The 72,089-nt window shown below is 42.0% G+C and overlaps 1 long non-coding RNA gene across 1 annotated transcript; it reads right to left on the bottom strand.

The window, feature by feature from the left end:
• Nucleotides 1–14,310: 14,310 nt before the first annotated feature.
• Nucleotides 14,311–69,571, bottom strand: LOC144380708 (uncharacterized). The gene is made up of 3 exons (XR_013444914.1): nucleotides 69,449–69,571; nucleotides 16,575–16,842; nucleotides 14,311–14,374 (listed from the first exon to the last, which is right to left on the bottom strand). It is a non-coding gene; the product is annotated as an uncharacterized LOC144380708 (long non-coding RNA).
• Nucleotides 69,572–72,089: the final 2,518 nt, after the last annotated feature.

Below are 72,089 nucleotides of genomic sequence, written 5' to 3'. Positions count from 1 at the left end.
CCCGCTGGGGCTCCCGGAGTGAGCTATGCCTCTGCTCCTGGAAGTTCCAGCCTTGGAAGCACAGAGCCACTGCCCCACTCAGCACGGCCGGGCATCTCCATATTGGGGAGCCCCGTGCATCTCCATATCAGGGAGCACCGGGCATCTCCGTCTCTGGGAGCATCGAACATCTCCATATCTGGGAGCACCAGGCATCTCCATATCTGGGAGCATCAGGCATCTCCATATCTGGGAGCACCAGACATCTCCGTTTCTGGGAGCACTGAGCATCTCCATATCTGGGAGCACCGGGCATCTCCATATTGGGGAGGACCGAGCATCTCCATATCGGGGAGCACCGGGCATCTCCGTATCTGGGAGCACTAAGCATCTCAGTATCTGGGAGCATCGAGCATCTCCATATCTGGGAGCACCAGGCATCTCCGTATCTGGAAGCATTGAGCATCCCCATATCTGGGAGCACCGGGCATCTCCATATCGGGGAGTACCGGGCATCTCCATATCGGGGAGCACCGGGCATCTCCGTATCTGGGAGCACTAAGCATCTCCGTATCTGGGAGCATCGAGCATCTCCATATGTGGGAGTACCAGGCATCTCCATATCGGGGACCACCGGGCATCTCTGTATCTGGGAGCATTGAGCATCTCCATATCTGGGAGCACCAGGCATCTCCATATCTGGTAGCACCAGCCATCTCCATATCAGGAAGCACCGGGCATCTCCATATCTGGGAGCACCGGGCATCTCCGTATCCGGGAGCATCAGGGATCTCCGTATCCGGGATCATCGGGCATCTCCATATCAGGGAGCACCAGGCATCTCCGTATCTGGGAGCATCGGGCATCTCCGTATCAGGGAGCATCGGGCATCTCCGTATCAGGGAGCACCGGGCATCTCCATGTCAGGGAGCACCGGGCATCTCCATATCTGGGAGCACCGGGCATCTCCGTATCTGGGAGCATCGGGCATCTCCATATCCAGGAGCACAGCCCCTCCGGTCCCCCACCCATGCTGTGAAAGCCGCCCCAGGTCTCAGCACATCTTATTCCAAAGATCTGCCACTCTGCTCATCTTTACTACAGAAATCTCTGAGGCTCCTTTCCAGGATCTTACAGAGTCCGTGAAAAAAGAAGGCTCAGAGCAATTTGGTTTGGGTCCGATTTTCTGCTGTAAGTCCGGTAAAAAGCCTCAGCTGTGCCTAACTGTGGCCTTTTGCCCTGGGCGCGTGTGTGTATGTGTGTCCACAGACTTCTGTACGTACGTGTGTACATATACAGTTGGCCCTTGAATAACACAGGATTTAGGGGTGCTGACACCTGCACAAAAATCCCCGTACAGGGGCGCCTTGGGGGGAAGGGTAGAGTTGGTCGAGCAATGGACTCTTGGTTTGGCTCAGATCATGAGCTCATGGTCCTGGGATTGAGCCCCACGATGGGATCCACGGTCAGCGCGGAGTCTGCTTGGGATTTTTCCATCTCCCTCTGCCCCTCCCCCACCCCACATTATGTCTTTCTCTCTCTTTCAAATAAATAAATACATTTTAAAGAAAATCCGTGAATAACGTTTGACTCCCCAGAAACTTAACTGCAAATACCCTACTGTTGATCAGAAGACTTACCAATAGTATAAACAGTCGATTCAAGCATATTGTATATATACAGTATATAATATTGCAGATATTATATACTGTATTCTTACAATGAAATTAGCTAAAGAGAATGTTATTTCAAACTTATAAGGAAGGGAAAATATATCTGTAGTATATTTACAGTCCTATACTTATCGAAAAAGATCCACATGGAAGTGGACCCTCACAATTCAAACCTGTGTTGTTCAAGGGTTAACTGTATATAAAACATTATGATACTATACAAACGTATATAAAATACATGTGTACCCATCATTGGATCAATAAATGACATGATGCTGGACAACAGAAATCATTACCTACATATATTTACATTATTTATGTATATTACCCTGCCTTCTTCAACAAAGCATTTGCATAGCTTGCCTTAATTTTAGCTCAGATTTAAGAAGATTCATCTATTCTTTTTTTAAAAGATTTTATTTATTTATTTATTTATTTATTTTTTTTTTTTTAAAGATTTTATTTATTTATTCATGAGAGACAGAGAGAGAGAGAGAGGCAGAGGGAGAAGCAGGCTCCCAAGGAGCAGGGAGCCTGATGCGGGACTCGATCCCAGGTCTCTGGGATCATGACCTGAGCCGAAGGCAGACGCTTAACCATCTGAGCCACCCAGGCGCCCAAATTTATTTATTTGACAGAGAGAGAAAGAGGGAGATAGAGCACAAGCAGGGGGAGCGGCAGGCAGAGGGAGAGGGAGAAGGAGGCTCCCCGCTGAGCAAGGAGCCCGATGCGGGGCTCGATCCCAGCACTCTGGGATCATGACCTGAGCTGAAGGCAGACGCTTAACCGACTGAGCCACCCACATGTCCTGAAGATTCATCTCTTCTAATGCAAACAAAAGGATATTTCTCAAAAAAAAGGAACAGTCATCTCCTGCTGTTGTCTCTAACTCATTTCTGTTTGTTAAATGCCGGCAGGATAACTGTGGATGCACGAAGTGCTGTTGTCATTTCTGACATCTGAAACGTACAGGGTGTGGGTCCCCTCAGAAGAGCCTTCCGTGTGTTGCTTCAAGCACAGGAGACTATAAGCCTTACTGGAGATGTGGAGGCTGGAGATATCTTTCACACTTGGCACTTCTCAAAAGAGAGGCTGAAAATGTAAACTCAAAAGACAGACAAACCCCACTTGCTTATTTTCAAGAAGAACGGTATATATAAAACTAACCAATGAAGACACTAAGTCTAGATGTTATGACTGTATTTTCCAGGGCAATAAGATAAGAAGAGGACCTCTATGAGTTCAATTCTATAGTGTCTTGTGTGTACGTCTTAAGAGGTCTTTGGAACAGAAAGATCTTTGAACCTATGCTTCTCTATTTTAGTTTTTTGGGGAACCGGTATGGATGGTGTTTATTTTGGGAAATAGAGTAAATATTCCCAAGTTTGGAAGAGTCAGCCTATCAGAAGATGCAAACCCAACATTCCATTTCTAAAACAGGACACCTCAATCATCAGACCTCTTTCTCTGGGGAATGGCCAGCCAGCGTCTTCAGCAATTATACCAGTCAGAGGAGAAATTTCCGTGACTTCCGTGGGCCATAAAAATCTGATACCATCAGCAAACTGGAAGGCATTTCCAGTGAAGGTGGCTTCACATACAAAAGCAGCAGAACTGAGTACCACAAGCTCATGGCAAACCACCAGGACCCAGCCCTGCTCAGTGATGCTTATTCATCTGGGAGACTAATCCTAAATCTCAACTCCAAGCTGTGGGGCAAAGAAGGCACCCAGGGGAGACTTTCTGTGCACCTGAGCACTCAGAGACACGCTCCACTTGCAAACATGTGAAAGAACCTGAAAAAGTAACCTTTTTTAAAGTCTTTAAAACATGAGAGAGCTTATCAAGACAGGGAGGAATTGCTAAGCCAATATGACAGAGAAACTGCTTACGTGGATAGGTACATCAACTGGGAAGAAAGGTTTGCCCTAAGGGTACTTGTCAAGCCCAGAAATTTTTAGATTTCCTTCTGACAGCCTAATGGGGCAAAGGGGATAGAAATGACAGATTTGGCAAGGTCTTTTTATTACAGTAATGGAACTGTTCTAAAATAAGCTTATTGTGATGGCTATATAATTCTTTATATATGCTAAAAATTCGTGGACTTGTACACTTAAAATGGATGAATTGTATGATATGTGAATTGTATCTCAATAAAGGTTGGGGGGGGAACTCAGTGAAGTGAGATCACTTTCTATTTGAGGGCAAAGTTAGGGGGAAACTGTCTTCTAGAAGCCGGCTGGCCTCCCCCTTCCCCACCTCAACTGATCTGCTCTGGTTGCCAGGCACATGTTTACCTTAGAGACAGAGCACCCCCCCCCCAGGGTTCTGAGCCTTCAGTTGAGACCCATAGAACACTGGCCCTTGGAGGCAGAGCTGTGGAGCCCTACACAGCCATGGAGGGCCTACTGCCTGCCATCAGATCCACTTTGCAGTTGGTCCTAGAGCCCCTGTGGGGTGCCCTGCTGGTGATTTCTGAAAGCTGGAGACATGTTTCAGTTCTCCATGAGTTTCCCTGGGAGATCCTGTCATATATTGTAATACTGGTTTTGACAGCGAAGAAACGACACATTTGGAGAAGTGTGAAGGTGCTAGGCAAAAGGTGTTTGGCCCACGCTAAAGTCTGTGGGAAACGTAGTGGGAATATGGGACCAATGACACAAGCTGATGATGCCCTAGGGCTGCCCGGGGTGGAGGCCAGTCTTCCCACATTACAAACCTTATGCTTCTCAGCAGTAAGTACTAACCGCTGTAGGCTGGCACTTCAGAACACCATTGACTTTCTGAAAATGGCGCAGAAGACCCAGCCTCCTAAACTTTCTCAAGTGACTGGTGATAGACCCATCTTAAGAACGTCAGAGAAGAATGGAAAACAACTTTGGAAGAAAATAATAGATGATTTGAATGGAAACACTGACGTTCTAGAGAGTCCAGAACTGCTCGCCCAAGAAATCGCGAGATGGAAGCAGAGACTCCAGGAAACGGAGCAGGAGAAAGAAAGGCTAGAGCAGTCGAACGCAGGAATGCAGCGGGCTCTGAAAGAGAAAGTCAGCCAGTTAATACCACTGGGTGAAAACCTTCTGAAGGCCATCCCCTGGCCTTGTCTCCTTGGAGATCTCTTGGGTCACGTCAACTGGGAAGTCAAGCAAAAGAGGGAAGCAGAAAATGACAATCAGCCCATCCATCGGTCAGAGGGTGATCTGAAGGGTGTCACTGACGATGCTGACTCCAATGTGTCCCTTCAAAGTGCTGAAGAGAAGAATGAGGAACTAGCCAGACAACTGTGGGAAGAAAAGCGAATCAATGAAGAGCTTATGGGACAAATCACAGATCTTCGAGCCAAGGAAGCCTCTTTGCAGATGGAAAATTCACAGCTTCAAAGTGAGATTCAGCAGTTGAAACGGAAGCTTCAAATTCTGCCTCAATTGTATCAAGAATACACCAGGGAACTTGAGAGAAAATCATTGGAGAAGGAAGCTCAGTGCTCAGACATTGAGAAGAATCTTTCCTACACGTGTGGAAACATGGAGTCCGCAACTCAGATTCGCAACTTATGCAAGAAGATGGCCGAAGACACCCGCAGAGAACTGGAGGAGAAGACCTCGCACTATCTAAAGGAGATCCTCTTCTATGCGAATAAAGTCCAGGAGAGCTGGATGGCAGCTGTGCTTACCGAGCGAAAAGTCAAGGAGCTAAGGAAAGAAAATGATCACATCAGGCAAATGTTGGCCAAAGCGGAGTTCAACTTCCCGCCTTTCCCAAGTGGCCGTTTTGCTCCTGCTCCCCCACAGGCAGCCCACGGAGGCCCAGACGTGTCAGGGGGCCCCCTGGATCATCAGCATCCCCAGGAAGGAGAAGAGCCAGGCCGCGAGGGCCCACGCATCCAGGGACACCCGCAGGTTTGACTGAGCTCACCGCAACCCAGTCCTGAACTCCCACAACCACGGCATAACATCTGCATGTGTTTTCTCTCTTTAAAGTAGTTTTGACTTATCTCTTTTTGGTTTAGATACTGCTATTTAATTGATATTACAATTGCTTTTATTCAAGTAGATTTAGCATTATAGTTTTCAGATACTATTTCTCCAGTCAAGTGTCATTTCCTATAATTCTTACCAATATATTGTTTTCACATCACCAGACCCTCTAGAATTAGATAATATTAAGTATTGTATTTTGATTTAAATTAAAGATCCACAATTACTTTAACAACTATTGAAATTTGGCATGGATACAAACATTTAAAATAACATTTTTCTATGGCATGAGCATTTTTGTATGCCATTTTGATACTCACGAGCATGTATTAGAAGTCTGTACGAGTAATTTAATATATATCTGAATAAATTTTGATTTAAAAAAATTGGAAAAAAAATCCCCTATTCCAACTTCATAATATTTTGATTAGACTAGCTTTAAATTCATAAATTAACTTATCGTAGTTTAAGGTTTACATTTTTTTTCTCCCCTGTTAACTTTTTTAAATGTTTTTCTTTTAAGATATTGTTTGCTCTTTAGACGTTTCTAAATTTTATGCAGTGAAAACGAAGGTTTTCCCTTGATGGCAAGCAAACACACACACACACACCCCACCATGCCGATTACAAGGCACGCTGAGTCGGTATGGCAGGAACAGAGGATAATATAACAGTAAAGAAAGCTGCAAAATTGTAAAAATATTTTAAAGAAAGAAAGAAAGAAACCATGCTCACACAATTTGTATAATATACCTAACTCATATACACACAAAAGGAGAGTTGCCCAGAAAGTGAGGAAAAAGCAGGGGGAGACTCCCAGATGCTAACAACAGGGGAAGCTCTTCCCAGCTCTGGGACTGCCTGGAGCAAGAAGGGGGGTGCAAGTGGGGGGCTGTCCTCAAGGAAGACAAAGATTTGCTGCAGGTACACATGACAGCCACCAGAGGGCGGGGGAGCGCAGGCCAGGGGAGTGCACGGCAATAACTTGAAGAAGGACCAGCGCACTTGGGTCTATACAATCTAAAGTGTGTGTGTGTGTGTGTGTGTGTTACTGCATTAATTCATATCCCTTTATTTAGTACAGGCAGATCTCAGAGATCGTGCAGATTTAGTTCCAGGCCACCACAATAATGCAAATGCCACCATAAAGCAAATAATTCAATAATTAATATTTTTCTGGAAGTCATTTTTTTTCTGGTTTCCCAGTGCACACAAAAGTTATGTTTGTTACACTACACTGTCATCTAGTAAGTGTACAATAGCATTATCTCTAAAAAAATAAAAATTAAACCATGTTGAATTAAAAAATATTTTCTTGCTAATAAATGCTAACCGTCGTCTGAGCTTTTAGCACGTTGTAATCTTTCAGCTGATGGGAGGGTCTTGCTTCAGTATTTGCTGACTGATCAGGGTGGTGGTTGATAGAAAGCTGTGGCAATTTCTTCAAAGAAGACAACTACGAAGGTTGCCGCCTCAGCTGACCCTTCTTGTCACAAAAGACTTCGCTGTATCGGGCAGCGCTGTGGAGGGATGTGAAGAAATTGAGGCGCTGTTGGGTGGGAATGTGAAACAGCATAGCTGCTGTGGAAAACAGTGTGGAGGCTCCTCCAAAAATTAAAAAGAGAGATACCATATGATCCGGTAATCCCACTTCTGAATATGTATCGCCCAAAACTGAAATCAGGATCTGAAAGGGGTACCTGCACTTCGAGTTTCATAGAGCACTATTCTTAGTAGCCCACGAGAGAAAGCCATCCAAATGTCCACCAATGGATGGATGGATGGGCTCAGAGAATATGGTATGAATGAGTAAAGAAAATGTAACATTATTCTTAAAAGAGAAGGAAATTCGGCCACACGCTACAATATGGATGAACCTTAAGGATAGTATCCTATGTAAAATAAGCCAGTCATACACACACACACACACACACACACCAGATATTGTCTGATACCTCTTATATGAGATCTCTAAAGTTGGTGAAAAATACAATAAAAAATAAAGCAGTCCAACTCCTACAAACAGAAAGTGGACCCATGGCTGCCACGGGCTGAGGAGTGAAAGGAATGGGTGGTTATTGCCTGGGTGTAGAGTTTCAGATTTGCAAGATTAAAATTTCTAGCAATCTCTTGCTCAACTATGTGAATTTAGTTAATAATACAAAACTACCAAACTTAAAAAGAATTAAAAGGGTAGATTTCATGTCATGTGTTTTTTACCACAATTTGAAAAAAAAAAAAAGAAAAGGAAATGTGAGATTTGGGATTTGAGTGGTGGGGAATTAGACTTGAGCTCTGTCTCCAACCAATGACTTCACCTCTCTACATTTTGGTTGAAGGAGTTGATCTAAATAATTTTTAAAGGTTCTACCCAGTTCTAAAATCTAATTGCTTTATAATTATAAAGAGAATATCTTAGTCATTGACTCTAAGACAAAGTCCTTTATAGTACAAAATGTTGACCTCCTTATCTTCCAAAAAATCCCTCTACTACACCTTGTCAATCGTATCAGACAGACAATCAATTCACATTGGATGCTCAGTGGTCAGCATCTCACTAAAGTAATTCATGCTGAAAACAACATGATAAGAACTTGAAAAAGGACAATGTTTACCTCAAGCCGAAGGAGGACCAAATTTTAAATATTCATATTATGCTCATTATATTTTTGATCACTAATCTTTACTGGATGTGTATGAGAAAGATGAGAGCAAAGGTCATTAGAAGAAAGAAAATTATCTCTGAAATGACCCTGATATCAGGTGAAGATCATCTGAATGCAGGAAGTACTAGAGGGATGGAAAGGAAGGAGCAGAATTACGACAGGTTGAGGATGGAACTTGGTGGGTATTAGACAGCAAAGGATCAGAGGATTTTCTAAGGTTTCAGTCTGGAGGGATGGGGGTAACAATGAAACAAGCAATGTTTGTAGAAAGGAAGGTACCTATGTCGAAACACACAGGAGAGAGATTGGGTCCTGGGATGAAGAGGCATCCTGGGGAGACTGCATGGGTACTTTTACATAGTGTTTGAAGAGAGACAAGAGCAGCAAGGCCTGGACCGATCCTTGGGGCACAGCGGCAGTTAAGCCAAAATCCTCACACTTGCAGCAGGTGTCTTAGGTGTTACAGAGATTAATGAATAAGAAAGCTTATGAACGAGGAAGAAGAGGCCCTGGCAGGGGTGTAAACAGGGAGGAGGAAGTAACCAAGACAGAGAAATGAAGCCAAAGGGGCCAAGGGTGAGTCAAAAGAGCGCCCTGCAGCAGAAGTCAGAGGAAGGGGCTGGTGGGGAGGTGTTGGTTAGTGTATCTTTGCTGCCAGAAAGGTATGGGAAGGAGGACATCCAAAGTGAGAAAATTCCTGAAAAGGCAGGAAGGGAAAGATTTCCAGGCTCAGATGAGAGAATCAAGTTTGGAAATCGAGGCGGGAACGGTGGAAGGATGAGTGTAGAAAGAAAGGTTATTTGCTGGAATGTATGGCCACAAGCCACAGCAAAAGAACTTTGCTAGCTCAAGTAGAAAGGAATTCATTTGGAAGGCTTTGGGGCAACTCCCAAACTGCATACGAAGGCCAGATAACCAGACTCGGCAGGGCTGAACCAAGGGAGACTGGGCGTAAAAAAGACAGGTGAGCTCCAAGCACAGCATGAGCTTGGGTTAGGCCCCATCACTGGTACTAGACACGTACCAAGGACACAGGTGTCATCTGGTCTCCTCTACTGTCACCTCAAAGCTCTGAAATCCCCAACTGTCCTCCCAAGATTCAAAAGTCCGGTGCCAAGTGTCTTCTTAGCTAACCCTCCATTATCTGCACACTCTCCCCCCGCCATGACTTCTAAGAGCACCTGACTATTCCGCTTTCTGAGACATACTTGATGTCCCACCAGATACCCAGGGCAGACATTCTTTCCAAAAATAAGGCTCTTACAAAAACAAAATTAAACAAATGAACCAAAAGCCTCATACAGTCAAAAGCAGCCAAAACAAGAGACACTTGTCTACCACTTCCCACCTCGCCAATTCCCAGACCTGCATTTCAAATCCAAAAGCAAAACAACATATATGATGCAAAAGTCTTCTGCCTCACATAAAAACAGTCTGCCTTCGTACTGCCGAAAACACTCTACTTCCCAGAGCAAGCCATTAAAATCTCTCCACTCTATCCAAGCTCCAGCCCCAAGACCCCCGACTGACACCCTTTCCTTTGGTTTGCATTCTCTAGCAAGCTTGTTCTGGTATTTTGCAAACCACAAAGCAGTGACAAAGTCAGACAACACTAATGCATGTGTAAACTTGGTGGAAAGAGATTTAAAAGGATGTTAAAACACTGACATGATACAATAAGGCAGGAAACTCTGGGTAATGGCTTTAGTTCTCTTCTCTGTGGCAGGTCTCCGCTGTGGGTAACATCAACGGCTTCCCTACGCCAGAGCCCCCTCCACGTCTACTTTGCCTTCAGCCAGCACTTTTGCAGCTGGGGACACTTAATCCTTGGGGTGAGCCTGTGACCCTCAATGTCACACATGGAGATGTCGGCTCTGGGTCATCCTGCGTGTATAGGGTTACAACAGCCTTTCAGAACTGCCTTTCACTAACTTTTTCTTTCTTTTTAAAACATCCTTTGGTTTTATACTGGGCAAGAGCAAAAATAAGATTACTTGATAGTAAATCGCCCCTACCGTACAATTCCAAAATGCTGCTCTTTACCACATTGTAAGATTTCAATACGCAGCCAGCCTATTTCTGATTTCTTCATGGGGACTAATGTGATATAATAATAAAGATGGCTGTATCCCCACCAGGTAATTCAAATCCCCACTTAAATCCTCCACAAGTGGCCCCAACTTTTCTCTTGTCCAAATAAAGACTAAGACGCAAGATGGTTTAAGAACAAATGAAAACTCCATCGCCTTCAACCGAACTCTAGCTCTATCTGTGTAAATAGTAAGCAGTATTTCCCTCTGATTAAACCATCTTTCATTTAAAGAACTATTTCACACTTGAAATTCGTACGCCATATGCAACTGTTATGGGATAAACTGCGTTCCTCCAAAATTTATGTTGATGTGCTAACCCCAGGTAACTCAGAATGTGAATGTATTTGAAGATAGGGCCTTTTAAAGAGTGATTAAGCTAAAAGGAGGCAATTAGGGTGAGCCTAATCCAATCTGACTGATGTCCCAATACGAAAAGGAAATTTGGACCACAAAGGGACACCAGGGACATATACACAGAGAAAGAAGGCAGCCATTTGTACGCCAAGGAGCAAAGCCCCAGAAGAAACCAAAGCTACCTCTACCTTGATCTTGGATTTCCAGGCTCCAGAACTGTAGGAAAATACATTTCTGTTGTTTAGCCCCCAGTCTGTGGTACTTTGTTATGGCAGTCCTAGCAAACTCATACAGCAACCCGTTCAAAGAGACCAACTGGATTATTAGTAAAGAAAACAATGTATGAATTGCCATCTACTTTCATCGGTGTTTTAAATACTTTTCCCATGTCATGAGGGGATGGATTTTGTAATTCCCAGTAGGAAAACATACTTGAAAATCTCCGCTCTTCTCGGTCTTGCCTTCTTAATCCACATGAACATCAAAATGTGTAGCCTCTGAAGAAACAACTCCGTTGTGAATATGATCTTCGAGGTGGGGATTTCTCACTGCCCACATTTAGATTAGAGTCCTACCAGATACAATCGCTCTTAGATGCTGGACAGCATATGCTGGGTTGCAGGGCGATGTAATAATTTCACCGGTTCTTTTCCATGTTGAAAGGCGTATTTCAGAAGCACTGCGGTGGAGGTATGTTAGCAATGTCGCTGTGTCTGTCTGAACGAGCAAGAGTAATTTAAATAGGACAAGTTCAGTGGCTACAGTCACCTGGGATCTCGGCCCATGGAGTTAAAGGAGTTTTCGCTGTCTGTAAATGCAGAGGATCAAAAGCTCCAACTCTTCTCTGCTCCTAGGGAATCACAACAGGACTCCTTGTGCCCTCCCTCCAGAGCTGGTCACGTGGTCAGTCCAGTCCAGCTCTGTTTGGAGGACTCAAAGCTCATCCTGGGGGTACGAACCCCTTGAATGCCCAAGGAAAAGTTTGTGAGATCTGCTAACGGTGACATAAAAACTTGACAATGAGCATCCCTCACATTTTCCTTCATTGGTGCTTCTTTTAATTTCTGGGCCAAAAAAAAAAACTGAAGTGGGAAAACAATTGAGATGTAAATATATAGATCTAGACCTTCCAGGAGGTGAAATCCACATCATGGTTAAGGTAAAATTTAATCCACCATCCAAGTGGCCGATGTTTAGTGTGTGCCATAAGGAAGCATATGCACTTTGCTGCATGGCCTTGAGAAAATGGCATTCCTTTTACTGTTCGTGCAAATCATCTTTGTTATTAATTTGCTCAGTTCGGTTTCTTCCTATCATATAATTGTCATGATAGTTTACAGAAAACATATCCCCTTTTTATAGTGGCTTGTGTAGAGAGACCACACTTAGTGACCTACTCCTAGCCCTGCCACTTAACTAACTACATGTTTTCCTGCAGTTGGTAAGAAAAGAAAAAAAAAACAAAGAAAAAAAAGACAGTGGTTGGTGGGGTTTCAGTTCCTTGAACAAGGGAGTGGCCCCAACAGAAAAGGAGTCTACATTCTAATAGCTCAGAAGGAAGACCTATTATAAAATCTTTCTTTGGAAACCAAAACCAACATTTAACTGTCTTATTAATAATAAGCCTATGTAACATTATTTCAAATACCCACACATGTATTTAACACAAGCTAATTAGCTGGATATGTTCCCAGGTAGTAAGTTGCTCAAAGTTACATTTTCATAAATATTATAGTTTTCAAGGGTGAGAATTTTTATGGACAAAATGAACATCTGGTAAGAGTTGCTTTTAAAAAGTTAAAATTGTTGGAGAAATGGTAGGGTAAATCTTAGAGCCTCAGTCCCCCATTTATCAGTTAATTAAAGCAGACCCAAATTTACTTTTTTAGGTGAAGCTTTACCTTTCTCAAGAATACTTCGTCATCATCGGTATTTTGATGTCTGCTGATGTGAATTCCATCCAATGAGCTTGTTGCTTAAGCTTTCCCCCCAGATTAAACCAGCCCAAGAGAGCATTCCATACGGTACAGCACTGCCGTGGCCCCACACGGAATCACTTCGTTGGATTGTTCTCTTGCGTGCTGCCATTGGCCCTAGTTTGGAGCATCTTGGAATCAGTCTTGAGAAATGTGTTGTTGAAATTGCACTTGGAATGTTGGCCAGGGTTATTGTTCTTAAAATCCTGGGGCTTGTTTTAAGATGATCCAAGGTAGAAGTTGTCGGTCATGACGGGTATGCAAACCTAGGCTTTTCCACATGATTGGTTTGTTGGCATCCCCTGAATTCTGTAGAGAGCACAAGTGAACTGGTTTTCCTAATTTGACTACTAGAATGCTCAGAGAGGTCTACCTCTGCAGTGCTTTTTTGTACATTGTATAACAAAGTTATATTTTTCTACCTTTACTGTTGTAAATCTGAGATGACACTGAAAGAATTTTCAGGACTGGAATATTGGAATAATAATTTTCTGTGCAATTAGACGGGCATTCATTGACACATTCACCCACATAACTACAACATATATTGAGTAGCTACGATGAGGGCCACAGACTAGCATGCCTATAGGGGCCAGGCTGGTAAAATAAATGTGTGACTGGCCACAAACAAAGAAACAGAGACTCCCACAAACTGCCCACCTAAAGGAATTCATTTATTAACTCTGTGCTGGCCGGATAAGGCAGGTGGCTAGAAGTCAGGTGGCTATTCCTACCCCCTGGCCAACAATGTGTCAAGCCCTAAAGTATACACTATGGCTATACATAAATAAGATATGAGGCTCCTGCCCCCCAGGGGCTTCACAGTTTGTTGAAGGGGGAAAACATGGAAACAAATGAGCACAATAGCATGTCAGAAGTAGTAGGAGCACCTGCAGGGTCCAGCAAGTAAAGTACAGAGTCAGGTGCAGGATTCCAGGTAGAAAATATACAAGGGAATTAGCAAACACAATGACTCCGTGCAACCCCAACTGCTGAGAGAGGAGATCCTCAGGATTGAGTCTTAGCGCACACCACTGCAAGGAACACACACTCAACCAGCAGGAGATCAATTCAGAAAATGAAGCCAGACCCGTCTAGCAATATTTCCGTGATTGTTTACTCGAGTAATCAGAAAATTAAAATATAGATACATGGAAAGAAATAACACTTACTCGAGGACATTAACCAGTTTTGGACTTGACGTCTCCAGCCTATATTTGTGAGTGCTGGGACATATAATTTGAATAAGTTTTCACTCATCGAGCCTCCAATTACTGGCTGGAATGATGACCTACAAAGAAAATACAGAATCACTACTTAATGGATTGAAAAGTAGTCAGGAAATACATGGGGCTTTATTAAGTGCATAATAATATTTTCAAGCTGACTTGGTAAACGATGACCTGCATTACTGATTTTTTAGGTTCATATTTATAATGACTATTGTTGTATCTTCCTGAGAGACTCTGGGCCCAAAATAGAGAAAAAAATAGTAAGAAATCTGGGATGCCTGGGTGGCTCAGTCGGTTGAGCGTCTTCCTTTGGCTCAGGTCATGACCCTGGGGACCTGAGATCAAGTTCCACATTGGGCTCCTTGCTCAGTGGGGAGTCTGCTTCTCCCTCTGCCTGCCACTCCCCCTGCTTGTGCTCTTATCTCTGTGGAAATAAATAAATAAAATCTTTTTAAAGAATAATAATAAATTTCACATTAATACTAAATGAATTCCTTAATTTCCAGTATAAATGTGCTCTTTTTTTTTTCTATGTTTAAAATTTTATACATTCTGTTAAGGGCTTATTCTTTAAAAAAATAAGTTGGCTTGGTAGTTTGAACTTCCTATTAGGCTTATTTTAAAATGAAGAATGGGAAGGATAAAAACCAATTCAGTGAAATGCAAAATGTATTTTAGATCATAAAGGAAAGAGAGTTTCACAGCTGATTCTCTCAATGTCAGACAAATTTGGTTGTAGTTTTGAACTTTTATAATGACCTTTGCACCCACCCTCCAAATGAGTTTGTGACCTATCTCCTTATTCTTGATGGATTTTGGTGAAACTGGACCCGACTTGATGAATTTGCAAAATGGAATTTCGCTTTAGTAACTCTCATTTGAAAATCCCAGCCTTAGATATCGAACTGAGTATGCTTTACCACACACATTCAGGGGTAAAATATGTTCAGGAATTCCGTAAAACTAAGGCAGGAATCCAAGCTATATGCCCACACAGTAGATGAAAACATTCTGGGCCTTGGTTAAGTTTTGTGTCCATAATGTCTCATTTCATACAGGCTCTTTCTTCCCCAGCAATAAAAACTAATCACTTCTCTTAAGAACCAAGCAAAGCCTAACATCATGTTATTTCACCTGAAGAAACTGTATATTAGTATATGGCATAAATGTCAATTTTGTTAAATGAAAGAGAATTGCAAATTGAGTCAGAAGGAGTAGGCTCAGAGGACCAGCATTTAAAATGCGGGGCCTGGGTGGCTGGGTGGGTTTAGCATCTGACTCTTGGTTTTGGCTCAGGTCATGATCTCAGGATTGGGAGATCGAGCCCAAGTCGGGGTCCCTGCTCAACGCAGTCTGCTTGAGATTCTCTCTCTCCCTCGCCCTCTGCGCCTCCCCCCCACTTGTGTGCACGCTCTCTCTCTCAAGTAAAATAAATAAATAAAATCTTTAAAATTCATGTAGGGTCATTGTGCTGTTTCCTGCTCATGTTTTGTACAGCTCTGAAGTGCACATTTGAGCAAGGTGTGCTCAAGGAGGCTTGTGTCCCCAACAAGCTGGAAACTTCCACGGTCACTTAATGATGAAACATGGCAGCGGAAAAAAGGACGGAATTAGCAGCACCATGAAAAGTGTTATTGGACTCTAAAGGGCGGAAATTAAAAATGAGAAAGCGAGTGATCAATGAACAGTATGGAGAAGCAAGCTAGAATTTAAACTGGCAAGGAAAAACTACTAGAAACCATCAGGGAAAGAAAATCAAAGTGTGAAGATAAATAATATAGACAATAAGTCAAAGGGGCGCAATATAATCAAAGTTCATACTACGTGTAGGTGTAATGTAAGTCAGATGAGAAAATGGATTTTTCTTCTTTGTGATCACACCTCTCTCGAGGTGTACCTGTCATTGCAGCTTTTTGAAATACAGAAGTACTCTGCCTAATGAAGAGATTAGTAGTCTACCATTGCGCTCTATCTGACTATTATTCTCTGAGAATAAGAAAGCTAATTATCTCATGCCTTTAAATTTAACGCAGGTAGATACCACATGCTCAATGTGACTAAGGAAATTATAATGAAAAAAGAGTTATTTGTAAAAACTAATGTTTTGTGTTAATATGCAGTATCTCTATAACATGAGTCCAAAACAGAAGTTATGGTGATCTGCCTAGAAGAGTAGTATTTATTCCATCATTATCTTTTCTCTTGTTTTCTCATGCTACATTCTGCTCACGGTTTCCTATACGTGCCCTTTAGTTTCCCATCAGTCTTCTGACTAATTCTTTCACTCCAAGTGCCTAGATTCATTGTCAGCAAAATGTAGTCAAATTCTATCCCTTCAAGGCCCAAAATACTGTCTCCTCCTGAAAGAAGCCCCTCTTTTCTCAACCAGAAACAATGCCTCCTCCCAAGAACTCTCATAGCAATATCCTTGCCAATCTTATAAAGCTTTAATGAAGAACAATTGCTTTCATCTTTATGGTAACAGTTATTTGGGGTACCTGTCTTATCTTTCATACATTCATTTGTTTTGCAAATGTTTCTGGAAAACCTTCTCCATTCAAGGATAGACTCTAGAATGTAAGATTTTTGATTTTAGATTCATGCATACTCAACATGTTAATTACCTATTGATAGGTGACAAATTACTTAAAAACTGAATGGCTCAAAGCAACAAGCATTTACGATCTCAGAGATTCTATGGGGCAGGAATCCTGGTGTGGCTAGGATGGATGTTTCTGGCTTAACATCTCTCATGACGTTGCAGTCATCTCAAGGCTCAAATGGGGCTGGAGAATCTGCTTCAAAACTCACTCAAACAGTTGTTGGCAGACCATCATTCCTCACCATATGGGCTATTCCATAGGTGGCCTATGGGTCCCCATGTCATGGCCACTGGTGATCAAAGAGAGAAAGAAAGAGACCAAGAGGGAGCCACCATCTTTTTGTGACTTCATCTTGGCAATGACATCTGATCACTTCTGCCATATTCTCTTTTATTAGATGCAAACCAATAAATTCATCACATATGCAGGGAGAGGGTATGACACAAGAACATGAACACCAGGAGGCCAGGATTATAAACTTAGAGACCTCTTACCATGCCTAATTACCACACACAATAAGTGTGTGATGAATAATCTGTTTAGGATTCTTGAACCTGTGAGTTTATGGTTTTCATTGAATTTGGTTATGATAAAAAAAAATTTCAAACATCCTTTCTTCAAATATTTTATGACCCCATTTTTTTCATTTTGAAAACTGTATGTATATACACTTAATATACTCATATATAATACACGTATATAATAATACACACACATATATATGTGAGGCCACTTAATGTTGTCCCAGAGCTCACAAATGCTCTGCTCATTTTTTCTCCATCTTTAGGCTTCCATTTTCTGTGTGTTTCATTCTATATGGCTAGGTTAATTAATTTTTCCCTGCAATATCTTACCTGCTCTTAATCCTATCCAATGTGTTTTTCAACAGACATTTTATTTTTCATTTTGAAAATTTTGATTTTGGTTCTTTGTATATCTTTTATTTTTCCTATCTGCTCATTCTCTCTTCCACTTTGTTAAAAGTAGAGAGTATATTGATAATACTGTTTATCTTTCTTGTCTACTAATTCTTATCATTTGTTTTGCTTCCGGGTTTTTTTCTATTTATGAATTTTTTCTACTTGCCATGGGTCTTTTTTCCTGTTTCCCTGCCTGCCTTGTCAATCTCGATTAAATGCCATGCAGTGTGAATTTTATGTTGCTTAGTGCTGAATTTTTTAAATGAATATTCCTTTAAGTATCTGGGGGCTTTTTTTTTTTTTTTTTTTCTGGAATGCGGATTAAGTTTGCTTGGAAATAGTTTGATTCTCTTGAGGGTTGTTTTTAAGCTTTGTTGGGTGGATATGGAACAATCTCTCATCTGGGGTTAAATATCGAGGTATAGGTGACCTTTAATAACATTTACATATTAAATTATGCAATTTAATAATTTTTGACATATTTGTACAATGTTCTTATTTAATTGTTGACCTATAATAAAATGTACGTGTTAACGTATACCGTTATTAAAGTTTTGAATTATTTATACATCCACGAAACCATCACCACAATCAAGACAGTGAACATATCCATCTTCCAAAGTTTCCATGTGCCCCTTGGCAATCCCTTCCTTGCTTTCTATGACTGTAGATTAACTCACATTTTCTAGAGTTTATATAAATGAAGTCTACAGAAGATATTCTATGTTTATCTGGCTTCTTTCACTCAGGATAATTAGTTCTCAATTCATACGCTATGTTGTAGTGTATACCAACAGCTCATTCAGTTATATTGCTGAGTTGTTTCCATTGTGTGGATATACCATAATGTGTTTATATATTCACTTGGTGATGAACAATTGGATTCTTTCCAATTTATAGCAATTATAAATAAGGCTGCTGTGAATATTTGTATACAAGTATTTGAAAGAACATAGGCTTTCTTTTCTCTTGAATAAATAGCTAGGAGTAGAATGGATCATATGGTACATGGATGTTTAATTTTTAAAGTCACTTCCAATGATTTTCCAAAGTGGATGTACCATTTTACATTTCCAATAGCAGTATAGGAGGGTTCCAATTTCTCCACCCACTTGCCAGTACTTTGTATGGTTTTTAATTTTAGCCATTCTAAAAGGTATGTAGTGATATCTCCTTGTGGTTTTAATTGGCATTTTTAAATGACTTGTCAAAGTCTAGCATGTTTGTATGTACTAATTTGCCATCAATATATCTGCTATGGTAAAATATTTGATCAGACTTTCTGCTCATTTTTAAAATTGTGCTGTTTCCTGTTGAGTTTTGAGTATTCTTTACCTATCGTAGATTCCAATCCTTTATCGGAGCTAAACTTTGCAAATATTCTCCTAGTCTATGGATTATATTTTTATCCACCCAACAGTGTTGTTTGAAGAGCAGACATTTAAAAAGTGTTGAAGTATATTTTAAAAAAATATTTGATTATAACTATGCTTTGAAGTTGGATCTAAAACAATTTTTTTTTTTGCCTAATTCAAAGTTTACATTGTTAAATCTATTGACATGAAGTTATTTAGAAAATTACCTTGGGGGTGCCTCAATTGGTCAGTCTGTTAAGAGATGGATGTTGATTTTGGCTCGGGTCATGATATCAGGGTCACGAGATTGAGCCCCACGTCAGGCTCCGTGCTCAGTGCGGAGTTTGCTTGGGATTTTCTCTCGCCCTCTGCCCCTCCCCCCACTCTCTCTCTTTCTCTCTCTTTCAAATAAATCAAATCTAAAAAAAAGAAAAAGAAAAAAGTCCACAAAATTCCCTTGAGGTTCACTAATAGCTATAGAATCAGCTTTAATGTAATCTGTCCCATTAGCAATTTGGGTCTTCTTTTCTTTCCTTCACATCAAGCCTGGCTAGTTTGTCAATATTACATATTATCAGTCTTCTCAAATAATTTTAGTTTCATTTATTATCTCTAGTAATATTTTTTTTTTTGTTTTCTGTTTCATTGATTTCCATTTCTATTTGCTTTCTTCTTCTTTGGATCAAATGTGCCTTTCCTTTTATTTTCTAGATTCTTAAGGTAGAAACATAGGCCATTAACGTAAGACATGTGTTCTGTTTAATAGAATTGTTTCGTGGTACAAGTATCACCCTGGTGTTATTTTACAGTATTCAACCAATTTTAACATGCTGTGTTTTTATTTTCTTTTTCCATTCAACATATTTCCTAATTCTCCTTTTTGATTGCTTCTTTGATAAATGGATTGCCTAAATATATGTTACTTAGTTTCTGTACTTCATAAGTTTTCAAGCAATCTTTCTGGTTTTGAATTGTAATTAAATTCTAACTTTATCCTAGAACATATTTTGCATGAATTGAATCTTTCAAAATTTATTGAGATTTGTTTTCTGGTCCAAATTATAACTTTATAAAAATGTTCCATGTGTGGTTGAGAAGAACGTGTAGTCTGATGTTTTGGAGTGGATTGTTCTATATATGTAACATAAGTCAGGTTTGTTGATAATTTTGTTCAATTTTTCTATATCCTGCCTGAATTTTATGTCTGCTCACTCTATCAATTATTGAGGGAGGGGGATACAAATCTCTGATTCTCTTTGTGAATTTGTTTGTTTTTGCACTTTCAGTGGATTTTAGCTTTGTGAATTTTAAAACTCTCTTAGGTCATGAACATTTTTGGTTGTTTTGTCTTCTTAAAGGACATTTTTACCACCATAAAATTACCTTATTTATCTCTTCTAATATTCTTGGAAATTTACTTTGTGGGATACTGATATACCCACTCTGCTTGGTTTTTCTGTTTTTTCGTTTTGTTTTGTGTTTTAGTGTTAACATAGCATATTTTTTCATCCTTATTTTTAATCTATTTGCATTGTTATAGAGATCATTTCTGCTAGGCAACAAGAATATCGGTATTGCTTTTTTATCCAATCTGACATTTTGCTTCTTAATTGGAATGTTTGGGCTCTTTACTTTTAATGTAATCAATGATATCATTAGGTTTAACTCTGTTTTCTTGTTGTTTGTTCCCTATTTGTCTCATTTGTTTTTTGTTCCCTTTTTCTGTTGTTCTATCTTGTTTGGAATTAATTAAATATAATTTTGGGATTCCATTTTATCTCCTTTTTGGCTCATTAGCTGAACCACTTGTTTGGTTATTTTAGTCATTGCTTTAGGGTTTGCCCTACATTTATCACAATCTCCCTTCAAGGGACATCATACCACCATGTAGGGTATAAAGCCTGTAATGGTATGAAATGCTTGCATTTCTCACCTCCTGACTTTTGTGCAACTGTATACATTTTCCTTAATAATTAGATTGAGCAAAGGCAAAGTTAAGAAGAAAGAAAGAGAGAGAGAGAGAGAGAAAGGGAGAAGAGAAGGGAATAAAGGAAAAACGGAAGGAAGAAAGAAAAGGCAGAAAGAGAGAGAGAGAGAGAACAAAACAGCTTTAATCTCTTCATGGCAATTCCAAAACCCAAGAAGTTCTGAAAACCAGAGGCTTTCATGACATGTTTGACAGCAATACCTGACCTAATCTGAATTGATTTGGTGGCAAAGCCTGACCCAAAGTGGCATGAGGCTGCTTGGAGTCTTCATGACTCTTCGTGTAATTATTCACAGATTTTGCTACAGAAAGCTGCGTGGGAAGAGTGAGCGCAGCAGGCCTGAGACTGCTCCCCCTTAAAAAGGCCTCTGCATGATTGGCTCCTGACTGGCATCTGGAAACTTGCATTTTGGGAGGGTTGCCACCATCCCTGACTCATAAGAGCGGCTTACTATGCTCAGCTGTTCATAGAAACAATGTGGCTTATGTTGAAAACCTATTTCTCCTTATGGGAGTCTTGAATTTTGGTCTGTGCAAGGTGAAGGGTGTTTATGTGTCGAGTCCCCAATAAAAACCCTGGGCGCTGAATGTCCAATGAGCTTCCGTGGTAGATGCCATGTCACATGTGTTGTCACATATGTAGCTGGAGAGATCAAGTGCATCCTGTGTGACCCCCCTGGGAGAAGGCTCTGGAAGCTTATGCCTGGTTTCCTCTGGACTTTGTCCCTTGAGCTTTTTATCTTTGCTGATTCTGCTTTGTGTCCTTTTGTTATAATAACTCATAGCTATGAGCATGACTATATACTGACTTCTGCGAGTCCTTCTAGCAAATCACCAGGTCTGGGGATGGTCTTGGGAACCCCTGACAATGAAGTGAATGTGACTGATTGTAGGGCACTACTCAGGAATTCACTGGGATTGTTACATAGCATACGCTATGTGTCCTGTATAACTTATCTAATATTTCCAAAGTTCTGATTTCTTTTTTTTTTCTCTAAAGTGTGTATGACCTGTGATTTTGGATAAAAGATTGTGTAACTGTATCCACAAACACACATATATTAAATATAAATAGTTTGTATGTATAACTCGTCGGGAAGTTCTTATGAACTACTGATCTTTGCCAGGTAAGATCAATCATGATGCCTTAGACTAAGATGATAATGACGGAAGGTGCTAGTAATAATAATAATAATAATAATAATAATAATAATAATAGCTAACAGTCTTGAGTTCTCATGCCTAGTATCAGACACTATTTGCAACCTGTACAATAACTCAGCAAAATACGTATTATTAGTATTCCCCTTTTTGTTGTTGTTGAAAATAAACTATGTCTCAAAGAGGTTGTGCCATGTGACCAACAACGTAAAGTTCACAAGGGTGGGAGACAGGGACTTCAGCCCAAGTGTATGTGGATGGATGCCTGCGCCCCAATCACAATGCCACAGGGAGTGACTCTGCTCAGCACAGAGCTCATTTCTCTATTTTCTTTCATTAGGGCTTTTCCCCTCACTCACAGATTCACTTCTGGGATTTTCAAGAGTCTGTGCCTCAGGCTTGTTGACAGAATTACAGGCAGACTATTTGCTTCCCTCAGTGAGTGCTGCTAGTTGGCAGCAGAAAATGTGCTTTTGTGTTCCCTCGCTGGGCTTTTGTTCCTTTACCACGTAATCACTACCATATGTTGACTCTCATTCACACAAGTGACCTTGTATTTTATTAAGTAATATCCTGAGTGCAGACAAAAGCAAACTTTATCAATCCTACTAAAATCCAAAAAAAAAAAAAAAATGCACAGAGGAGAGGAGGAAAAATAGGGAGTCCGAATGGAAGCTAGAACCCAGGTCACAAACAAGGCTAAGACCAGGCAGGCCAGAGAGAAAGGTTTAAGATTTGGCTGACTTCCACATGGCATATCCTTAACGCTCCAGGCTCATGGCTCTCCGAGAAAGCTACACTTGGGAGGACATTTGTAGCTGGTAGAAAAATGTAACAAGGGATCTACAGGGAAAGGCTCACAGCTGAAGAGACCCTTAACTAAGAATCAAGAGATCTAGGTCCTATCAGTGGTGCTTCTCCTTCCTTGGGGTGTGACGTTGGGCATGTCACTCAGTTTTCCTGAGCCTCAGTTGTCGCTGGCCACAAAATGCATTGTTCAGCGTCACCCCTGAAGTCCCCTTCAACGTAAAAATTCACTGATCATCATCACCAAATAAACATTCTGGGTCAAAATAGGTTTCACAAGAGGTATCTGAAGAAAGAAAAAAAAAAAAAAAAGTCTATGTTGTCAGTTAAACATTCTCCTTAAAGGACTATTATGCTTAAAGTCAATATCTGTAGTGGAGTTTTAAGAGGCCTTCCTATCCTCATTCTCTGACCCGTATGCTTAATCTCAAAATGTCCTCTAATCTCTGTGAGGTTTCAGAAGGTCTGAGAGAACAATGCCAGAGACTTAATGTTCTTTTTTTTTTTTTTTAAGATTTTATTTATTTATTTTTTTGAGAGAGAGAGAGAGAGCCAGCACACAAGTGGGGGGAGGGGCACAGGTAGAGGGACAAGCCGACTCCACGCTGAGGGAAGACTCCCCATGCAGGGGCTCAATCTCATGACCCTGAGATCATGACCTGAAAATCAAGAGTCGGATGCTTAATCGCCTGAACCATCCAGGCTTAATGTTCTAGGATGCAGCAAGTTCAACCTGAATACATTGAATTTCAACTTTCTTCCTTCAGGAATAGATTATTTTGTCCCTACTAAGGAGGTTTTGAGCAACATTTCAATGTTTAAGACTGCCCACTGCTTTTTGTTTAACGGTGGCGCTAGGGATTATCTCAAAAGACACAGGAGACAATAAAAAAAAGCGCTGGACTTGGAGGAAAAGGACAGGCCTTGGGATCTAGATCACTGCTCCCTAACTGTGTGACATGGACGTGCTCAGTTGAGGTCAGGAGAAGGGACGGTTCTGCTTCTCACTGAGCTGTAGAGATGAAGGAAATGGCATGCCTCAAGGGGCCCATGTGTACATGCAGCCCGCAGAGTGGGTCCCGAGACGTTCAACACAAATGTCTCTGAGCAAGTGCTACTCGGGAAGATCTGTGCGAGAAGGTATTACCACTGTGTTCAGTTGTTTGTCCAGAAGGGGATGTGTTCTAGTTTGGACGCTGTGATGGTTAAGTTTATGAGTGACCTTGACGGGCCACAGGATTCAACATTATTTCTGGGTGTGTTTGATGTTTGATTAAACATTATTTCTGGGTGTGCCTGCGAAGATGTTTCCAGAAGAGATTAACATTTGAAAAGGTGAACTGACTAAAGCAAATGGCCCTGTGCAGTGTGGGTAGGCATCATTCAACCCAAACTCTTAAATGTCTGAATCTCTCTCTGTCTGACAGTTGAAGCTGAGATATCTTCCTGCCCTCAGTGCTCCTGGTTCTCAGACCTTCACACCTGACCCAGAATCTATACCACCAACACTCAGGCCTTTGAACTATTCCATGAGCCAATTCCTTACAATAAATCATTATCTATCTATCTATCTATCTATCTATCTATCTATCTATCTTTCTATCTATCTATCTATCTCCTATTGGTTTTGTTTCTCTGGAGAACCTTGACTAATACAGGCACCAAGAAGGAAGTTAAAGTTTATAACTTCAGAATAATAGACCAAGTAATGATTTAAGGAGTTGTTAATAATGGTGATATTAATAAACAGTAGGTTAAATGTATTGAATGCTTAGAGTGTATACTTTGGTGCTTAGTACTCTGGCTACATTAATTCTTTGAACATACCATAATAGTATTTGTACTAAGCAGATGAGAAAATTGAGGTCCCAAGGAGTTGAACCTACTCAAGACCACTCACCAGTGAGTGGCTAAGCTATACTTTGAACCAGAGTCCAATTCTAGAGTCCATTTTTTTTTTAAAGATTTTATTTATTTATGTATTAGAGAGCGAGAGAGAGAGAAACACCATGAGAGGGGAGAAGGTCAGAGGGAGAAGCAGGCTCGCCGCTGAGCTGGGAGCCCGATGTGGGACTCCATCCCAGGACTCCAGGATCATGACCTGAGCTGAAGGCAGTCGCTTAACCAACTGAGCCACCCAGGTGCCCTCTAGAGTCCATTTTTATATACAAAGCAAGCAGTCAACATCATAGCAGGAATAGCTTTGGGAGACAATCATCTATAGAAATTTATACATTAAAAACTTGATATTTAGGGCGCCTGGGTGGCTCAGTTGGTTGGGCGACTGCCTTCGGCTCAGGTCATGATCCTGGAGTCCCTGGATCCAGTCCCGGATCAGGCTCCCTGCTCGGCGGGGAATCTGCTTCTCCCTCTCACCCTCCCCCCTCTCATGTGCTCTCTCTCATTCTCTCTATCTCAAATAAAAAAATAAAATCTTTAAAAAAAAAAAAAAACTTGATATTTAGAACTTTGGGGAACCTGCGTTGCTCAGTTGTTTAAGCATCTGATTTGATCTCAGCTCAGGTCTTGATCTCATGAGTTGGAGCCGCACATTGAGCTCCAGGCTGGGCGTGGAGACTACTTAAAAAAAAAATCCTAAAATTTTGAGCATTGAGAAATTAAAAACACAAGAAACAACAAATGTTGACAAGGATGTAGAGAAAAAGGAACTCTCGTGCTCTGTTGGTGGGAATGAAAACTGGTGTAGCCACTGTAAAAAGCAGTATGAAATTTACTCAAAAATTTAAAACTCTAACTATCCTATGATCCAGTGATGACACTACTGGGTATTTACCCCAAAAATACAAAAACGCTAATTCGAAAGGATAGATGCACCCCTGTGTTTATTGCAGCTTTATCTACAATAGCCCAATTGCCTATCAAGAGATGAATGGATAAAGCAGATGTGGTATACATATACAATGGAAAATTATTCAGCCATAAAAAGATTGAAATCTTGGGATGCCTGGGTGGCTCAGTCGATTAAGCATCTGCCTTTGGCTCAGGTCATGATCCCTGGGTCCTGGGATCGAGTCCCCCATTGGGCTCCTTGCTCAGTGGGGAGCCTGCTTCTCCCTCTGCCTGCCACACCCCCGCTTGTGCTCTCTCTCACTGACAAATAAATAAATAAAATCTTTAAAAAAATGAAATCTTGCCATTTGCAATGACATGGATGAAGCTGAAGGGTATTATGCTATGCGAAATAAAGACAAATACCATATGATTTCACTCATACGTGGAATTTAAGGAAAAAAATGAACAAAGAAAAAAGAGAGAGAGAGAGAGACAAACCAAGAAACAGCCTCTTAACTATAGAGAACAAACTGATGGTTACCAGAGGGGAGGTGGGTGGGGGTTGGGAGATACAGGTGATGGGGATTAAGGAGTGCACTTATCATGTTGAGCTCTGAGTAATGTATAGAATATTTGAAGCATTGTATTGTACACCTGAAACTAATAAACACTGTATGATGATTTTACTGGAATTAAAATTTAAAAACTTAATAAAATTAAGGAAAAAAACCCCAACTTTGAGCATTGAGAGATTTATAGATCTACAAACTAACCTGAACAGCAGGAAGCTAAATCCCAGGAAAAAGAGAACCTAGACAAAAAAGAACATTTTAGATAAAATAGCAACTGTTCTCTTGGTCTTTCTGGTGAAAGGTTAGCATTCCCTCTTATTAAGGAGTAATTGGATGTCTGTATCAGAACTTCACTATATAAAGCCATTTTATGGTGGTTGATCATAAAGTGAAAGAATGTGGGTTTGGTTATCTCTGATGAATACTTTAGACATCTTTTTTTTTTTTAAGATTGATTGAGTGATTGATTGAGTGATTGATTTATCTGAGAGAGAGAGAACACACAAGTGGGGGAAGGGGCAGAGAGAGAGGGAGAAGGAGAGAAGCAGACTCCCCACTGACCGTGGAGTCTGACCCGGGGCTTGATCTCACCACCCTAAGATCATGACCTGAGCCGAAATCAAGAGTAAGACCCTTAACTGACTGAGCCACCCAGGCGCCCCAAAATCTTTAGACATCATTGCATACATCGTCTTCAAGATCTTTTCTAAGTGAAATATAGATCAGGATGTGACAAACTTTTTCTGTGCAGTGCTAGGTAGTAAGTATGCTCAGCGCTGTGGCCCATATGGTCTCCCTCTAAACACCTATTGGGCTCTGCTAGCATAGTGGGACATCACCCATAGACCATTCATAAGTAGATGGGCATGGCTGTATCCCAATAAAACTTCATTTACAAAAATAGGTGGCAGGTCATTTGCCAAACCTTGGTACGTAGCTGGTATCTGTGTTAGGTAAAGCAACCAGCGCATCTTATTTTGCTCTGCACTGTCCCAGCTTTATCACCGGAAGTCCTACATCCCATGAAACCCTTCATTCCAAGTTGATTGCCATGAATAAGTTGACTTACAGTCAAATTCTGAGACATAGAGCACTCCAGATATAACAGTCATCCCTCTCCCCACCCTAAAATTGCCTTTGCCGAGCTTATATCTGTCAGCATAGAGTTATAAATTACAAGTGCATTCTGTTAACCCCCACATATTACACATGCAGAAGGGACAGGAACCAGATACCAATTTTCTTTTACAACATTTGCTTCCATAAGGGGACTTCCCACTTCCTCCCACAGTTGGGCCCATCTTCAGACAAAAGTACAGACTGAGTGTTGGCAAGGTGTCTGGGCATCTCCGGAGATAAAAGTGAAAGTATAATAGAATTGTCGTTTTGGACTAATTATGATGATTCCATGTTAGAGCAAGCCCCAGGCGGTCTGCTGAACTTCAGTGGATAAACAAAGGAAGGAGTCTTCAAGGAGTGCAGTAATACAGAGGAAAAGGAACCCCAAACAGAGCACTAATTGGCTGTTTTCTTGGCAGCTTCAGCCAGCTCCAGCATGGGCTTTTAAGGATGATGTGTTAGGAATTACGGAAACCATGATCTCTCTACTGTCGGGAAGGCTGGGACACACCAGGGATGCAAATAATAGGTTGATGTTCATGGTATTTGGAGAGAAAATTGGCACCTCCCATTGCTACCTATGTAGCCTTGGCCTTGGAGAAGTCCCTAAGTCCTTAGGCTTCAGAGTCCCCATCTTTCACGCAGTAATAAAACCAAGCACCCCATAGAGTTCTGTTGAGAACTGAAGGTGACATTCCTCATGAATTTGCCTAATTTAGGAATGTGTCTTTATACATATGGTCTGACTTGCCATGAGGCTGCATCCTCTGTGGGGTTCTGTATTTGGGGAACACACCCTGTATTGGTGAGTCAGGGATGGTATCCCAGAAGTTATTACTTTTATGTTAAAAGCTAAAGGATGATGAGTATTTATTTAATTAAAGTAAAAGGAAGGAGATGGGCGGAGCAAGATGGCGGAGGAGTAGGAGACCTGCATTTCGTCTCCTCTCAGGAATTCTGCTGGATAGGGATCAAACCATTCTGAACACCTACAAACTCAACAGGAGATCGAAGAAAAGAATAGCAACAACTCTCTGAACAGAAAAGCGACCACTTTCTGGAAGGTAGGACGTGCGGAGAAGTGAATCCGAGGCGTTATTCGGGAGGATAGACGGTGGGGGAGGGGCCTCCGTCGGCCGCTTCTGGCAAGTGATAGAGCCACGGAGCACAAAATCGGAACTTTTAGAAGTCTGCTCCGCTGAGGGACGTCACTCTGGTGGTGAAGTGGGGGGTGGAACCCTCGCGGGACAGTGTGGTCTCAGGACCCTCGGGGTCACAGAAAGACCGGGGGTGCCTGAGTGTGGCAGAGCCCCCAGGTATCGGAGCAGGGAAGCCGGCTGCAGAGACAGAGCCCAGGCGCGGGCTCTCAGCTCAGGGTTGCTATAAACCGTGATCCGCGGCACAGTCGGGCCACTGCTCCTCCAGCAGGGACCCAACAAGCGGCAGATCCGGGGAGACTCACCTTCTTCCCCCGGGAGGAGAGGTGCGGGAGCGCACCGCGGGGATCTGCTGGGTTTGGAGACTCCACGCCGGGTCGGGTGCCAGATAGAAAGGCGCGGTCACAGGCCGGGTGAGCGTGGAGTGTGGCTGGAGATCGGGGAGACGGGAGTAACTGACTGCTTTTCTCTGGGGGCTCGCTGAGAAGCGGGACCCCGAGTTCTCGGCTCCTCCGGGGCGGAGACTGGGAGGCCGCCATTTTCACTCTCCGCCTCCAAAGCTGTAGGGAAAGCTTGCAGGGAACAAAAGCTCCGGAGAGCAAACCCGAGCAGATTACTTAGCCCGGACCGGCAAGGGCGGGGCAATTTTGCCTCCGGCAAAGACATTTGGGAACCACGGCAACAGGCCCCCCCCCCCCAGAAGATCAGCGAGAACAGCCAGCCAAGACCAAGTTTACCGATCAATGAGAACGGCAGAACTCCAGCGCTAGGGGAATACTGCACGTAGAATTCATGGCTTTTTTACCATGATTCTTAAGTCTTTCAAAGTTAATTATTTTTTTTAACTGTCTTTTTTTCTTTTTTCTTTTTTTCTTTTTTTTTTTGAATTTTTCTTTTTCCCTTTTTCAACCAACATCTTTTCAATCCCTTTTTTAAAAAAAAAAAACATTTTTATTTTTCATTTTTAAAGTCATATTCTATCCCTTCATAGTAGTTACCCGTATTTTTGGCATATATATATAAGTTGTTCTCTCTTTAAAATCTTGAGATAGTTTCTTCTAACAGATCAAAATATACTCTAAATCTCTAGTGTATGGTTTTTTCCTACTCCCCTGGCTGATCACATTCTCTCCCTTTTTTCTTTCTTTCTTTTTTTTTTTTTAATCCTCTTCTTTCTTTTTTCAAACAACTTATCAAATCCTTTTTTAAATTTTTTTATAATTTCCATCTTACACTCATATTCCATCCCTTCATCATATCAACCCTTATTATTGTACATATATAAGTTTTTCTTTCTTTAAAATTTTGGGAGGCACTTTCTTTTAACAGACCAAAATACACCCAAAATCTAGTGTGTGGCACTGATCTATAAACCAGCCTGATCATATTTGATCACATTCTGTTTTTGTTTTGTTTTGTTTTGTTCTGCTTTTGTTTGTTTTTATCTTTATCTTTTTCTTTTTTCTTTTTTTCTTTCTTTTTCTTTTTTCTCTCTTTCCCTTTCTTTTCCCACTACTTCAGGTCTTTTCTGAGTTGTTTAGAGTATATTTTCTGGGGACGTTGTTACCCTGCTAGCATTTTGTTCTCGCATTAATCTATTCTCCTCTGCACAAAATGACAAGACGGAAAAAATCACCTCAACAAAAAGAACAAGAGGTAGTACCGACTGCCAGGGACCTACTCAATACGGACATTAGTACGATGTCAGATCTAGAGTTCAGAACCATCACTTTAAAGATACTAGCTGGGCTTGAAAAAAGCATGGAAGTTATTAGACAAACCCTTTCTGGAGAAGTAAAGAACTAAAATCGAACCAAGTAGAAATCAAAAAGGCTATTAATGAGGTGCAATCAAATATGGGGGCACTAACTGCTAGGATAAATGAGGCAGAAGAAAGAATCAGTGAGATAGAAGACCAAATGATGGAAAATAAAGAAGCTGAGAAAAAGAGAGATAAACAACTACTGGATCACGAGGGCAGAATTCGAGAGATAAACGATACCATAAGACGAAACAACATTAGAATAATTGGGATCCCAGAAGAAGAAGAAAGAGAGAGAGGGGCAGAAGGTATAATAGAGCAAATTATAGCAGAGAACTTCCCTAATTTGGGGAAGGAAACGGGCATCAAAATCCAGGAAGCACAGAGAACCCCTCTCAAAATCACTAAAAATAGGTCAACACCCTGACATCTAATAGTAAAACTTACAAGTCTCAGAGACAAAGAGAAAATCCTGAAAGCAGCTCGGGAGAAGAGATAGGTAACCTACAATGGTAGAAACATTAGATTGGCAACAGACTTATCCACAGAGACCTGGCAGGCCAGAAAGGACTGGCAGGACATATTCAGAGCACTAAATGAGAAAAATATGCAGCCAAGAATACTATATCCAGCTAGGCTGTCATTGAAAATTGAAGGAGAGATTAAAAGCTTCCAGGACAAACAAAAACTAAAGGAATTTGCAAATAAAAAACCAGCCCTACAAAAAAAATATTGAAAGGGGTCCTCTAAGCAAAGAGAGAGCCTAAAAGCAACATAGACCAGAAAGGAACACAAACAATATACAGTAACAGTCACTTTACAGGCAATACAATGGCACTAAATTCCTATCTTTCAATAGTTACCCTGAATGTAAATGGGCTAAATGCCCCAATCAAAAGACACAGGCTATCAGATTGGATTAAAAAACAAGACCCATCGATATGCTGTCTGCAAGAGACTCATTTTAGACCCAAAGACACCCCCAGATTGAAAGTGAGGGGGTGGAAAACCATTTACCATGCTAATGGACACCAAAAGAAAGCTGGGGTGGCAATCCTTATATCAGACAAATTAGATTTTAAACCAAAGACTGTAATAAGAGATGAGGAAGGACACTATATCCTACTTAAAGGGTCTATCCAACAAGAAGATCTACAATTGTAAATATCTATGCCCCTAACATGGGAGCAGCCAATTATATAAGGCAATTAATAACAAAAGCAAAGAAACACATCGACAACAATACAATAATAGTGGGGGACCTTAACACCCCCCTCACTGAAATGGACAGATCGTCTAAGCAAAAGCTCAACAAGGAAATAAAGACTTTAAATGACACACTGGACCAAATGGACTTCACAGACATATTCAGAACATTCCATCCCAAAGCAACGGAATACACATTCTTCTCTAGTGCCCATGGAACATTCTCCAGAATAGATCACATCCTAGGTCATAAATCAGGTCTCAACCGGTACCAGAAGATTGGGATCATCCCCTGCATATTTTCAGACCACAATGCTTTGAAACTAGAACTCAATCACAAGAGGAAAGTCGGAAAGAACTCAAATACATGGACGCTAAAGAGCATCCTACTGAAGAATGAACGGGTCAACCAGGAAATTAAAGAAGAATTAAAAAAATTCATGGAAACCAATGAAAATGAAAACACAACTATTCAAAATCTTTGGGATACAGCAAAGGCAGTCCTAAGAGGAAAGTATATAGCAATACAAGCCTTGCTCAAGAAACAAGAAAGGTCTCAAGTACACAACCTAACCCTACACCTAAAGGAGCTGGAGAAAGAACAGCAAATAAAGCCTAAACCCAGCAGGAGAAGAGAAATAATCAAGATCAGAGCAGAAATCAATGAAATAGAAACCAAAAGAACAGTAGAACAGATCAACGAAACTAGGAGCTGGTTCTTTGAAAGAGTTAACAAGACTGATAAGCCCCTGGCCAGACTTATCAAAAAGAAAAGAGAAATGACCCAAATCAACAAAATCATGAATGAAAGAGGAGAAATCACAACCAACACCAAAGAAATACAAACAATTATAAGAACATATTATGAGCAACTCTATGCCAGCAAATTAGATAACCTGGAAGTAATGGATGCATTCCTAGAGATGTATCAACTACCAAAACTGAACCAGGAAGAAATAGAAAACCTGAACAGACCTATAACCACTAAGGAAATAGAAGCAGTCATCAAAAATCTCCCAAAACACAAAAGCCCAGGGCCAGATGGCTTCCCAGGGGAATTCTACCAAACATTTCAAGAAGAATTAATACCTATCCTTCTGAAACTGTACCAAAAAATAGAAATGGAAGGAAAACTTCCAAACTCATTTTATGAGGCCAGCATTACCTTGATCCCCAAACCAGACAAAGACCCCATCAAAAAGGAGAATTACAGACCAATATCCCTGATGAACATGGATGCAAAAATTCTCACCAAAATACTAGCCAATAGGATCCAACAGTACATTAAAAGGATTATTCACCACGACCAAGTGGGATTTATCCCTGGGTTGCAAGGTTGGTTCAACATCCGCAAATCAATCAACGTGATACAATACATTAACAAAAGAAACAACAAGAACCATATGATCCTCTCAATAGATGCAGAAAAAGCATTTGACAAAGTACAGCATCCTTTCTGGATCAAAACTCTTCAGAGTATAGGCATAGAGGGTACATACCTCTATATCATAAAAGCCATCTATGAAAAACCTACAGCGAATATCATTCTCAATGGGGAAAAACTGAGAGCTTTCCCCCTAAGGTCAGGAACGCGGCAGGGATGTCCACTATCACCACTGCTATTCAACATAGTATTGGAAGTCCTAGCCACAGCAATCAGACAACAAAAAGAAATCAAAGGCATCCAAATTGGCAAAGAAGAAGTCAAACTCTCACTCTTTGCAGATGATATGATAGTTTATGTGGAAAATCCCAAAGACTCCACCCCAAAACTGCTAGAACTCATACAGGAATTCAGTCAAGTGGCAGGATATAAAATCAATGCACAGAAGTCAGTGGCATTCCTATACACCAACAACAAGTCAGAAGAAAGAGAAATTAAGGAGTCGATCCCATTTACAATTGCACCCAAAACCATAAGATACCTAGGAATAAATCTAACCAAAGAGACAAAGGATCTGTACTCAGAAAACTATAAAATACTCATGAAAGAAATTGAGGAAGACACAAAGAAATGGAAAAACGTTCCATGCTCATGGATTGGAAGAACAAATATTGTGAAGATGTCAATCCTACCTAAAGCAATCTACACATTCAATGCAATCCCCATCAAAATACCATCCACTTTTTTCACAGAAATGGAACAAATAATCCTAAAATTTGTATGGAACCAGAAAAGACCCCGCATAGCCAGAGGAATGTTGAAAAAGAAAAGCAAAGCTGGCGGCATCACAATTCCGGACTTCCAGCTCTACTACAAAGCTGTCATCATCAAGACAGTATGGTACTGGCACAAAAACAGACACATAGATCAATGGAACAGAATAGAGAGCCCAGAAATGGACCCTCAACTCTATGGTCAACTCATCTTTGACAAAGCAGGAAAGAATGTCCAATGGAAAAAAGACAGTCTCTTCAACAAATGGTGTTGGGAAAATTGGACAACCACATGCAGAAGAGTGAAACTGGACCATTTCCTTACACCACACACAAAAATAGACTCCAAATGGTTGAAAGACCTCAATGTGAGACAGGAGTTCATCAAAATCCTAAAGGAGAACACAGGCAGCAACCTGTTCGACCTCAGCCGCAGCAACTTCTTCCTAGAAACATTGCCAAAGGCAAGGGAAGCAAGGGCAAAAATGAACTATTGGGACTTCATCAAGATAAAAAGCTTTTGCAAAGCAAAGGAAACAGTCAACAAAACCAAAAGACAACTGACAGAATGGGAGAAGATATTTGCAAATGACATATCAGATAAAGGGCTCGTATCCAAAATCTATAAAGAACTCATCAAACTCAACACCAAAAGAACAAAGAATCCAATCAAGAAATGGGCAGAAGATATGAACAGACATTTTTCCAAAGAAGGCATCCAAATGGCCAACAGACACATGAAAAGGTGCTTAACATCACTCGGCATCAGGGAAATCCAAATCAAAACCTCAATGAGATACCACCTCACACCAGTCAGAATGGCTAAAATTAACAAGTCAGGAAATGACAGATGTTGGCGGGGATGCGGAGAAAGGGGAACCCTCCTACACTGTTGGTGGGAATGCAAGCTGGTGCAGCCACTCTGGAAAACAGTATGGAGGTTCCTCAAAAAGTTGAAAATAGAGCTACCATATGATCCAGCAATTGCACTCCTGGGTATTTACCCCAAAGATAGAAAAGTAGGGACCCGAAAGGGTACTTGCACCCCGATGTTTATAGCAGCAATGTCCACAATAGCCAAACTGTGGAAAGAGGCAAGATGTCCATCAACAGATGAATGGATAAAGAAGAGGTGGTATATATATACAATGGAATATTATGCAGCCATCAAAAGGAATGAGATCTTGCCATTTGCAACGATGTGGATGGAACTGGAGGGTATTATGCTGAGCGAAATAAGTCAAACAGAGAAAGACATGTATCATATGACCTCACTGATATGAGGAATTCTTAATCTCAGGAAACAAACTGAGGCTTGCTGGAGTGGGGGGTGGGATGGGAGGGATGGGGTGACTGGGAGATGGACACTGGGGAGGGTATGTGTTCTGGTAAGTGCTGTGAATTGTGCAAGACTGTTGAATCTCAGATCTGTACCTCTGAAACAAATAATGCAATATATGTTAAGAAAGAAAAAAAGAAGAAGAAGAATGTAGCAGGAGGGGAAGAATGAAGGGGGGGAAATCGGAGTGGGAGAAGAACCATGAGAGACGATGGACTCTGAAAATCAAACTGAGGGTTCTAGAGGAGAGGGGGGTGGGAGGATGGGTTAGCCGGGTGATGGGTATTGAGGAGGGCACGTTCTGCATGGAGCACTGGGTGTTATGCACAAACAATGAATCATGGAACACTATATCTAAAACTAATGAGGTAATGTATGGGGATTAACATAACAATAAAAAAATTAAAAAAAAAATAAAGTAAAAGGAAGGAGATGTAAATGGATTTAGGAGAGGGAAAATACTTTGTGAAACTATGGAGATAAGAGAGTCAAGACAAGGAGGGAGAGAGACAGACAGAGAGAGAGAGAGATCCAAAGAAGTGAAAGAAATCCCCCACAACTGGGGAGGGAGGGCCCGTGGGGCAGAGCGGAGAGAGGTGTTTGAGGAGGGGTAACCTGGACCAGACCATGCAGGCTTTGCCAACCACACTGAGGGGCAGCATTGTCCTGAGGGCTAGGGGTCTTCATAGCAGGTGCAACATTTAGGTTTTTACAAATTATTTTTAAAAGATTCTTGCTCTGACTACAGAACGGAAAATGTCTGTTGATAGAAAGCAGCAGCAGTGAGGGGTAGAGTGTCGGGTGTAAGGGTGAGGGAAAAAACAGGATTCAGAGAACCAGACCCACAAGGAGGCAGTTACGATCGTCTGGATGAGAGGCAATGGGCTGTGGCTGGGGTGATGTTCCATGAGAGAGTCCAGTGGAATCTCTGCCTGGGTCAGAGCCCGGGATCACTAGCGCAGCAGAGAAAGGCACGGGGCTAATGGAGGCAAGCAGTGAAATTTAAATTGGAAGGAAACCAAACTGACCCACAGTGGACCCAGAAGAGCAACAAAGTGGGAGCCAAAAACACCTGTCCAATTTTAAAGCATATTTAAAGTCACGCGTGCAGTTGGCGTTTGCTATTTCCTGGCCACCCGATATCCATTTATCCAAAGTCTGAGGGCGATCTCTAATTTCTTTCTGGAGGACCACTCCTAGATCTTCATTCAATGGCCCTGTGCTTCCTATGGTGTTGATTTCACTCCTGGCTATAAGGAAGGACAAGAAGCTGACCCTCTGCTCAGCACTGCCCCCAGATCTGTGCAAGTAGGACCCTATCTTGGGTCCTGCTTCAGCCTTCCTGCATCATATTCTTCTGCACTGTGGAGAATACACTGAGCCCAGTTGATATGCCCAACAGGACCCCCCACTTCCCATTTTTGTCCATGTTCAAGATCTAAGTAACCAGGATCCCAGAATGACCTGCCTAAACATCTCTACCTGCTTCCAAGTCACATGGTGGCCTCTTCCCTCTCCTGAGAGCAGAGAAGGCAGCTGGTATGTGCTCACCGGGGTGGTTAATAGCTCGCTGTTTGTGGCATTGTGGACCAAGTATGGATGTGCATGCCAGAGTGACCACATGTGTACATATGGCTACAGGCTAGAGCCAAGAAAAGAAAGATAATTCATCAGGCCATAGGCCAGAGGCAAGAAAGGAAAGAGAATTCATCAGGCTTTGGGCTACCCTTTTCCATGATGCCCATATTCCAGAGCAGGCCTCTAAGGAGTCTAAGAATTCTAAATGCAGACCTTCCTCCCAGGTTATTGTTAAAGTATATTGTTAAGAGGGTAGAATATATTTTATTTAACATGTCATTTGATTTATAATTTTAAAATAATTTGACATATATTATAGGGGCCTCTACTTATAATCTTGCTCTAGACCCCTCCAAAAGTTAGGAATTGGACCAGCCTGGCCAATCACTGCAGAACATCATATTGACTGTGGTGACAGGTTAGGGTTTAGGGAATGTGTTCGGGGCTAACATAGTGAGAAACACTGAGGGTTTGCTGAACTCAAATGAAAGAGACCCTTGAGACCCTTCTTCTTATTATTACTTGGCTTAAAGCTGAGAGGACCAGGACCCCAGGGAAGCAGCAGGTTTCTTGTCACCATGTGGAGTAGAAGACTGAGTCTGAGGTGTAGGTGAGGGGATGGATTCTGAGAAGCAGACAAAAACCAAGGTCTGGACCGTTGAACTCTGGATTAATTATCAATTAAAGTCAGATCTACTCCTGGTCTTTTCAGTAAGGTAATACAGTAAATTTCACCATAAAATTTGGCCTGGGCATTCCATCCCTTCTGCCAATCAATGGGTAGAGGCAAATAAAGAATTTAATAATAGATTATTTTCAATCCACCTTCTTTAGCCCATCAATTTCATCTCCTCTACCCACCCATCATTTACCTCCACACTTCTAATTTACCGAGATCTTAAAGGCCATCCTTGGGAAACAAGACAGCATAATTATTAGGGTGAAAGCAAGTAAATGCAGTTGTGAATCCTGACTTGGTGGCATGGGGGCCAGATGGATGTTCTTGTCTGGGACGTTTATTCCTAAATGAGTGGTCGTGTCCTGTAGAGAGAGTTGGAACATTATTCGGGGGTGGGGGGGCGCTATGGAAGCATCAGGAGTCCTGCAATGATGATGTTGAGGTCTAGTGATAGTGTCGCTGGTGGAGATGTCCTAAAAGGATAGTTCTGTGGAAGAAGATGCTTATACTCACTGTTGTCTGGTCTCTCCTCATCCCAGCTGAGTTTCAAAGCCTGGTTACCCAGCTTCCCATCAGTTCTGGAAGTTACCAAGTCTCCATAGGCAGAGTTGGGCTCCACTGTATGAAACCAAGTGTCCTTACACCCAGTGATCTACAGTGTGGGATCCAGGAGTGTCTTGAAGGCAGTATAATCTAAGGGGATAGAACAGCAGTGGCTATCTGGGGTTGTCTATCTGGCTGAGGTGTGGCTGAAGGTAATAAAATTTCTTTTCTCTTAAGAAACAGGATTCTGAAAGCCACATTTAAATATTTAAATAACTGATGTAATTATTGCATGTGGTAATATGGGAAAAAGTGCCCACTGAGAGTCAGTATTGGGGCCATGGTGTCTCTATCATTAGAAGGCTCACTGGGCATGGAATCTTCCAGAAAGATAGAATGAGACAGCTTCCCTCATACCCCAGAGAGCTGAAAAGAAGGAATGAGGGGTTTACATAATTTCATGCAGGTTAATTTTTTTTTTTTCCCCCTTGAGACATCCTCTTTGATCCATGTATTATTTAGAAGTGTGTTTTTAGTTTCTCAGTGTTTGAAGATTTTCCTGTTTTCTTTCCATGAGTGATGTCTAGTTTCATGCTGCTGTGGTCAGACAGCACACTCTGTATCACTGCAGTTCTTCTAAACTTGTTGAGGTTTGTTTTATGGCCCAGAACATGGTCTATCTTGGTATGTGTCTCACAGGCAATTAAATAATGTGTGTTCTGCAGTTGCTGGGTGGAATATTGTATAAATGTCATTTAGATCCTATTGGTTGAGGGTATCTTGTATTCTCTATACTTGCTGATTTTCTGTTGAGTTGTTTCATCAAGTGTTGACAGGGGTGTTGAAGTCTCCAACTGTATTTGTGGATTTTTCTGTTTCTCCTTTAAATAGAGAAGACATCCAGGATTTTTAGTTGTACTTAGTAAGAGGAACAGAGAAAAATACTGAGAAGAGTCCATATTGAAAAATATTGGGAAGAGTCCATCTTCTCCAAAGTGGAAATCCCCTTTCTCGTGGTTCTTATAATTGAAAATTAGCTCCTGGTCTGGAGAGAATAGAATTTGGATCAAAATGTCATACCTCACTGCCTGATTCTCAAACTGAGTACCTTTGAGGTTTTGAAAAAAAAAAAGTCAGAAATACACAGATTAAATCTTTTATTTAACTTCCCTTCAGCTATGTAGCAGGTTTTTTTGTTTTTCCCCCTAAAGAGAATGAGCTACTCAAATCTTCCGAGGGTCACTGGACACTGGCTATATGTAACATCAGTTCTTGGGATCTCAGTGTACCATTGCTTTGCACTGGTCATAATAGAGTCTTACAAGGGTCAAGAAACAAATGGAGTTTTGATTCACAAATGCTTCTCATACTTTTAGTAGATCACAAACCCTTTTATCTGATACAAAATCAATTATCTGGTTGGTGAGCATGTAGTTGCTATGTATACCCTCTATCCTGGAAGAACTGGCTTTCCAGATTTTGATACAAGAGCTATTAAGGTAAGAAGAGCCAAGTTGAAGCCTATGGAGCTCCCTTTAGCTATCAAACTAATAAAGCAAAGATACTACAATTTCTATGGAGAAATGTCTAAATTTAATGCTACCCCCCAAAATTTTTTTCCTGGGAAAATATGAGGATGATGTTTTTTTTTTAATTTTTATTTAAATTCAATTAGCCAACATATATAGTACATCATTAGTTTCAGACATAGTGTTCAATAATTTATCGGTTGTGTGTAAGACGCAGTGCTCATCACACTGGGTGATGGGCATTAAGTAAGGCTCAAGATGTGAGGATGGTGATTTCTATTTTGTTTTTACTTAACTCTCAGGTTTGGCCAGGTCAACTGATCTTGGATTGGTCTTGGAGAATGAAAATGAATTGTTAAAGCTTAGCAGGTGGCAACTCCAATTGCATTTATTATTTGGAGGTGATCTCTTTCGAGGAGCAAAGCAATAAAAGTGCTCCTGTTGATCCACTGGGATAGTTTATTTTACGTAAGTAGATATCTAACAGCATGTCATAACCATCTTACCTCAGAATTATTTCAACTGTTCGGCTCCATGCCACAATTTAGTCTACAGAGGCATGACTGTCTCACTCATTCATAACATATTACATGGGCCAAATATACTGGTGACATGAGCTGCTAGAATATGAATACAAGAAAATTCTTTGGCCTTAGTAAAACTTATGTATGTCATGGAAAGGGACATAAATTCTGTGAAAACCCTACTACCTCATAGTCTTAGAGATGTTGGGGTATTTTTTTCCAAAGTAAAAGACAGGTTTCCTTTGTTTCCTCCACCTTGTATTGTGGGCTAGTAAGAATATATGTTAGATTTGGATGGATATTTAAAGCTAATAACTGAGTAATCAGAAAAAATTCTATGGTGGGTTGAAATATATGTCCAAGTCCTAAATCCCAAGACCCGTAAATGTTATCTTATTTGGAAAAGGAGTCTTTGCAGACATAATTAAGTCAAGGATCTTAGAGGAAACCATCCTAGATTTAGATCACCCTTATAAACACATGTACCCTAAATCCAATGATAAATATCTTTATAAGAAAAGGGAAAGATACAAACAGACCCAGAGGGGAGGCCAATGGGAAGACAGAGGCAGAGATTGGAGTGATTCATCTAGAAGCCAAGAACGCCAAAGATTGCCACAGGCACCAACATCTAGGAGAGGAGCATGGAGCAGATTCTCGTCAGAGCCTCTAGCAGAAACCAACCTTGCCAACTCTTTGATGCTTAACTTTTGGCCTCCAGAACAGTGCGAGAATAAATTCCTGTTGTTTGAAGCCACTGAGTTTGTGGTAATTTGTTACAACAGAACAGCCCTAGAAAATTAATACAGTGTCCCAATTGGAATGGGATCCAGAACAATTTTCCCTAGACGGTCCAGATTGCAGTCTAAGCAGATCCAATAAATGGCACTTAAAGTTTTGGAAGTATATCAAGATACTGGAGGAGACAATGACAAACCCCAAGAGGAGAATCTCAGACCACTGAGGATTTAGTCCAGTTACTTTTTAGCAGGAATTTCTTCTCTTCTACAGAAAGAGCTTTGGGGTTGATATTGGGCCTTGATAAAAACTGAACTCCTGGTTATGGAAAACCAGGTGACCCTAGGCCCTGAGTTACTCATTATGACCTGTGTATCTATTCCATTCAGCAAAGCGTCACCCTATCCAAGCACTATGTAAAGATTAGGCCTGAGCAGGCTCCACAGGCACAGATAAATTGTATCAGCATATGACTCACATTTCTCTTATGCCTACTTTTGCTGTATCCTATTAAGCCAAATTCTCAATTAGTCAATATAAAGGCCAAGAAATCAAGGGACTTTTCAGACTGCAAAACGTGTATGCTCCCACTGGAGGCCATGACAGAGACCTGAATGTAAGTCCTAATTCAACCCAGCCCGGGGTGGCGGGAGAAAGCACGCAGTCTTCTAAGACCCTGCGGAAAGTCAGCCCATGATACTGTTCTTGTTTGTCAACCAGATTACAATAAGGATGCCAGCACAGTGCTGAAAGAAATCCAACCAAGAGTCCAGAAAAATGTAGAACATCAGAGAGTAGGAGTGAAGGATGTGATGAGAGAGAGAGAGAGAGAGAGAGACCCTCAGAAAGAGGATGGGCCGGGTGAAGAAGGTTTGAGAAGAAGGTGGGGCGCGGGGCAGAGGAAGAGGGAACACAGAGACTCTATAGCTCAGGTAGCTCATTTCAGCTGGTTTCCCTGAGGAAGGAATGCCTGGAATAGGAGGCGGGGCATGGTAGAAATGATAGGAATATCTGGACCTAATAAAAATCTGAGTGATGCTGAAGTTCTTAAAGCAATGCAGACCCCAAAAGTCTAGGTGACTTTCTAGAATATGACCCATAATCTTCCAGATGAGCTGAAGAAAAAGAATGATTCAGTGTTTACTGTGATGTATAATGCTGGTATTCCCACCAGACGTCCTCAAGTCACTTTTATTTTACTTTTGGGGCCCCAGGACTTTGAGGCACTTTTGGTCCCAATAGACAGCCTCTGAAGCTCTTTTTTTCCCCCCAAAGGATTGGCCTGGTAGAGTCTGGCAATTTCCTCTCCCCTAAGCCAGTGACTGATGGATTTGGGAGTTGGAAAGTTCCATGGCTGTTGCCTTGGGTCAGGACAGGGCTGAGGTGCAAATTACACTCTCATGATCCAGTGATCCTCATCGTGGGATAAACCTGAAGTGATTATCTGTAAAACGTTGCTTGAAGACATGTCCTTATTTGGCTTCCTCCTTTTTATTTTCCTGATCTTCTGACTTGATTTGCCTTTGGGATTACTTCATTCATAAGTCACCTGTACAACACTCCCTGTCTGAGAGTCTGAGGTGGGGGCAGTGGACCTAGGACACTTACGAATCTTATCTGCAAATGGTCACTTGAATTTGGAAGTCAAGACTCATGTCTTTTAAACAAATAAAGCCTTTGCTGAAAGAAAAACAACACAGATCACTTAACGAGGGACACAGTCATGCAAGCAGCCAGCATCTATCTGGCCTTCTAATAAAGTAAGTCGGGGGACTTCGAAGACAGTCCTTACTGCCTGCCCCGACACAGCAAAAACATTTTACAACTGATTTGCCATTAGGCTTTTCAGGTATGTTTTCCTACTGGGAATTACAAAATCCATCCACTCATGACATGGGAAAAATATTTAAAACACCAATGAAAGTAGATGGCAATTCATACATTGTTTTCTTTACTAATAATTCAGTTGGTCTCTTTGTACGGGTTGCTGTATGAGTTTCCTAGGACTGCCATAACAAAGTACCACAGACTGGGGGCTAAACAACAGAAACGTATTTTCCTACAGTCTGGAGCCTGGAAATCCAAGATCAAGGTAGAGGTAGCTTTGGTTTCTTCTGGGGCTTTGCTCCTTGGCGTACAAATGGCTGCCTTCTTTCTCTGTGTATATGGCCCTGGTGTCCCTTTGTGTGTCCAAATTTCCTTTTCGTATTGGGACATCAGTCAGATTGGATTAGGCTCACCCTAATTGTCTCCTTTTAGCTTAATCACTCTTTAAAAGGCCCTATCTTCAAATACATTCACATTCTGAGTTACCTGGGGTTAGGACATCAACATCAATTTTGGAGGAACGCAGTTTATCCCATAACAGTTGCATATGGCGTGAGAATTTCAAGTGTGAAATAGTTCTTTAAATGAAAGATGGTTTAATCAGAGGGAAATACTGCTTACTATTTGCACAGATAGAGCTAGAGTTCGGTTGAAGGCGATGGAGTTTTCATTTGTTCCTAAACCATCTTGCGTCTTAGTCTTTATTTTGACAAGAGAAAAGTTGGGGCCACTTGTGGAGGATTTAAGTGGGGATTTGAATTACCTGGTGAGGATACAGCCATCTTTGTTATTATATCACATTAGTCCCCATGAAGAAATCAGAAATAGGCTGGCTGCGTATTGAAATCTTACAATGTGGTAAAGAGCAGCATTTTGTAATTGTACGGTAGGGGCGATTTACTATCAAGTAATCTTATTTTTGTTCTTGCCCAATATAAAACCAAAGGATGTTTTAAAAAGAAAGAAAAAGTTAGTGAAAGGCAGTTCTGAAAGGCTGTTGTAATCCTATACACGCAGGATGACCCAGAGCCGACATCTTCATGTGTGACATTGAGGGTCACAGGCTCACCCCGAGGATTAAGTGTCCCCAGCTGCAAAAGTGCTGGCTGAAGGCAAAGTAGACGTGGAGGGGGCTCTGGCGTAGGGAAGCCGTTGATGTTACCCACAGCGGAGACATGCCACAGAGAAGAGAACTAAAGCCATTACCCAGAGTTTCCTGCCTTATTGTATCATCTCAGTGTTTTAACTTCCTTTTCAATCTCTTTCCACCAAGTTTACACATGCATTAGTGTTGTCTGACTTTGTCACTGCTTTGTGGTTTGCAAAATACCAGAACAAGCTTGCTAGAGAATGCAAACCAAAGGAAAGGGTGTCAGTCGGGGGTCTTGGGGCTGGAGCTTGGATAGAGTGGAGAGATTTTAATGGCTTGCTCTGGGAAGTAGAGTGTTTTCGGCGGTACGAAGGCAGAGTGTTTTTACGTGAGGCAGAAGACTTTTGCATCATATACGTTGTTTTGCTTTTGGTTTTGAAATGCAGGTCTGGGAATTGACGAGGTGGGAAGTGGTAGACAAGTGTCTCTTGTTTTGACTACTTTTGACTCTTTGAGGCTTTTGGTTCATTTGTTTTATTTTGTTTTTGTAAGAGCCTTATTTTTGTAAAGAATGTCTGCCCTGGGTATCTGGTGGGACATCAAGTATGTCTCAGAAAGCGGAATAGTCAGGTGCTCTTAGAAGTCATGGCGGGGGGAGAGTGGGTAGATAATGGAGGGTTAGCTAAGAAGACACTTGGCACCGGGCTTTTGAATCTTGGGAGGACAGTTGGGGATTTCAGAGCTTTGAGGTGACCGTAGAGGAGACCAGATGACACCTGTGTTCTTGGTATGTGTCTAGTACCAGTGATGGGGCCTAACCCAAGCTCATGCTGTGCTTGGAGCTCACCTGTCTTTTTTAGGCCCAGTCTCCCTTGGTTCAGCCCTCTTGCCCAGTCTGGTTATCTGGTCTTCGCATGCATTTTGGGAGTTGCCCCAAAGCCTTCCAAATAAATTCCTTTCTACTTGAGCTAGCAAAGTTCTTTTGCTGTGGCTTGTGGCCATACATTCCAACAAATAACCTTTCTTTCTACACGCATCCTTCCACCGTTCCCTCCTCGTTTTCCAAACTTGATTCTCTTGTCTGAGCCTGGAAATCTTTCCCTTCCTGCCTTTTCAGGAATTTTCTCACTTTGGATGTCCTCCTTCCCATACGTTTCTGGCAGCAAAGGTACACTAACCAACACCTCCCCACCAGCCCCTTCCTCTGACTTCTGCTGCAGGGCGCTCTTTTGTCTCACCCTTGGCCCCTTTGGCTTCATTTCTCTGTCTTGGTTACTTCCTCCTCCCTGTTTACACCCCTGCCAGGGCCTCTTCTTCCTCGTTCATAAGCTTTCTTATTCATTACACTCTGTAACACCGAAGACACCTGCTGCAAGTGTGAGGATTTTGGCTTAACTGCCGCTGTGCCCCAAGGATCGGTCCAGGCCTTGCTGCTCTTGTCTCTCTTCAAACACTATGTAAAAGTACCCATGCAGTCTCCCCAGGATGCCTCTTCATCCCAGGACCCAATCTCTCTCCTGTGTGTTTCGACATAGGCACCTTCCTTTCTACAAACTTTGCTTGTTTCATTGTTACCCCCATCTCTCCAGACTGAAACCTTAGAAAATCCTCTGATCCTTTGCTGTCTAATACCCACCAAGTTCCATCCTCAACCTGTCGTAATTCTGCTCCTTCCTTTCCATCCCTCTAGTACTTCCTGCATTCAGATGATCTTCACCTGATATCAGGGTCATTTCACAGATAGTTTTCTTTCTTCTAATGACCTTTGCTCTCATCTTTCTCATACACATCCAGTAAAGATCAGTGATCAAAAATATAATGAGCATAATATGAATATTTAAAATTTGGTCCTCCTTCGGCTTGAGGTAAACGTCCTTTTTCAAGTTATCATCATGTTGTTTTCAGCATGAATTACTTTAGTGAGATGCTGATCACTGAGCATCCAATGTGAATTGATTGTCTGATACGACTGACAAGGTGTAGTGGAGGGATTTTTTGGAAGATAAGGAGGTCAACATTTTGTACTATAGAGGTCTTTGTCTTAGAGTCAATGGCTAAGATATTCTCTTTATAATTATAAAGCAATTAGATTTTAGAACTGGGTAGAACCTTTAAAAATTATTTAGATCAACTCCTTCAACCGAAACGTAGAGAGGTGAAGTCATTGGTCGGAGACAGAGCTCAAGTCTAATTCCCCACCACTCAAATCCCAAATCTCACATTTCCTTTTCTTTTTTTTTTTTTCAAATTGTGGTAAAAAACACATGACATGAAATCTACCCTTTTAATTCTTTTTAAGTTTGGTAGTTTTGTATTATTATCTAAATTCACAAAGTTGAGCAGGAGATTCCTAGAAATTTTAATCTTGCAAATCTGAAACTCTATACCCAGGCAATAACCACCCATTCCTTTCACTCCTCAGCCCGTGGCAGCCATGGGTCCACTTTCTGTTTGTAGGAGTTGGACTGCTTTATTTTTTATTTTATTTTTCACCAACTTTAGAGATCTCATATAAGAGGTATCAGACAATATCTGGTGTGTGTGTGTGTGTGTGTGTGTGTGTGTGTGTAAGACTGGCTTATTTTACATAGGATACTATCCTTAAGGTTCATCCATATTGTAGCGTGTGACCGAATTTCCTTCTCTTTTCAGAATAATGTTACGTTTTCTTTACTCATTCATACCATATTCTCTGAGCCCATCCATCCATCTGTTGGTGGACATTTGGATGGCTTTCTCTCGTGGGCTACTAAGAATAGTGCTCTATGAAACTAGAAGTGCAGGTACCCCTTTCAGATCCTGATTTCAGTTTTGGGCGATACATATTCAGAAGTGGGATTACCGGATCATATGGTATCTCTCTTTTTAATTTTTGGAGGAGCCTCCACTCTGTTTTCCACAGCAGCTATGCTGTTTCACATTCCCACCCAACAGCGCTCCAATTTCTTCACATCCCTCCACAGCGCTGCCCGATACAGCGAAGTCTTTTGTGACAAGAAGGGTCAGCTGAGGCGGCAACCTTCGTAGTTGTCTTCTTTTAAGAAATTGCCACAGCTTTCTATCAACCACCACCCTGATCAGTCAGCAAATACTGAAGCAAGACCCTTCCATCAGCTAAAAGATTACAACGTGCTAAAAGCTCAGACGACGGTTAGCATTTATTAGCAAGAAAATATTTTTTAATTCAACATGGTTTAATTTTTATTTTTTTAGAGATAATGCTATTGTGCACTTACTAGATGACAGTGTAGTGTAATAAACATAACTTTTGTGTGCACTGGGAAACCAGAAAAAAAATGACTTCCAGAAAAATATTAATTATTGAATTATTTGCTTTATGGTGGCATTTGCATTATTATGGTGGCCTGGAACTAAATCTGCACGATCTCTGAGATCTGCCTGTACTAAATAAACGGATATGAATTAATGCAGTAACACACACCCACACTTTAGATTGTATAGACCCAAGTGTGCTGGTCCTTCTCCAAGTTATTGCCCTGCACTCCCCTGGCCTGCGCTCACATGCCCTCTGGTGGCTGTCATGTGTACCTGCAGCAAATCTTTGTCTTCCTTGAGGACAGCCCCCCACTTGCACCCCCCTTCTCCCTCCAGGCAGTCCCAGGGCTGGGAAGAGCTTCCCCTGTTGTTAGCATCTGGGAGTCTCCCCCTGCTTTTTCCTCACTTTCTGGGCAACTCTCCTTTTGTGTGTATATGAGTTAGGTATATTATACAAATTGTGTGAGCATGGTTTCTTTCTTTCTTTCTTTAAAATTTTTTTACAATTTTGCAGCTTTCTTTACTGTTCTATTATCCTCGGTTCCTGACATACCGACTCAGGGTGCCTTGGAATCGGCATGGTGGGCGGTGTGTGTGTGTGTTTGCTTGCCATCAAGGGAAAACCTTCATTTTCACTGCATAAAATTTAGAAACGTCTAAAGAGCAAACAATATCTTAAACAAAAGAAAAACGTTTAAAAAAGTTAACAAGAGGAGAAAAAAATTGTAAACCTTAAACTACGATAAGTTAATTTATGAATTTAAAGCTAGTCTAATGAAAATATTATGAAGTTGGAATAGTGGATTTTTTTTCCAATTTTTTTAAATCAAAATTTATTCAGATATATATTAAATTAGTTGTACAGACTTCTAATACATGCTCGTGAGTTTCAAAATGGCCTACAAAAATGCTCATGCCATAGAAAAATGTTATTTTAAATGTTTGTATCCATGCCAAATTTCAATAGTTGTTAAAGTAATTGTGGATCTTTAATTTAAATCAAAATACAATACTTAATATTATCTAATTCTAGAGGGTCTGGTGATGTGAAAACAATATATTGGTAAGAATTATAGGAAATGACACTTTACTGGAGAAATACTATCTGAAAACTATAATGCTAAATCTACTTGAATAAAAGTAATTGTAATATCAATTAAATAGCAGTATCTAAACCAAAAAGAGATAAGTGAAAACTACTTCAAAGACAGAAAACACATGCAGATGTTATGCCGTGGTTGTGGGCGTTCAGGACCGGGTTGCGGTGAGCTCAGTCAAACCTGCGGGTGTCCCTGGATGCGTGAGCCCTCGCGGCATGGCTCTTCTCCTTCCTGGGGGTGCTGAGGATCCAGGGGGTCCCCTGACACTTCTGGGCCTCCATGGGCTGCCTGTGGGGGAGCAGGAGCAAAACGGCCACTTGGGAAAGGCGGGAAGTTGAACTCCGCTTTGGCCAACATTTGCCTGATGTGATCATTTTCTTTCCTTAGCTCCTTGACTTTTCGCTCGGTGAGCACAGCTGCCATCCAGCTCTCCTGGACTTTATTCGCATAGAAGAGGATGTCCTTTAGACAGTGCGAGGTGTTCTCCTCCAGTTCTCTGCGGGTGTCTTCGGCCATCTTCTTGTAGAAGTTGCGAATCTGAGTTGCGGACTCGATGTTTCCACACGTGTAGGAAAGACTCTTCTCAATGTCTGAGCACTGCGCTTCCTTCTCCAATGATTTTCTCTCAAGTTCCCTGGTGTATTCTTGATATAATTGAGGCAGAAGTTGAAGCTTCCGTTTCAACTGCTGAATCTCACTTTGAAGCTGTGAATTTTCCGTCTGCAAAGAGGCTTCCTTGGCTCGAAGATCTGTGATTTGTCCCATAAGCTCTTCATTGATTCGCTTTTCTTCCCACAGTTGTCTGGCTAGTTCCTCATTTTTCTCTTCAGCACTTTGAAGGGACACATTGGAGTCAGCATCGTCAGTGACACCCTTCAGATCACCCTCTGACCGATGGATGGGCTGATTGTCATTTTCTGCTTCCCTCTTTTGCTTGACTTCCCAGTTGACGTGACCCAAGAGATCTCCAAGGAGACAAGGCCAGGGGATGGCCTTCAGAAGGTTTTCACCCAGTGGTATTAACTGGCTGACTTTCTCTTTCAGAGCCCGCTGCATTCCTGCGTTCGACTGCTCTAGCCTTTCTTTCTCCTGCTCCGTTTCCTGGAGTCTCTGCTTCCATCTCGCGATTTCTTGGGCGAGCAGTTCTGGACTCTCTAGAACGTCAGTGTTTCCATTCAAATCGTCCATTATTTTCTTCCAAAGTTGTTTTCCATTCTTCTCTGACATTCTTAAGATGGGTCTATCACCAGTCACTTGGGAAAGTTTAGGAGGCTGGGTCTTCTGCGCCATTTTCAGAAAGTCAATGGTGTTCTGAAGTGACAGCCTACAGCGGTTAGTACTTACTGCTGAGAAGCATAAGGTTTGTAATGTGGGAAGACTGGCCTCCACCCCGGGCAGCCCTAGGGCATCATCAGCTTGTGTCATTGGTCCCATATTCCCACTACCTTTTCCACAGACTTTAGCGTGGGCCAAACACCTTTTGCCTAGCACCTTCACACTTCTCCAAATGTGTCGTTTCTTCGCTGTCAAAACCAGTATTACAATATATGCCAGCATGTCCCAGGGAAACTCATGGAGAACTGAAACATGTCTCCAGCTTTCAGAAATCACCAGCAGGGCACCCCACAGGGGCTCTAGGACCAACTGGAAAGTGGATCTGATGGCAGGCAGCAGGCCCTCCATGGCTGTGTAGGGCTCCACAGCTCTGCCTCCAAGGGCCAGTGTTCTATGGGTCTCAACTGAGGCTCAGAACCCTTGGGGGGGGGGGGTGCTCTGTCTCTAAGGTAAACATGTGCCTGGCAACAGAGCAGATCAGTTGGGGTGGGGAAGGGGGAGGCCAGCCAGCTTCTAGAAGACAGTTTCCCCCTAACTTTGCCCTCAAATAGAAAGTGATCTCACTTCACTGAGTTCCCCCCCCAACCTTTATTGAGATACAATTCACATATCATACAATTCATCCATTTTAAGTGTACAAGTCCACGAATTTTTAGCATATATAAAGAATTATATAACCATCACAATAAGCTTATTTTAGAACAGTTCCATTACTGTAAAAAAAAGACCTTGCCAAACCTGTCATTTCTATCCTCTTTGCCCCCTTAGGCTGTCAGTAGGAAATCTAAAAATTTCTGGGCTTGACAAGTACCCTTAGGGCAAACCTTTCTTCCAAGTTGATGTACCTATCCACGTAAGCAGTTTCTCTGTCATATTGGCTTAGCAATTCCTCCCTGTCTTGGTCAGCTCTCTCATGTTTTAAAGACTTAAAAAAAGATTACTTTTTCAGGTTCTTTCATGTGTTTGCAAGTGGAGCGTGTCTCTGAGTGCTCAGGTGCACAGAAAGTCTCCCCTGGGTGCCTTATTTGCCCCACAGCTTGGAGTTGAGATTTAGGATTAGTCTCCCAGATGAATAAGCATCACTGAGCAGGGCTGGGTCCTGGAACAGGCCTGGCGGTTTGCCATGAGCTTGTGGTACTCAGTTCTGCTGCTTTTGTATATGAAGCCACCTTCACTGGAAATGCCTTCCAGTTTGCTGACGGTATCAGATTTTTATGGCCTATGGAAGTCACGGAAATTTCTCCTCTGACTGGTATAATTGCTGAAGACGCTGGCTGGCCATTCCCCAGAGAAAGAGGTCTGATGATTGAGGTGTCCTGTTTTAGAAATGGAATGTTGGGTTTGCATCTTCTGATAGGCTGACTCTTCCAAACTTGGGAATATTTACTCTATTTCCCAAAATAAACACCATCCATACCGGTTCCCCAAAAAACTAAAATAGAGAAGCATAGGTTCAAAGATCTTTCTGTTCCAAAGACCTCTTAAGACGTACACACAAGACACTATAGAATTGAACTCATAGAGGTCCTCTTCTTATCTTATTGCCCTGGATAAGACAGTCATAACATCTAGACTTAGTGTCTTCATTGGTTAGTTTTATATATACGGTTCTTCTTGAAGGTGAGCAAGTGGGGTTTGTCTGTCTTTCTCACTGCTGGTCCCCCACAGAGCCTAGCACAGAGCCTGTACAACTGTACTAAGGTTCACGATTCAAAAAGGAACCATGTGAATAATGAATCCAAGAATTCAGACCACAGATTTGGAACAAAGCGTATGAGTTTCAGAGAAGTAGACATTTTAGAAGAAAACTGTCCTTTTAACCCTAGATGCATTGTGAAACCATGTTTCTGTCCAAGGTCTTAGAGAAAAAGAAAGCCCTGAGTGTATTCCACTGCAAATGAGCAGGAAACAGCGTGAGTATTTAATGTGCTCAAAGTGACCACCTCTGTTTGAGAGCTAGCCAGGGATTCTTGAGAGCAGCCGATTTTCCTCATGAAAACTATGGGATTGGGGCACCTGGGTGGCTCAGATGGTTAAGCGTCTGTCTTGGGCTCGGGTCGTGATCCCAGAGTACTGGGATCGAGCCCCGCATCGGGCTCCCTGCTCGGCGGAGAGCCTGCTTCTCCCTCTCCCTCTGCCTGCTTCTTCCCCTGCTTGTACACTCTCTCTCTCTGTCAAAAATAAATAAAATCTTTAAAAAAAAAAAAAAGAAAGAAAACTATGGGATTATGGGCAAAATAACAAAATGGGGGTCATCAGAATCCTGAGAACGACCGGATGGTAGGACAGATCTGCGTTCACATCTCTGCTCTGTCCCTGTGGACTCATCCTATTTTTTCCAGCCTTTCTTTCTGCCTCTGTGGGATGGATGTCTTAGATTTATTGTAAGATGATGGGGCACTTCAGCACCATGCCTGGCATATGGGACAAGTTCCATGTATGTTGGGTTTTGTTCATTTCTGTTCCAGGATTTGAAAAAATGGCCATGAGAATACTTCTCTGGTTTTTTTAAGGATTGAAAAAAAAAAAAAAAACCACATAAAATAGGTAAGCTATTTTACCATAAGTTGATGTTGATCGTAAGACAAAACTAGATTGGAAAAAAAAAATCTTCAACTAAAAAGGGCTTGTTGTTTGTCTGCAAGCACAGCCATATGCAAGAAATAGGGGCCAGAATCAAATTAGAAGAAAAAGGTGGGAGAGATTCATTCACACACAGTCTCTATAACTTATTTAAAGTAAACCTCTAAGACAGTGCTTCTCAAACTTGACTTTGTATCATGGGAGGCCTTGTTAAAACACAGATTCTTGTCAACTCCCTCCATCCCCCTAGCCCTGCCATTTCTGACTCTACAGTATAGGGTGGGTCCTAGGAATTTTCATTTCAAATAAGATGATAGTAATATTCTAATGCTGGTCCTGGGACCACACTTTGAGAACCATTGCCATGGAGGTGATTCTCAACCTTGGTTGTACCTTGAGATCACCTGGGGAGCTTTACAAAATACCGATGCCTGGGCTCAACCCAAACATCAGTTGAGAAGTTCTGATTTCACTGGTTCTGGGTGGAGTCTGGATGTCAGGAGTTTTAAAAGCTTTTAATGTGCAAAAGTTAAAAATAATTTCCCTGTCCGTTCTGGTATATTTTAGAAAAGAATCATTCAATTATTCATTCATTCAATAAATATCAGTCGAGTATCTACTATAACCTTGGCTCTGTGCGAGGTGCTAGGGATATGGATATAAATCGGACGGACAGAGGAAGACTGCCACATTGATAACTCATGAGGTGACTGGCATACCAATGAACATATTTACAGAGAGCTGTTAAGAGCTGTAAGTGGGGGCACCTGGGTGGCTCAGTTGGTTAAGCAACTGCCTGCGGCTCCCATCATGATCCCGGGGCCTTGGGATCAAGCCCCATGTTGGGGCTTCTCCCTCTGCCTGTGTTCTTTCTCTCTCTGTCAAATAAATAAATAAAAACTTAAAAAAAAAAAAAAGCTATAGGTGGAGGGCAATGAGGTTTAAGTGAGCAAAGACTTCATTAAGGAACTCTGAACTTAGTTTTGAAGAATGAGCCTTTTTTATGGGCAGTGACTGAGGGGAAGAAGATTTTGGCGAGAGGTCTGGGACTGGGAGTGGACACAGGATGTGTTCACAGGTTCTCAGGGAGCTGGAGCCTGGTTAGGTGGTATGCAAGGAGGTGGGAGAAGTTGTCTAGAATCAGGGGAAGTGTTTCAAGATTCTGGGAGGAGAGTGATACAACTGGGTTTGATCACTAGCTACATCGAGAGATAGAAGACCTACCTGAGAAATGTTCTTTAGATGGAATAATCTCTATCATTTTTTAAAGATTTTATTTATTTATTTATTTATTTATTTATTTATTTATTTATTTATTTTAGATTGAGAGAGAGAGCACGTGGGGTGGAGGAGGGAGAGGGACAAGCTCAGATGCAGGGCTCGATCCCAGACTGAGATAATGATCTGAGCCGAAACCAAGAGTCGGATGCTTAACCCACCGAGCCACCCAGGCGCCCCTGGAATAATCTCTATCTTGAGGTTATATCTAGGATATGCTCCACACATATACAATCAAGACACCCAAACATCACAGAATAACAGGAAACTAAGACACCAGCTTCCTTCTCGTTAGCTAACTCCCACATTTCTGATGATTTTGCGGGGGGGAAGGAAAGATGCATTCGTTTTCATTGCAAGCCTACCTCTTTTGGACTTTGGAAATATGGGTAGAAAAAGAGTTAATGCGGAGAAAGAAGAGACCAGACAGGAGAAAAAGGGAACGGAAAAGACTCCGAGGTTTGGAAGAGCACAGAAGGGTGAATAAAAATGGAAGCTGTGGAAGCATGTTTCTCACCTGCCCCCTTCTGCTCCTCCCCTGAAACGCCACCCCAGGAGGCCAAAGGCCATATCCGGTGTCCTGCACTGCCCCCTGCAGGTAAAGTCCTGAATCACCGCCGGAATTTTATGCTGAGCTTTGGAGAAAGCAACATGTCACCAGAATACGCCTGGGCTGCCATCAGGCTGCCCTCAAGCTGGGCCAGCAAGTAACTATTCTGTTCCTTCCATTTCAGACTGGCTGACTTTTAAAGGATCATTCTTCATGAATATTAAAAGGTACTTTTTTCTTCTCTGTTTTTACATCTCTGAAGTCCAAGCATGTCTTGGATTTAATCGTCAGTTTAATCCACAGACTGTTTTCCCCACTGTGATACACAAAGGAGCATCTTACAATTGATATCATCTTATACTTGGAGAAATATGGCAATATTTATTTTGCGTACATCAGAGGTGCGGCCTGATGGACAAAGCATGACTTTTGGAACGTGAAAGATCTACTGTCACCTTGAATCTCTAATACCCCTTCTTTCTTATATTCTGGATCTCCATTATTTACTAGTTACTTGATTTTTGGCAAGTTAATTATCTGAGTCTCAATTTCTTCATGCTGTGTATCTTCATCCTATGTATCTTCTATGGTTTTGTCAGAGTTAAGTGATACTCTATATAAAGTCCTTGAATGGCTCCCACCTAGCCTATTAAAGCACTCATTAATTAAGTCTTAAGCAGAAGCCACTATCTTTGCCCACTGTAATTCAAAACCTCCCATCACCAAACTGTGTTTTCCTTTGTGCCCTTAAAACTAGTCAGCTCGTCTTCTGCTTTATTTTGATGAACCTGGAAGTGCAGAGCCCAGCCTTCTAAGTAAAGCTTTTCCAGTGCTTAAGGCAGTCGAACCTAAATGAAACCGAAAAATGACAAGGAAAACAGGGAATGCTATCTATCGCTGCCCGCTGGATTCCGTTTGTAGCTCTCCCTAGCAATCACAGGATAAAAGAAAGCCCCGTGTTGAAGGGCAGGGCGTAAGCAGCTGGGTCTTGAAGCCTCAGTTAGCTCTGCAGGGAGGCAGCTCTGAAGAGCACCCCAATGGGCATAGAGCTTATAAAGATGTCTTGGAGCAGGCTTTCATGTTTGCCAAGTGGCTGCCCCCTCAGCCCCCTAATATCCCTTCTCTCTTAAATGATATGAAATTGTACAGTCCAAGTTCTTAGCACAAGTCCCAAGGAGAGGGAAGCAGCAAGAAAAGGGGAAGAAATCAAAGCTTTTCATGGTGCCCGCCCTGTGCTCTCTCTTCTTGGTAAAACCATTGCATTTCTGGGGGTTGCGTTGGGAGGAGGAGCTGAAGGGGGAGAAATGGAGATTTTTTTTAAAGGTTGATTTGTTTGTTTTAGAGAGACAGAGAGACAGAGTGCAAGAGAGAACAAGCAGGGAGAGAGGCAGAGGGAGAGAACCTCAAGTAGACTCCCTGCTGAGCTCAGAGCCTGACATGGGGCTTGATTCCAGGGTCATGAGCTGAAACCAAGAGCCAAACACTTAACTGACTGAACCACCCAGGAACCCCTAGATGGGAATCTTGAAATACTCCTCCTGCCTGGGTCCCCCTCCCGCTGTCCCTCTGTCCCTATTCCTAGCCATTGTTCACTTTTATCTTCACAGCTCTCCTACATAGCTTGTAAGCTCAGTTGATACCTTGGCTCCCTGATGGATTAAGAATCTTGCAGGTATGTGATAAAGTTTGAATCCAGGTTGATGTGACATCCACTTGTGGGTTTTGTTTTGTTTTTTCCTGGAGAGCGCCCCGCCTCACCACATTCCCTACCCCAAGTAGAAACCACACCTGCATCCATACTCACCTTCCCAGTAGGCATTTTTGCAGAGAGAGTGTTTATATTACTCATATATTAAGTCTGTTAACATCTGCTCATTTGTTTATGCCCCAGAACAGCTTATAGAGAGAAAACCATTGGGCCCATTTAAAAATGAGAAACTAGACCCCAAAGAAGGGAAGTCACTGGTCCCAGGTTAGAGACAGACTCTACACAGGGAAGCTCACATCCGAGCCCAGATTTGACAATGACAAGCCGCATGTGTTGCCAATAAGGCACAAAATCCTAATTTTTATACTTAAAAAAGATGAAAACGTATATTTTCTAGGAATAGCCTATTTAGGTGACCAAAATGGCCCATGTTTCGAGTCTTCCTTAAGTTCCATAATAAACAAGGATGGTTTGGTGAGTGGGGACAGATGGTGACAATTATGTATTGAACGTTAGAATCTCTTTTCACCTACTTTCATGTATTTTTGTTAGCAATTTAATTACATCTCTCCAAAAGTTTCCTTCACCTGTATAAAAAGTTATAAAAACTTTAATTAAGCACTCGGTGAGCTTTCGAGGGGACATCTGATAGCTCTCTGTGGTCTTGTGTAACTCTATTGTCCCACCTGCTATGATAATGAAATCGTAGGAACAGCAGGAAATGTATGCAATATACTACCCTGGCCAGGCTGCCATGTCATCAGAAGAGGGAAGGGAGGCAGGTCAGGGCAGTGTGGCTGGAGGTGTTTATGACGGGGGCAAGTCATATGCTCACACTGCCGAAAATGCGGACATGTGCAGAGTGAGATTGCATAGATGACCTCCTACTACCACGTGCTTCAGGGGAGAGACCCACAGTGCCATGGAGGGGCTGGAAGGAGACTTAGCGGTCAGAGACCTGACATGGAACTCCAGGGCTGCCTCTCACCGGGATCAGGACGTTGGATATGCCGCCTTCTGTGCCTCTTTCCGCTCGTGGGTGAAACCAGGCTCATGGTTCCAACCTGCAGGTCGGTCCTGAGGGTGAAGTGAGTTAATACTGGAGCAAGCTAGAGCAGATATTCTTCAGCACAATCCCAAGTGTCATCCCTACTACGGAGAAGAAGAAATAGAGGCCCAGAGAGAAGGAGAGGTCCCTGCAGGAGGCCACACAACCTCTGAGGATTGGAGCCAAAATTAGAACCTGGATGTGGATGACCTAATGTTCATATGCTTTCCCCTGTTCCATTCCTGTTTGACATACCCCAGCAATCATTTGATGTTCTTTCCTCTCCTGGAACATTCTTTTTTTTTTTCTAAGGTTGCATTCATTCATTCATTCAGTCGTTTAAAGAGCATGCATGCCAGCGAGCAGGAGGGGGAGAGGCAGAGGGAGAGAGAGAATCCCAAGCAAACTCCACACTGAGCATGGAGCCCGAGGCTGGGCTCGATCTCACGACCCTGAGATCCTGATATGAGCTGAAATCAAGAGTCGGATGCTTAAACGACTGAGCCATCCAGGTCCCTCTTTCCTGGAACATTCTGACTCACAATGAGGTTTTCTGAGCAGACTTCTCCCTTGGGATGTGGCAAGTGGCCTTTAATGGTCACATCCCCAGGTATAATGTCCATTGCAAGTGAGTATGTTGGCTTTTGAGTTTACATTTTCAGCCTCTCTTGAGAACGGCCAAGTGTGAAAGACATCTCCAGCCTCTGCGTCTCCAGTAAGGCTTATAGTCTCCTATGCTTGAACCAAAACACGGAAGGCTCTTCTGAGGGGACCCACACCCTGTACGTTTCAGATGTCAGAAATGACAACAGCACTTCGTGCATCCACAGTTATCCCACCGGCATTTAACAAACAGAAATGAGTTAGAGGCAAGGGCAGGAGATGACTGTTTCTTTTTGTTTGAGAAATATCCTTTTGTTTGCATTACAATAGATGAATCTTCAGGACATGTGGGTGCTCAGCCGGTTAAGCGTCTGCCTTCAGCTCAGGACATGATCCCAGGGTCCTGGGATCGAGCCCCGCATCGGGCTCCTTGCTCAGCGGGGAGCCTCCTTCTCCCTCTCCCTCTGCCTGCCGCTCCCCCTGCTTGTGCTCTATCTCCCTCTTTCTCTCTCTGTCAAATAAATAAATAAAATCCTTTAAAAATAGAATAGATGAATCTTCTTAAATCTGAGCTAAAATTAAGGCAAGCTATGCAAATTCTTTGTTGAAGAAGGCAGGGTAATATACATAAATAATGTAAATATATTTAGGTAATGATTTCTGTTGTCCAGCATCATGTCATTTCTTGATCCAATGATGGGTACACATGTATTTTATATATGTTTGTATAGTATCATAATGTTTTATATACAGTTAACCCTTAAACAACACAGGTTTGAATTGTGAGGGTCCATTTCCATGTGGATCTTTTTCGATAAGTATAGGACTGTAAATATACTACAGATATATTTTCCCTTCCTTATAAGTTTGAAATAACATTCTCTTTAGCTAATTTCATTGTAAGAATACAGTATATAATATCTGCAATATTATATACTGCATATATACAATATGCTTGAATCGACTGTTTATACTATTGGTAAGTCTTCTGATCAACAGTAGGGTATTTGCAGTTAAGTTTCTGGGGAGTCAAACGTTATTCACGGATTTTCTTTAAAATGTATTTATTTATTTGAAAGAGAGAGAGAGACATAGTGTGGGGTGGGGGAGGGGCAGAGGGAGATGGAAAAATCCCAAGCAGACTCTGCGCTGACCGTGGATCCCATCGTGGGGCTCAATCCCAGGACCATGAGCTCATGATCTGAGCCAAACCAAGAGTCCATTGCTCGACCAACTCTACCCTTCCCCCCAAGGCGCCCCTGTACGGGGATTTTTGTGCAGGTGTCAGCACCCCTAAATCCTGTGTTACTCAAGGGCCAACTGTATATGTACACACGTACGTATAGAAGTCTGTGGACACACATACACACACGCGCCCAGGGCAAAAGGCCACAGTTAGGCACAGCTGAGGCTTTTTACCGGACTTACAGCAGAAAATCAGACCCAAACCAAATTGCTCTGAGCCTTCTTTTTTCACGGACTCTGTAAGATCCTGGAAAGGAGCCTCAGAGATTTCTGTAGTAAAGATGAGCAGAGTGGCAGATCTTTGGAATAAGATGTGCTGAGATCTGGGGCCGCTTGCGCAGCATGGGTGGGGGACCGGAGGGGCTGTGCTCCTGGATATGGAGATGCCTGATGCTCCCAGATACGGAGATGCCCGGTGCTCCCAGATACGGAGAGGCCCGGTGCTCCCTGATATGGAGATGCCCGATGCTCCCAGATACGGAGATGCCCGGTGCTCCCAGATATGGAGATGCCCAGTGCTCCCTGATACGGAGATGCCCGATGCTCCCAGATACGGAGATGCCCGGTGCTCCCTGATATGGAGATGCCCGATGATCCCGGATACGGAGATGCCTGATGCTCCAAGATACGGAGATGCCCGGTGCTCCCAGATGTGGAGATGCCCGGTGCTTCCTGATATGGAGATGCCTGGTGCTACCAGATATGGAGATGCCTGGTGCTCCCAGATATGGAGATGCTCAATGCTCCCAGATACAGAGATGCCCGGTGGTCCCCGATATGGAGATGCCTGGCACTCCCACATATGGAGATGCTCGATGCTCCCAGATACGGAGATGCTTAGTGCTCCCAGATACGGAGATGCCCGGTGCTCCCCGATATGGAGATGCCCAGTACTCCCCGATATGGAGATGCCCGGTGCTCCCAGATATGGAGATGATCAATGCTTCCAGATACGGAGATGCCCGGTGCTCCCTGATATGGAGATACCCAGTACTCCCCGATATGGAGATGCCTGGTGCTCCCAGATACGGAGATGTCCGGTGCTCCCAGATATGGAGATGCCTGGTGCTCCCAGATATGGAGATGTTCGATGCTCCCAGATATGGAGATGCCCGGCCGTGCTGAGTGGGGCAGTAGCTCTGTGCTTCCAAGGCTGGGACTTCCAGGAGCAGAGGCATAGCTCACTCCGGGAGCCCTAGCGGGAGGTGGACACCGCTCCGCTTCTACTCTCCTAGCCCCAGGGGGAGACTGCGTCATCCCCTCTTTGACAAATGGGGACTCCAAAAGTGGTACCTGAGTCACAGAACGTTGGCATAGAAACATAACAAAGCACTCGAGGAGCACTATGGCCAGAGGGAGGAAGACTAGGGAAAACGTCAAGAACGCAAGTAGACAATGAATTTCAGATAAAGACTTAAATTAAAGATAGATTCAGGACTTAAATGATCTACTCAGCAAATTTACTGGAAAGCTACCAGAACTTCATCTCTAGCCCCTGACTTGAACTAAAGCCTCTCACTGGCATGGGTCGCTTCTGATGCCCCAGGAAGTGCCGAGCCCCGTGTCCGTGGGCTCAAAGTTCTCAAAAATTTGCAAAACAAAGTTAATTTATTTAATTTATTTATTTTTAAGATTTCACTTACTTATCTGACAGAGACAGAGAAAGAGTAGCAGGAAGAAGGAGAGGGAGAAGCAGACTCCCCACTGAGCAGAGAGCCGGAGGTGGGGCTCGATCCCAGGACCCTGGGATCATGACTTGAGCGAAGGCAGATGACCAAAGGACTGAGCCACCCAGGTGCCCCAAAACAAAATTATTTTAAGCACCAACAGCTAAGACCGCTGTCTCTTCTCCCCTAGAACAATAGGCTTTCCTTGTGGGCCCAGGACTGAGAGATCCCGGGACATGGGACTTTCAGTGCTAAAATCGGCCAAGTCCCGGGCAAACTGGGATGAGTCAGTTATCCCACTTTCCATTCTTCCCTTCCTACATCTCTGTCATCAGATGGCACTGGAAAAAATACAGAGTCTATGAGATCTGGCAGAGGGGAGATTGAATAAGGGATGCATTTAGTTTTGGCCTGGTGGGGTAGATGCCTGTGGTTGGCGATCATTCTGCGTTAAGTTATGGATAAGTGTTGCAGTGTAGGATCAGCGTCCAGGGTGCTAGCACTGACCCACTCAGCATTCTCTGACCCATCACAGCGCCCCACTCAGCATTCTCTCACCAAGACACAGAACCTCAGCTCACGCCACATTATGACCATGTCCTACTGCGCCCGGCACCTGGAGAACAGGTGTAGTGGGGGAGAACAAGGTTTGGAGACACAGGGCCAGAAATCAATGTGTGGAAAGCCTTCCAATGATCGAATATATACAATTGATGATAGAAGATGGAATTCTCGGTGGTATTTAGTCAAAATGGAAGTTCTCCCCTCTCAAGAATCAACTCGAGAATGCAGTGTTATACCAATACAAAGGCATCGTGGATTTTTTCTTTTTGGGAATTGAGTGAAGTGTTGTTTTTCAGATTTCCTATTTGAAATGTTTTAAAATGAATGTGTTGGTGTCTGAATTCGTATGTGTGATACATCCCAATTATCAAGAACAAAACAATTTTTGATCAACTCTACTAAAGGAAAGGATAACTTTTCTTGTTATTTTCTCTATGGAAAATATACAATTGCAATTATGTAGTGAGGTGATCAAAGAATATGAAGCCAAAAAATGTAGGAAAATAAAAACACTACTACAGACATGTATTAAGCGGTCATTTCATAAAAAATATTATGCCATCTTTCTGGATTAGGGGGATAGTTGAGATATTTGTCAACATATTAAATTTTTTTTTCTGTTGTGATTTCTTTTCACACTTTGGACAAATACTCACTTTTGTACCAAATTTTGTGTTTATGTTTGCATTTTTCATAAAAGGTCTTTTAATAAATAAAATTACATGAATTTATTCCTCAGCCCTGGATCTTTCTCTGAAAGAAATGTATAAAAATCCTACAAGAACAGATAGGAGTCTATATGCATTTAAAGTGGTGGGGTCCTTAGGCAATGTGGAATCCTATAAAGCATTAAAAAAAAGATAAGCAAATTTCACTCTATAAATAGCATGGTAAAAGATGACTTCAGTAAAGTCAATAGAAAATTATAAATTTTGAAAAATATGTTTGCAACCAGGATAGCACAGAGTGTTAATATCTAAACTGTATAAGGAGATCTTAAAACCAATAAGAAGAGAATGCACAAACCATTTGAGAAAAAATAACATAAGATGTGAAGAGGCAGCATTTCTTTTAAGCACATGTATTAGGCCAGAAAGCACATTGTAGCAGTTAATTTAGCTTTAATATTACACAGACCCAGAAGTCTGATAACAATTAAGTCAGAGAATGGGAGCATAATAAGCAGAAGAACCCATTCACATGGGAACATGAAACACATCTAAATAACTCATGGGCCAAAGAATCCATCATGGAAATTAAGCAATTCTTGAGAATTGGACAATAGTAAGAATACCTCATATCAAAATTTGTGGGCGGGGCGGGGGGGCTCCTGGGTGGTTCAGTTGGTTAACCCTCTGACTCTTGGTTTTGGCTCGGGTCATGATCTCAGGATCCTGGGAAAAGTTGTGGGAATGTCCCTAAAGCTAGAGCCTTAAAACTTTATGTTGGGAAAGAAGGTTAAATGAGCTAAGTGTCCACCTCCAAGAAAATTCTTAATAAGGATACCGTACCCGAAGGGGTCAGAAGGAAGAAAAAATACATAAGCACAAGTTAATAAAATAGAACACAAAGAAAATCACTCAAAAAAAAAAAGGAAAATGCTTCCTTTGCTTTAATTAATAAAATGGAAAGTTCTGATGTGGTTGAGCAAGAAAAGAAAGAAAAGGCTTTAATAAATATTAGGAACTAAAAGGGTCACGATTGGAGATACAGTGTAGATAATGGTAAGAGAAAATCATGAATGAATTTACACCAACTAATTAAAAACTGAGATATATGGATCATTTTCTAGAAATTATTTAATTCTGATTATATTTATCTAATTGTCTAATTGCACAAGTAACTTAACAAAAATTGTATTTCAAGAAGAACCAGAAACCAGAATTGATGTTTAACCATTACAATATTTTTTAAAATCAGTAAATGACAGTCTATTTCCTGAATTGACTCTGGGTCAGATGTTTTAGGAGCTAATTTTTGCAAAAATGAAGAAATACATTATCCGCATTTATACATAATATTTCAGAAAGTAGAAGAAATGAAGTGAGCCTCCTTAACTCCCTTTCTGAAGTTAATAATGACTTTGACACCAGACTGAAAAAGAACAGCACAAAATGTATTATGCAATCTCTCTCATGAAAGTAAACTCAAAAATCCTGAATAAATAGTAGCAAACAGAAGTTACCACTTGATTATTTTTAAAACCATTATGATCAAGGTTGATTTATCATGAGACTTCCTGGATGATTTAAGACGAGAAAAAACTATAAATGCAATTCATCACACAAACTAATTTAAAGGATAAGAACTTTCTAAAGTACCCAAATGGACATAAAACAAGAATTTATTAAAATCCAGTATCCATCTAAGATTTGCATATACACATATGCACACACAAAGCATAGAAAGCTAAACCTTAACTTATAAATATTATCTCATTCAACACTACAAACTACTTTATGTTTAATAGTGAAATGTAGAGCCATTATTTTGCAAGTCAGGAACAATCAAAGATGAGTCCAGTGCAGTAGGAAAAGGTAGAAACAGCTCTAAAAAAGGATGAGCTAGCTTCTATGGAGGGAAAACAGATTTTATTGAATGATGCAGAGTAAAGAAATTAAGCAAGCTCTTGGATTGGAAGACATGCTTTCATAAAGATGCCAATTATTTTCAAATTAGTATATAAATTTCATGCAATTCTAATCAAAATCCAATCGGTTTTAGGTAGAACTCAAAATGCTCATTCTACAATCTATATGGGAAACATAAGGCAAAAAAAACCCCTGAAAACAAACAAACAAAAAAACCCCACATAATTCTGAATTAGAACAAGGTAGAGAGACTCACCCTACCAGATATTCATATTTATTATAAACTAATACCAATTAAGAGAGTGTGTATCAGTGCATGGTAGAAAAAAAGCAAGTTCAGGAAAGATAATGTACCTGACACTATTTATGTCAAGCGCCAAACATACAAAAATAATATGATTTATGCACATGGAAGAAAATGTGCAATGAAAACATAAAAATATTAATAAAAGTGTAAGTTATCAGAGGCACCTGGGTGGCTCAGTCAGTTAAGCTTCTGCCTTCAGTTCAAATAATGATCTCAGGATCCTCGGATCAATGGAGCCCTGTGTTGGGCTCCCTGCTCAGCGGCGAGTCTGCTTCTCTCTCTCCCTCTGCCTCTCCCCCCGCTTGTGTGTGCTCGCACTCTCTCTCTCTCTCAAATGGATAAATAAAATCTTTTTAAAAAAAGAAAGTGTCAATTTTCAAATTTCAGATTTGTAGTTCCTTTAAATGGGAAGAGAGAGGTACAAACCCACAGAGGCTATAGCTACAATTGTAATGTTTTATTTAAAAAAAAAATTTTCTAAAGCAGAGATTCCCAATTTTCTTGGTTCATAGCACCTTTATTATCTCCATTCTTTTGTGATGCTACCCAAGCTGAAAGAAACATCTAAAGGTTCCCTTTATTAAGTATTTAGAGTCCAAAAATTTTGATAGTAATGGTTGTGAGGTGTCCAATGTCCCCATGTGTCCCTTGAAAACTAAAAACATACGATGGCATTCCTACGAGTTCCCTGTGGCACACAGTTTGGGAACCACAGATTTTTAAAACAGATCTTGAAAATAATCTAAATTCAACCAAGCTAGTTGATAGATCCATAAAAGTTTGTTGTATTTTCTCTCTACTTTGATGAATTGGGCTGAGTGCTTTGCACAAGTCATTCCATTTTGTCCTCACAAAGGATCCTGTGTTCTCTTCCTGTGTGAGAAGAAACAGAGGTTTAATAAGTTGGAGAGAATTCGCTGTCACACACTTGTAAGTGCTGAGGCCTAGACTGAAGCCAGTCCTCTCTGATTGAAGGCCACCGGGTCATGCGTTAATGGGACAGACCACTACTGAACATGTGTTTCAGGTACTAAACCCTGTCAGCCAAGGGAGAGTGGACATAGCCATTGTCCTTGCACATGTGGTGGGAGACGAACAGGGAAGGAGTGTAAGCACCGGGGAAAACGTGTGCTCAACCCAGTAGTGAGCAGTCAGAATTCAGGAGGGGCTTGGGGTTGAGTTTGTGCTGAGGCTTGCAAGATAAATACACATTTGTTTATGGGGATCCACCAAAGTACAAAGACAGAGAGATAAGGAACCCTGTGGTCCTTTTAAAAAGCAATGGGTTATGCCCCAATGGCCAGGGCAAATATTAAATTATTTGTAAGGACTGCACCGTGCTCTTACCCCCCTCCCTTGGCCCCCAAATTGTTAGTGACTTTGACTACTCAGAGTCCAATTCCATTTTATTTCTATCACATCTTCCCATTCCTCCCAAACAACAATAAAAGCTTTACACTAAAGATACATCTTTTACATGTCGAGTGCCAGCTTACTCATTTCTGTATTTCCTAAGACCTCAGCCTATGTCCTGAATATGTTCTAAAGGAAATAGCAATTTTGAATATTTTTTGAAATCTGGATTGTTTGGGCTCACAAGTATTAAGCTGAAGGAAAAAGGAAAGGCTCAGTGGGTTTTCATATATGCTCTAGCTGTCCTATGAATCCCCTGGGTCTTAGGAATTTACAGAAAGGTACAAGAGTCCCTGCCATCTTGATGTAAACTTCTAATGTTCCAATTGCAAAAGCAAGTGAACGTTCTCAGCAGTCCTGGCTTCAGAGGTCCCTGGGAAATAGAATTCCATTTACACAGCAAGGCTCTGGGTCAAAAATCTGCCTGGGTTAAGTGGTGACTTTCTCTCCTTTGAAATTCATTTGAGTTCTGTTTCCTGCCTGTGTAGTCCTCCCCTTCTTGTGATGACAAACCTTGGCTTACCTTTAGTCTGGGTTTTCTAGGTCTCAACACCAAACTTTAAACTGCTTGTTTTGGGGTGCCTGGGTGACTCAGTCGTTAAGCATCTGCCTTCTGCTCAGGTCATGATCCCAGGGTCCTGGGATCGAGCCCCGCATCGGGCTCCCTGCTCGGCGGGAAGCCTGCTTCTCCCTCTCCCTCTCCCCCTCCTTGTGCTCCCTCCCTCGCTGTGTCTCTCTCTGTCAAATAAATAAATAAAATCTTTAAAAAATGATAGAGATTATTCTATCTAAAGAACATTTCTCAGGTAGGTCTTCTATCTCTCGATGTAGCTAGTGATCAAACCCAGTTGTATCACTCTCCTCCCAGAATCTTGAAACACTTCCCCTGATTCTAGACAACTTCTCCCACCTCCTTGCATACCACCTAACCAGGCTCCAGCTCCCTGAGAACACCTGTGAACACATCCTGTGTCCACTCCCAGTCCCAGACCTCTCGCCAAAATCTTCTTCCCCTCAGTCTCTGCCCATAAAAAAGGCTCATTCTTCAAAACTAAGTTCAGAGTTCCTTAATGAAGTGTTTGCCCACTTAAACCTCATTGCCCTCCACCTATAGCTTTTTTTTTTTTTTTAAGATTTTATTTATTTATTTGACAGAGAGAGAAAGAACACAGGCAGAGGGAGAAGCCCCAACATGGGGCTTGATCCCAAGGCCCCGGGATCATGATGGGAGCCGCAGGCAGTTGCTTAACCAACTGAGCCACCCAGGTGCCCCCACTTACAGCTCTTAACAGCTCTCTGTAAATATGTTCATTGGTATGCCAGTCACCTCATGAGTTATCAATGTGGCAGTCTTCCTCTGTCCGTCCGATTTATATCCATATCCCTAGCACCTCGAACAGAGCCCAGGTTATAGTAGATACTCGACTGATATTTATTGAATGAATGAATAATTGAATGATTCTTTTCTAAAATATACCAGAACGGACAGGGAAATTATTTTTAACTTTTGCACATTAAAAGCTTTTAAAACTCCTGACATCCAGACTCCACCCAGAACCAGTGAAATCAGAACTTCTCAACTGATGTTTGGGTTGAGCCCAGGCATCGGTATTTTGTAAAGCTCCCCAGGTGATCTCAAGGTACAACCAAGGTTGAGAATCACCTCCATGGCAATGGTTCTCAAAGTGTGGTCCCAGGACCAGCATTAGAATATTACTATCCTCTTATTTGAAATGAAAATTCCTAGGACCCACCCTATAGTGTAGAATCAGAAATGGCAGGGCTGGGGGGATGGAGGGAGTTGACAACAATCTGTGTTTTAACAAGGCCTCCCATGATACAAAGTCAAGTTTGAGAAGCACTGTCTTAGTGGTTTACTTTAAATAAGTTATAGAGAGTGTGTGTGAATGAATCCCTCCCACCTTTTTCTTCTAATTTGATTCTGGCCCCTATTTCTTGCATATGGCTGTGCTTGCAGACAAACAACAAGCCCCTTTTAGTTGAAGATTTTTTTTTTCCAATCTAGTTTTGTCTTACGATCAACATCAACTTATGGTAAAATAGCTTACCTATTTTATGTGGTTTTTTTTTTTTTTTCAATCCTTAAAAAAACCAGAGAAGTATTCTCATGGCTATTTTTTCAAATCATGGAACAGAAATGAACAAAACCCAACATACATGGAACTTGTCCCATATGCCAGGCATGGTGCTGAAGTGCCCCATCATCTTACAATAAATCTAAGACATCCATCCCACAGAGGCGGAAAGAAAGGCTGGAAAAAATAGGATGAGTCCACAGGACACAGCAGAGATGTGAACGCAGATCTGTCCTACCATCCGGTCGTTCTCAGGATTCTCATGACCCCCATTTTGTTATTTTGCCCATAATCCCATAGTTTTCTTTCTTTTTTTTTTTTTGAAGATTGTATTTATTTTTGACAGAGAGAGAGAGTGTACAAGCAGGGGAAGAAGCAGGCAGAGGGAGAAGGAGAAGCAGGCTCTCCGCCGAGCAGGGAGCCCGATGCGGGGCTCGATCCCAGGACTCTGGGATCACGACCCGAGCCGAAGACAGACGCTTAACCATCTGAGCCACCCAGGTGCCCCAATCCCATAGTTTTCATGAGGAAAATCGGCTGCTCTCAAGAATCCCTGGCTAGCTCTCAAACAGAGGTGGTCACTTTGAGCACATTAAGTACTCACGCTGTTTCCTGCTCATTTGCAGTGGAATACACTCAGGGCTTTCTTTTTCTCTAAGACCTTGGAAAGAAACATGGTTTCACAATGCATCTAGGGTTAAAAGGACAGTTTTCTTCCAAAATGTCTACTTCTCTGAAACTCATACGCTTTGTTCCAAATCTGTGGTCTGAATTCTTGGATTCATTATTCACATGGTTCCTTTTTGAATCGTGAACCTTAGTAAAGTTGTACAGGCTCTGTGCTAGGCTCTGTGGGGGACCAGCAGTGAGAAAGACAGACAAACCCCACTTGCTTCCCTTCAAGAAGAACCGTATATATAAAACTAACCAATGAAGACACTAAGTCTAGATGTTATGACTGTATTATCCAGGGCAATAAGATAAGAAGAGGACCTCTATGAGTTCAATTCTATAGTGTCTTGTGTGTACGTCTTAAGAGGTCTTTTGAACAGAAAGATCTTTGAACCTATGCTTCTCTATTTTAGTTTTTTGGGGAACCGGTATGGATGGTGTTTATTTTGGAAAATAGAGTAAATATTCCCAAGTTTGGAAGAGTCAGCCTATCAGATGATGCAAACCCAACATTCCATTTCTAAAACAGGACACCTCAATCATCAGACCTCTTTCTCTGGGGAATGGCCAGCCAGCGTCTTCAGCAATTATACCAGTCAGAGGAGAAATTTCCGTGACTTCGTGGGCCATAAAAATCTGATACCGTCAGCAAACTGGAAGGCATTTCCAGTGAAGGTGGCTTCATATACAAAAGCAGCAGAACTGAGTACCACAAGCTCATGGCAAACCGCCAGGCCTGTTCCAGGACCCAGCCCTGCTCAGTGATGCTTATTCATCTGGGAGACTAATCCTAAATCTCAAATCCAAGCTGTGGGGCAAATAAGGCACCCAGGGGAGACTTTCTGTGCACCTGAGCACTCAGAGACACGCTCCACTTGCAAACACGTGAAAGAACCTGAAAAAGTAATCTTTTTTTAAGTCTTTAAAACATGAGAGAGCTTATCAAGACAGGGAGGAATTGCTAAGCCAATATGACAGAGAAACTGCTTATGTGGATAGGTACATCAACTGGGAAGAAAGGTTTGCCCTAAGGTTACTTGTCAAGCCCAGAAATTTTTAGATTTCCTACTGACAGCCTAAGGGGGCAAAGAGGATAGAAATGACAGGTTTGGCAAGGTCTTTTTTTTACAGTAATGGAACTGTTCTAAAATAAGCTTATTGTGATGGTTATATAATTCTTTATATATGCTAAAAATTCGTGGACTTGTACACTTAAAATGGATGATTTGTATGATATGTGAATTGTATCTCAATAAAGGTTGGGGGGGAACTCAGTGAAGTGAGATCACTTTCTATTTGAGGGCAAAGTTAGGGGGAAACTGTCTTCTAGAAGCTGGCTGGCCTCCCCCTTCCCCACCCCAACTGATCTGCTCTGTTGCCGGGCACATGTTTACCTTAGAGACAGAGCACCCCCCCCCCCCAGGGTTCTGAGCCTCAGTTGAGACCCATAGAACACTGGCCCTTGGAGGCAGAGCTGTGGAGCCCTACACAGCCATGGAGGGCCTGCTGCCTGCCATCAGATCCACTTTCCAGTTGGTCCTAGAGCCCCTGTGGGGTGCCCTGCTGGTGATTTCTGAAAGCTGGAGACATGTTTCAGTTCTCCATGAGTTTCCCTGGGAGATCCTGGCATATATTTTAATACTGGTTTTGACAGCGAAGAAACGACACATTTGGAGAAGTGTGAAGGTGCTAGGCAAAAGGTGTTTGGCCCACGCTAAAGTCTGTGGAAAAGGTAGTGGGAATATGGGACCAATGACACAAGCTGATGATGCCCTAGGGCTGCCCGGGGTGGAGGCCAGTCTTCCCACATTACAAACCTTATGCTTCTCAGCAGTAAGTACTAACCGCTGTAGGCTGGCACTTCAGAACACCATTGACTTTCTGAAAATGGCGCAGAAGACCCAGCCTCCTAAACTTTCCCAAGTGACTGGTGATAGACCCATCTTAAGAATGTCAGAGAAGAATGGAAAACAACTTTGGAAGAAAATAATGGACGATTTGAATGGAAACACTGACGTTCTAGAGAGTCCAGAACTGCTCGCCCAAGAAATCGCGAGATGGAAGCAGAGACTCCAGGAAACGGAGCAGGAGAAAGAAAGGCTAGAGCAGTCGAACGCAGGAATGCAGCGGGCTCTGAAAGAGAAAGTCAGCCAGTTAATACCACTGGGTGAAAACCTTCTGAAGGCCATCCCCTGGCCTGGTCTCCTTGGAGATCTCTTGGGTCACGTCAACTGGGAAGTCAAGCAAAAGAGGGAAGCAGAAAAGGACAATCAGCCCATCCATCGGTCAGAGGGTGATCTGAAGGGTGTCACTGACGATGCTGATTCCAATGTGTCCCTTCAAAGTGCTGAAGAGAAAAATGAGGAACTAGCCAGACAACTGTGGGAAGAAAAGCGAATCAATGATGAGCTTATGGGACAAATAACAGATCTTCGAGCCAAGGAAGCCTCTTTGCAGACGGAAAATTCACAGCTTCAAAGTGAGATTCAGCAGTTGAAACGGAAGCTTCAACTTCTGCCTCAATTATATCAAGAATACACCAGGGAACTTGAGAGAAAATCATTGGAGAAGGAAGCGCAGTGCTCAGACATTGAGAAGAGTCTTTCCTACACGTGTGGAAACATCGAGTCCGCAACTCAGATTTGCAACTTCTACAAGAAGATGGCCGAAGACACCCGCAGAGAACTGGAGGAGAGCACCTCGCACTGTCTAAAGGACATCCTCTTCTATGCGAATAAAGTCCAGGAGAGCTGGATGGCAGCTGTGCTCACAGAGCGAAAAGTCAAGGAGCTAAGGAAAGAAAATGATCCCATCAGGCAAATGTTGGCCAAAGCGGAGTTCAACTTCCCGCCTTTCCCAAGTGGCCGTTTTGCTCCTGCTCCCCCACAGGCAGCCCATGGAGGCCCAGAAGTGTCAGGGGACCCCCTGGATCCTCAGCACCCCCAGGAAGGAGAAGAGCCAGGCCGCGAGGGCTCACGCATCCAGGGACACCCGCAGGTTTGACTGAGCTCACCGCAACCCGGTCCTGAACGCCCACAACCACGGCATTACATCTGCATGTGTTTTCTGTCTTTGAAGTAGTTTTGACTTATCTCTTTTTGGTTTAGATACTGCTATTTAATTGATATTACAATTGCTTTTATTTAAGTAGATTTAGCATTATAGTTTTCAGATAGTATTCTCCAGTAAAGTGTCATTTCCTATAATTCTTACAAATATATTGTTTTCACATCATCAGACCCTCTAGAATTAGATAATATTAAGTATTGTATTTTGATTTAAAATAAAGATCCACAATTACTTTAACAACTATTGAAATTTGGCATGGATACAAACATTTAAAATAACATTTTTCTATGGCATGAGCATTTTTGTATGCCATTTTGATACTCACGAGCATGTGTTAGAAGTCTGTACAAGTAATTTAATATATATCTGAATAAATTTTGATTTAAAAAAATTGGAAAAAAAATCCACTATTCCAACTTCATAATATTTTGATTAGACTAGCTTTAAATTCATAAATTAACTTATCGTAGTTTAAGGTTTACAATTTTTTTCTCCTCTTGTTAACTTTTTTAAACGTTTTTCTTTTGTTTAAGTTATTGTTTGCTCTTTAGACGTTTCTAAATTTTATACAGTGAAAATGAAGGTTTTTCCCTTGATGGCAAGCAAACACACACACACACAGCCCACCATGCCGATTCCAAGGCACCCTGAGTCGGTATGTCAGGAACAGAGGATAATAGAACAGTAAAGAAAGCTGCAAAATTGTAAAAAAAATTTAAAGAAAGAAAGAAAGAAACCATGCTCACACAATTTGTATAATATACCTAACTCATATACACACAAAAGGAGAGTTGCCCAGAAAGTGAGGAAAAAGCAGGGGGAGACTCCCAGATGCTAACAACAGGGGAAGCTCTTCCCAGCCCTGGGACTGCCTGGAGGGAGAAGGGGGGTGCAAGTGGGGGGCTGTCCTCAAGGAAGACAAAGATTTGCTGCAGGTACACATGACAGCCACCAGAGGGCGAGGGAGCGCAGGCCAGGGGAGTGCAGGGCAATAACTTGAGAAGGACCAGCACACTTGGGTCTATACAATCTAAAGTGTGTGTGTGTGTGTTACTGCATTAATTCATATCCGTTTATTTAGTACAAGCAGATCTCAGAGATCGTGCAGATTTAGTTCCAGGCCACCACAATAATGCAAATGCCACCATAAAGCAAATAATTCAATAATTAATATTTTTCTGGAAGTCATTTTTTTTCTGGTTTCCCAGTGCACACAAAAGTTATGTTTATTACACTACACTGTCGTCTAGTAAGTGTACAATAGCATTATCTCTAAAAAAATAAAAATTAAACCATGTTGAATTAAAAAATATTTTCTTGCTAATAAATGCTAACCGTCGTCTGAGCTTTTAGCACGTTGTAATCTTTTAGCTGATGGGAGGGTCTTGCTTCAATATTTGCTGACTGATCAGGGTGGTGGTTGATAGAAAGCTGTGGCAATTTCTTAGAAGAAGACAACTACGAAGGTTGCCACCTCAGCTGACCCTTCTTGTCACAAAAGACTTGGCTGTATCGGGCAGCGCTGTGGAGGGATGTGAAGAAATTGGAGCGCTGTTGGGTGGGAATGTGAAACACCATAGCTGCTGTG

The sequence above is a fragment of the Halichoerus grypus genome, unplaced genomic scaffold (assembly GCF_964656455.1).
Source record: "Halichoerus grypus unplaced genomic scaffold, mHalGry1.hap1.1 HAP1_SCAFFOLD_95, whole genome shotgun sequence".
Classification (NCBI taxonomy): domain Eukaryota; kingdom Metazoa; phylum Chordata; class Mammalia; order Carnivora; family Phocidae; genus Halichoerus; species Halichoerus grypus.
The sequence above is the reverse complement of the archived record's forward strand: the minus strand, read 5'-3'. Positions and strand labels throughout refer to the sequence as shown.